General features: G+C 50.2%; 4 protein-coding genes across 8 annotated transcripts; 1 reads left to right on the top strand and 3 right to left on the bottom strand.

The window, feature by feature from the left end:
* Positions 1–11659: 11659 nt before the first annotated feature.
* On the bottom strand, positions 11660–17367 carry LYPD3 (LY6/PLAUR domain containing 3). Its single transcript, XM_004767709.3, has 5 exons — positions 16150–17367; positions 15448–15579; positions 14276–14446; positions 13795–13956; positions 11660–12694 (listed from the first exon to the last, which is right to left on the bottom strand). Exons 1-5 carry the CDS (start codon positions 16232–16234, stop codon positions 12210–12212), a joined length of 1035 nt encoding a protein of 344 aa, XP_004767766.1. The 5' UTR covers positions 16235–17367; the 3' UTR covers positions 11660–12209.
* Positions 17368–21166: 3799 nt separating this feature from the next.
* PHLDB3 (pleckstrin homology like domain family B member 3) lies at positions 21167–41388 on the bottom strand. 2 transcript variants are annotated; one of them, XM_013064113.1, is made up of 17 exons: positions 41207–41388; positions 40884–40951; positions 40008–40385; positions 39223–39405; positions 38856–38993; positions 36791–36919; positions 36422–36583; positions 35506–35616; positions 35257–35340; positions 34764–34874; positions 27861–27960; positions 27621–27711; positions 27447–27534; positions 27211–27267; positions 23269–23488; positions 22607–22692; positions 21167–21602 (listed from the first exon to the last, which is right to left on the bottom strand). In XM_013064113.1, exons 3-17 carry the CDS (start codon positions 40257–40259, stop codon positions 21468–21470), a joined length of 1947 nt encoding a protein of 648 aa, XP_012919567.1. In that variant the 5' UTR covers positions 40260–40385; positions 40884–40951; positions 41207–41388; the 3' UTR covers positions 21167–21467. The 2 variants fall into 2 exon arrangements, with proteins under 2 accessions (XP_012919567.1, XP_012919566.1); XM_013064112.1 differs by lacking the exon at positions 41207–41388 and having other exon boundaries at positions 40884–41099.
* A 745-nt stretch (positions 41389–42133) lies between these two features.
* ETHE1 (ETHE1 persulfide dioxygenase) lies at positions 42134–59008 on the bottom strand. Of its 3 annotated transcripts, XM_004767707.3 has the most exons (7): positions 58848–59008; positions 58138–58282; positions 57881–58029; positions 44946–45075; positions 43016–43105; positions 42499–42615; positions 42134–42333 (listed from the first exon to the last, which is right to left on the bottom strand). In XM_004767707.3, exons 1-7 carry the CDS (start codon positions 58926–58928, stop codon positions 42281–42283), a joined length of 765 nt encoding a protein of 254 aa, XP_004767764.1. In that variant the 5' UTR covers positions 58929–59008; the 3' UTR covers positions 42134–42280. The 3 variants fall into 3 exon arrangements, with proteins under 3 accessions (XP_004767764.1, XP_012919573.1, XP_044933153.1); XM_013064119.2 differs by lacking the exon at positions 42499–42615; XM_045077218.1 differs by lacking the exon at positions 57881–58029 and having other exon boundaries at positions 58848–59002.
* Positions 59009–62563: 3555 nt separating this feature from the next.
* Positions 62564–67365, top strand: ZNF575 (zinc finger protein 575). Of its 2 annotated transcripts, XR_200593.3 has the most exons (5): positions 62564–63104; positions 63363–63458; positions 63958–64048; positions 64509–66082; positions 67142–67365. XR_200593.3 is itself a non-coding variant. In XM_004767706.3 (4 exons), exons 3-4 carry the CDS (start codon positions 63967–63969, stop codon positions 65165–65167), a joined length of 741 nt encoding a protein of 246 aa, XP_004767763.1. In that variant the 5' UTR covers positions 62564–63104; positions 63363–63458; positions 63958–63966; the 3' UTR covers positions 65168–67365. The 2 variants fall into 2 exon arrangements, 1 of the variants encoding a protein (XP_004767763.1); XM_004767706.3 differs by having other exon boundaries at positions 64509–67365.
* The last annotated feature ends 1194 nt before the right edge of the window (positions 67366–68559 follow it).

Below are 68559 nucleotides of genomic sequence, written 5' to 3'. Positions count from 1 at the left end.
TTCCCTGCATGTATATATTTTAACACAGAAATGGAACACTGTTCTGAATCTTACTTTTATTTTTCCCTTAACGATATTATCTTCGTGATCTCTCCAGATTAACACATATGGATGTGCCTCGTTTTTGTTTTTGTTTTAAATGCCCAGAGACATTAAACTATCTGAATGTAGCATAATGAGCTTAACCAGGCTCCTCTTCGGAACGTCTGGGTTATTCCTCGTTTTCTGCCATTACAAACATGCCTGGAATTAGTATCGCGTGGGCAGACCTCCTGCCAACCACAGGAGGCCAGGCCTGTAGGGTAAGTTCCCTGGAGGAAAACAGCGGAGTCAAAGTGATGTGCGTTTGTCGCTCTGAAAAACATTTCCACGCTGTGCTCCAGGCTCCCACCTCCGCTCCCCGTTGACCGCCCATCCCTCCAAAGGGTTCCTGGCTCTCTCCGTGTTGTTTAAAGGTTTTGCAGGGAGACGGTCTTCACGTAGTACTTATGTAATTACAATTAAATAAGGCCTTCGTTAAAAACACAAACCTGGGGAGGAGAGAAACCAGCAGGGCCAGTTTAGGCCCTGCCGGATGGTGTCCCCTGTCACACCTGCCAGGTCCCCAGCGAGACCTGTCTGATGCTGAAATCCATCTCTCAAGCATAAACATGGGCCTCAAAGGCCTTGGGGAAAAAGGCAGGGATGAGCTGAGGTCATTTTGCCTCTGTTGCTTTTCACCAGAACTAGACTCTCCTGCTCTCCGCTTTCCCTCCCTTTTCCTCCCTCTTCTCTCTCAGACTTCTGTCTCCCGGAGCACCGGTGCTCAACCCGTCCTAACTAACGCCCAGTTCAGTGAAGGAAGGCTGTAGTTATGCAGAATCTGGCATTTTTCTTTTCTTTTTTAAAAAAGTTTTTATTTATTTAATTTTGTGAGAGAGTGAGAGAGAGAGAGGAGGGGAAGGGGCGGAGGCAGAAGCAGGCTCCCCACTGAACAGGGGACCCCACATAGGGCTCGATCCCAGGACCCTGGGATCATGACCGGAGCTGAAGGCAAATGCTTAACTGACTGAGCCTCCCAGGTACCCCAAATCTGGCATTTTTCACAAGAAAAGAGGAAAGGAAGAGCAGAGCTTTGAGCTTAGAACTGGAAACTGGAAAAGCAAAACAATATTCTATTTTAAATACATTAATCTGGGGCACCTGGGTGGACAGAAGAAGACCCACGTTACCTCCATGACGCTCCTGCCAAAGACGCTTGGTCAGACGTGGATTCTAAGAAGATACTGGACAAGTGCATGTTTACGGACATCCACCCCCAAACCAGCCTGTCATTTCTGCAAGAGTCATGAAGTTCAAGGAAAGAATGAAGAATGTTTCCAGACTAAAGGAGGACACAGAGACATGCAAGGTCACGCAGTGCAAGAATCCAGACTGGAACCTTTACTGGGACAAGACAGAAGCCATAGTTGGGACAGCCGGCGACAACTGGATGGAGTGTAGGGACTGGGGGGCAGTAACTGATCGATGCTAATACTACTCATCTGGGAGGCTCTACAGGAAGAGGGCCTTGTTCATGGAAAAACACATGGAATATCCACAGGTGACGAGCATGCTACTGGCAACTCACTCTCGGACCGTTTCAGAAAAAGAATTTCTTTGTACCATACTCACAACTTCTCTGTAATCTTGAGATCCCGCCAGTTAAAAAAATATTCAGGCAGTGTTTTTAAAAACTTGTTTGAGCACATGGCAGGTGGGGGGCAGTGAGAAACACATCTGACACCAAGACCAGCGTGAAACCCATTTGCAAAACAGAAATGAAAATGTCACCGAACGAAACCTAACATTGCTTCAAAAGGGAAGAGCAAATATGGGTTTATAAATTGTTACTGTAACACAGGAAAATAAATTCCAAGAGCAGCAGTAAAGACCCAAGCCCAAGAAACACTGCAGGAGACTCCGTGGACTCTGTGACCTACAATTTTTGTCCAGTCCTTTGGCAAGGACGTTATAATAAGGACAAAACGTGCTGTGATTGTAGCACGCCCTGAGTGCCACAGATACCGCTTAATCCTTGCAATCATCTTATGAGGAAGGTCATCTTAACTCCCAACTTAAAGTTGATGCATCTGAGGCTGGAGAAAGGTGACATAACCTGCCCAAGGCCAGCCGGCTAGGAATGGGCGGAGGTGGCATGGAGTCTTAGCCTGATTGTCACGACACCTTGCGGAAGGGACATCATTATCCCCCACTTGACAGATTGGGTAACGAGTTTCAGAGAAACTAAAGGGCCAGCCCAGAGCCATGCTGATTTTGGAAAACCCCAGACGGGTTCCCAAGAACAGTCCAGCACCGTCGGGGAGACTTCCTGTCAATGCTGAATCCTGAATTAGGAGCCTTGGGCTGTCCATGGAGAGCTTTGCTATCCAATGTGGTAGCCACTAGCCATATACGGCTGTTTAATTAAAATTCATTAAAATTACAACTCTGCGATGTCTCATGCTTATTTTTTTTTTTTTTTTACGATTTTTTTAAAGTAAACTCTACACCAAACGTGTGGTTCGAACCCACAACCCTGAGATCAAGAGTCACATGCTCTCCTAGACTGAGCCAGCTGGGCACCCCTCACCATTTTTCAGCATGTGCTCATGGCTACCACACTGGCCAGCACAGACTACAGGACATCTCCATCATCATCACCAGAAGTTCTATTAGGGTGGAAACTAGAGATTGCTTTGCAAGGGCTCAACAATCAATCAATCAACCGACCAAACTTCCTTCCTTCCTTCCAAGGACTCAATGATCAACCAACCTACCTTCTTTCCTTCCTTCCTTCCCTTCCTTCCCTTCCTCCATCTCTTCTTTTTTTAAATTTATTTGAGAGAGAGAGAGCACAAGCAGGGGGAGCAGCAGAGGGAGATGGAGAGGGAAAGCAGACTCCCCGCTGAGCAGGGACCCTGATGCAGGACTTGATACCAGGACCATGGGATCATACGTGAGCCAAAGGCAGACACCCGAACAACTGAACCACACAGGTGTCCCGATTCTCTTTCTAAAGGGGGAACTGGAATATTCCAGATAGTCTTTAATTAAATAACAAATGCATGAACCTCCTATCAGACTGTTGGTTAACAAGCACATTTTACTGTGTTTTTCACTGAAGTGGTACAGCCCAATTTTTCACATAAACCAGTAAGTCAGGAAAAATAGCCCATTGGCCCCAAACCCCAAGTGGGTTTCAATCCATGGTCATGACACCTAATGGTGCCTGGACACTTCACCATGTGGATTTCTAATCCACTGGGTCGAAGCCCCAGACCGTGCTTTGGTATCTGGCATTCTCAAAGAAAGACACGTTGGAGAAAACAGGAAGCAAACAAAACGTCTACCAATAATAGCAGCTACGGAGAAGTAAACACTCTTCCCGGCGAGGGTGGTCAGGTGGTTGGCGGACCTCATCTTCATCATTCTCATGCTCTTCTGGGGAAGCACTCATGATTTCACCCATTTCTACAAATAAGCCACAGCGGCTCACAGAAGCCAAGTCCTGGCCCGGATCCACACAGGCCAGAAACACGGGACTATGAATGTGGATCTCGAGCTGTACTGGCAGCTTCTTCCAGGAATGGATTTACCGTGTGTAAAGCCAGCCCAGCAGGGACACCGACTCCAGCCTCCCAGCAGTCCTGACTCGGCCCCACTGCAAAGCTCGTCCAGACAACCGTCAGAGCAAACAGGGTCACAGGACACAAAGTACTGGATCCCGGCTAAGGACAGACAGGTCAGAGGCAGGGTGGAGATGAGGACGGAGGACAAGCTTGAAGAGGAGGAAATGAAGAGAGGTTTAAAAAGATTACAGAGTGAGGGGTAATTCTCCAGGGGGCTGAACTTTTCCCCGTCTGCGGCTGTATTCTCCAACCGGGATCCAGGGCTCGCTGCCATCACTGCCACCATGGGAACTGAAATCAGAGGTCTTTTCTAGCACCCCCATGTAGCCACCTACATCTGAGCGCTTGAAAGGCAACTGGGGAACAGAATTTTAAATTTTAATTCATTTTAATGAACTCAGACAGAAATGTGTATGCGACCCACGGTTAGCGGCTACCATACTGAACACCACCATACTACACGGTGAGCTACAGGTGAGGGCAGGGCCTCCCCAGCTGTGTCCCCCAATTTCCAATAGGAGAACTAGCTGTTCTGGGGCACCCTCTGGGGTCAAGCTCCCTGGGTTGAAATCCTCGCTCTGGGAGACCTTGAGGAAGTGACGGAAGCTTGTTTGTACCTCAGTGTTTGCCTCTGTAAAATGGAACATCAGGAAGTGGGCCTGGAAAAGTGTTGGAAGTCATCGAATCTACGTGCAGAGCAAATGAACCTGCATTGCCGTGATCTTTCCAACTTGTCTGCTTGAGATTTTTTAAATAATAAATGTTGGAGGGGCACCTGGGTGGCTCAGTGGGTTAAGCCTCTGCCTTCAGCTCGGGTCATTATCTCAGGGGCCTGGGATCAAGCCCCGCTTCAGGCTCTCTGCTCAGCGGGGAGCCTGCTTCCTCCTCTCTCTCTGTCTGCCTCTCGGCCTACTTGTGATCTCTCTGTCAAATAAATAAATAAAATATTTTTAAAAATAAAAATAAAATAATAATAATAATAATAAACGTTGGAAAAGCAAATGCTTATCCTACTCCATAAGACGGCCCTGAGCATTCCGTGGGGCCCATAAAGAACTGATCTCAGGGCCCGGCACCTAGAAACAATGGAGGCCGTAAGACATAAGCAAGCATTTATCTGGCAAACATCTCCTCTTTGTCACATGCCAAAGACATAAAGACAGAAGAAACAGTAACACAGAGTGAGCACCTTCTACTGCCCTAACCATTTACATGTATTAACTCATTTTAATCCTCACAACCCTCTGAGGCAGGCACGCTACTATTATATACTTTAGAACAGTATTCTTGTTGTTGCTTCTTGTTCTTTTTTTAAAAATATTTGACATTTCTTTGTTTGCCACTGACTTTCTCTTCTATGACCAGAGTATATTTGTCTAAATTGGGCAATTAACACTGGACATAAATTATCGAATTTGTGAGCTTTCTTGAAATTGTTTTTTCCAGTTGCTTAAATCATGTCTCTTGTAGCAAAAGAAAATTCTGGCTCCTGCGTGCATTCTGTGGCCAGACCTCCTCATTCCCCTTTCAGGTGGAACAAGGTCTCTGTCGTCCTTTGTCCCCTAACACGGGTGTTTCTGAGGAACAGAGGTCAGCTGCTTTGTGGATGGTGCCTCAGTTTGGGCGTGTCTGATGGGCCCACATGGTTAGATTCAGAACAGTGTGCCCAGTACCACGGAAGCGACACTGTGTCTTTCTCGGACATCGTGTCAGCAGGCCCATGATGTATGTCTGTCCCATTACTTGTGATGTTAACTAACTCTGATCACTCAGTTAGCCGCTGCTTCCAGGTTGTCTGTCTGTCCATCCTTTCTTCCTTCCTCTCTCTTTCTTTTCTTTTTTTCCTTCCTTTCCTTCCTTCCTTTTAAAGGACTTTATTTTTAAGTAATCTCTATGCCCCACATGGGGCTTGAACTCAGTATCTTGAGATCAAGAGTCATGTGCTGCTTGGACTGAGCTAGTCAAGCACAGGGGTAGGGGAAGTGGGGGGTCTCTTTATGTTAATATTATAATAATATTAAAATATTTAATATAAATATTAATCATATGAAATAATAATGTTATGTTAATATTCCTTCCTATGAAATGAAGTAGCTGATGGAGAGATCATTTTTGACCACGTAAATATCTTACTCCTTAAACTTAACCCCACTAGTTTCAGCATCTATCAAGTTTTTTCCAACACCACCAAGCAATTTCTCATTTCTGACACCTTTACCTGGACAGTGGCAGTCCCCACAGGTGAAGGGCTCAGTGCCACAACCCCCCCCCCCTCAATGCAATGTCCCTGATTCAGGTGCTTCCTACCAAGTGTGGAGGTTCCCACAACCCCCTCCTTGCTGGAGCGGCTCACAGGACTCAGTAACATTTTACTTACTACATCACCAGTTTATTATAAAAAGATATAACTCAGAACAGCCAGATGGAAGAGATGCATGGGGTGAGGTACGGGGGAGCCTCCATGCTCTCCAAGTGTAACTAGGCCCCAACTAGAGCCCGGAGATCACCGACTCAGAAGGTCTTCAAATATCCCATCCTTTCAGGTTTTTACGGAGGATCTCTCTGCATAGGTAAGACTGATTACATCACTGGCTACCAGGGACTGATTGGATCCCCTGCCCCTCTCCCTTCCCAGGTGGCTCAGACCTCTCAGACCAGGTGGGAATGAAAGTTCCAACCCTCTAGTCACCTGACCGGTTCCCCAGGCAACCAGCCCCCACCCATCGGCCCCCCTCATTACCATAATATCAGGTGTGATGGAAAGGGGTTTGTTATGAATATGAAGACACTTTGATTGCTCTTATCATTCAGGAAATTTCACAGGTTTTAGGAGCTCTGTGCCAGAAACCCAGCCAACGACCACATATATATTTCTTATCATAAATCAAACTATCACAGCATCTATTATTGGCTCTTGCCTGAGTCAGTTATTCTCATGAAGGTTCCCAAATGGTGAGTTCTGATTCTGCCACACCCTCCACGGTCACGAGTTGACCTGTGACTGCAAGAAAGAGCTTTCACTTATTTACTTATTTATTGATTTACACCCTTTTTAAAAACAGATTTTATTTATTTATTTTGAGAGAGGGGGAGTAGGGTGGGAAAGCAGAGGGAGAGGGAGAAGCAGACTCTGCGCTGAGCATGGATCCGGACACAGGGCTTGATCTCACCACCCTGAGATCATGACTTGAGCTGAAATCAAGAGTCTGACGCGTAACCAACTGAGCCACCCAGGTGTCCCAATTAATTCACACCCTTAATATCACTATGTAGTCACAGATTCCTGCTTATTTAATGGTTTATAATCCTTCACTATCATTTAGCTTGGTGCTCAACTTGCCCTAGATTCAGTCATAGAGAGCCCCTTTCAGATGTGTCCTTTTGACACAGCCCCACCATTTCTGGACTATTTTCTTACTTTGCAGGTCACGTCTGTTTTAAAGATAAAGAAACTGAGGCACAGAGGACTTGAATAACTTGCCACCTCAGACTGAGGGACCAAGATTTGAAGGCCAGCGCTGTGGTTCTAGAAACTAAGCTCTTACCAGCTCAACCACAGCACGTCTTCACCGGGGCCCGAACCACTATTTCTTGTTCGCAGCTGGATCCCCACCACTCAGTGCGATGCTTGACCCATGGAACATGTTAAATAAAAATTATGAAGGGGTGAGTCTGCTTGTCTCCCTCGCCCTCTGCCCCTCCCCCACCCACATGCACTCACTCTCTCTCTCTCTCTCTCAAATAAATAACTTTTTTTTAAAAATGTATGAAATGAGGGCGCCTGGGTGGCTCAGTGGGTTAAAGCCTCTGCTTTTGGTTCAGGTCATGATCCCAGGGAACTGGGATTGAGCCCCGCATCGGGCTCTCTCCTTTGCAGGGAGCCTTGTCTCCCCCTCTCTCTCTGCCTGCCTTTCTGCCTACTTGTGATCTCTGTCAAATAAATAAATAAAATCTTTTTTTTTAAATGTATGAAATGAATAACTGAATGAATGAATGACCCATCTGTCATATCCCCTAGGTCCTAATTTCCCTCCTTTCCAACGCTAAATCCATTCTGAATGGACATTCTCTCTTGCATGCATGCTGGAGCCCCCAGCCTTGTCCTACTGACAAGGCGATCTGGCAATATTCCCCCTTGCCACCTGCTCACTGCCTAAACCCGTGCAAGTAACCAAAGCTGGAGAAAAATCACACAACCCTGCTGGAAAGTCTTACTTTAAATTCATGACTCATAACCTCCAGTGGGCCCTTGATTCTGCCTAGAAGTCAGCCTATACAGTCAAGTCCGTTCCTTTGCCCGTGCTCTGATTTCACACCTTCTCAGCTCCCCACAAAGCAGTTCCTGTTACCCCCTAACATCAAACAAGTGGGGAACAACTCAACATGACTAGTCTTCAGAGATGCACCCCAAAAGCACCACGAGATACTACAACCCATCTACAAATGGGATAACTTTTAGACCTCTGGATGACAGCACAGGCGGATGAGAATGTGGAATGACAGGAATTCTTATTCATTAGCAGGACTGCGACACAGTGCCACCAGTTTTGAAGAGGGTCTGGTAGTTCTTTCCGAAGCTGACCACATACCCATCCTCTGACACAGCAGTTCTGCTGAGAGTTGGCACACGAGCCATGAAAGCTTACATCCATAAAAGCAAGTGGACAAGAATATTCATAGCGGGCTTTATCTATAATAGCCCCAAGCTGGAAACAGCACAGGTGTCCGTCAGTAAAAGAATAAACAAACAACCATGATATTCCACATTCTGTGGAGTGAAAGAAGACTTACACAAATGAGGAAATGCTGTGTAGTTCTGCTTATGCAAATTTTTTTAAAAATTTTTATTTATTTATTAATTTATTTGACAGGCAGAGAGAGAGGAGGAAGCAGGCTCCCCACTGAGCAGAGAGCCCGATGTGGGGCTCAATCCCAGGACCCTGGGATCATGACCTGAGCCGAAGGCAGAGGCTTTAACCCACTGAGCAACCCAGGCGCCCCATCTGCTTATGCCAATTTCTAAAGATTCAGATGCTGCATACTTGAAATGTAGCTAGTGTGCACTGAAATGTGATATAAGCATAAAATACACAAGGGATTCCAGAGACTGAGTACAAAACCCTCATAAAATAGCTCATTAATAATGGTTTTACATAGATTACTTTTTATAAATGATAATGTTTGTATATATGAGGTTAAAATACGTTATTAAAATTAACCACAGCCATGGGACGCCTGGCTGGCATGCAACTTTTTTTTTTTCTCCTGAAGATTTAATTTATTTGAGAGAGAAAGCATGCACAAGAGAGCACAAGCAGGGAGAGAGGCAGAGGGAGAAGTAGAAACAGGCTCCTGACTGAGCAGGGAGCCCAATGCGGGGCTCGATCCCAGGACCCCAGGGCCCCCCTGAGCTGAAGGCAGATGCTTAACTGACTGAGGCACCAGGCACCCCAGAGCATGGTAAATCTTGATCTGGGATTCAGGCCCAGATCAAGATATTGGATGTGGAACCTACTTCATTTAAAAAAAAAAAAAAAAATGGTGGGGGGGCACCTGGGTGGGTCGGTGGGTTAAAGCCTCTGCTTTCAGCTCGGGTCATGATCTCGGGGTCCTGGGATCAAGCCCTGCATCAGGCTCTCTGCTGGGCGGGGAGCTTGCTTCCTCCTCTCTCTCTGCCTGCCTTTCTGCCTACTTGTGATCTCTGTCTGTCAAATAAATAAAGTCTTTAAAAATTTTTTTAAAACTTTATAAATAAGATTAAAGCAAAAACTGATTACATTTCTAACATCTTACTGGAGCACTGTCTAACTTCTAGAACCAATGAAGGTTTATCTTGATAATATGATAATATTATTCCCCGGGGCAAATGTAGCTTTGTATATCCTGCTATTTATTACTGATTGGGGGCTCAATTCTATAAGGTTTAGATTTAACTTTGCAAATGATAAGAAGATTGATAAACTGCAATAGATTCTTCTCTGGGAAGATGCAAATGATTTCAGATGTGCATGGTTTCTTTCCAGTAGACAACAGAACCCCAACAACACTGGACTTGACAACATCAGGGGTGCTGGAGGGGTTCTGGAGAGGCCAGTACTCCTGCTGACCTCAACTCAGCCGAAACGAAGAGCAGTGGTTTTAAAAAGGTGGGGTGAGGCGAAGATCTTAGGGTATCTGTGTTTACTAATTGGCTCTCTCCCAAAGGAAAAGAAAACTTGCTTGCATCTCCGTGATAGGAGGCCATTTAACAACCTGGATGAAGGCGCCGGCACCGGCAGCCGTTGAGGCTGACATCTTGCTGGGGAAACTGGGAGACAGGGGTGCGAGGTCCTTTGATATGTACATTTCAAAGAGCTGGCTCCCAGGTCCTAGAGAAAGGCATTTTCTGGGCTCTAAAACTAGCTGAGGCTTTTAAGGATAGTTATATACATCTCAAAGGACCAGAGAAAGAAGTTATAATGACAAGTTTTCCAAAGTGAATGCTCTAAGAAAAGCGAGGTTGGGGCTTCTGTGGTTAGGCCATCTGGATTCTGGAAGGGCCCAGGGTAAGAGGGAGGTCAGGGGTTCAAAAACAGAGAGAAGTCTATCTCAAGTTTAGTCAAGCTGAGGGAAAAGTTATGGCCATCTTGGTCACCCTCTGTAAAGGCAGTCTGCTGGGGTCCAAATCTGGGTTCCTGTGCTTATTAGCTGGGTGACCTGCGGCAAGTTTCTCAACCTCTCTGGGTCTGGTTTCTTCATCTTATAAAATGCAGATAATTAATACTTACCTCATAGGATGGTTGTATAAATTAAGTACATTAATCCAGGTACAGTACACAAAACAGAATCCAATACACAGATTACTTGCCGTGGGTAAACTACTTTACCATTCTGAGCCTCAGTTTCCCCAATCATCCCATCTGAGAATGTATATGGAAAATTAAATGTGACTCCGGCTGCAAACACCCTCAGTACAGGCCTGGTATGTGGTTAAGACTTTTAAAAGTGACTAACACAAGGTGCCTGGGTGGCTCAGTCGGTTGAGTGTCTGTCTGCCTTTGGCTCAGGTCAGATCCCAGGGTCGTGGGATTGAGCCCCGCATCGGGCTCCCAGCTCTGTGGGGAGCCTGCTTCTCCCTCTTGTGTTCTCCCTGCTTATACACACACACTCTCTCTGCCAAATAAATAAATAAAACCTTTGAAAATAATAACTAGCTTTCACAGATTAACCTAGGCCTGTAATGGTAATCAGACCATTAAAAAAAAAAAAAGAAGGGGCGCCTGGGTGGCTCAGTGGGTTAAGCCGCTGCCTTCGGCTCAGGTCATGATCTCAGAGTCCTGGGATCGAGTCCCGCATCGGGCTCTCTGCTCAGCAGAGAGCCTGCTTCCCTCTCTCTCTCTGCCTGCCTCTCCATCTACTTGTGATTTCTCTCTGTCAAATAAATAAATAAAATCTTTAAAAAAAAAAAAAAAAAAAAGAAGAAGCAGGACGCCTGGGTGGCCGGCAGATTAAGCCTCTGCCTTTGGCTCAGGTCATCATCTCGGAGTCCTGGGATCAAGCCCCGCATCAGGCTCTCTGCTCAGCAGGGAGCTTGCTTCCTCCTCTCTCTCTCTCTCTCTCTCTTCCTCTCTCTCTGCCTACTTGTGATCTCTCTCTCTGTCAAATAAATAAATAAAATCTTAAAAAAAAAAAAAAAAAGGCAGCAGCCGCCAAACAGATGACAAGGTGGGTGGGAGCTGGGGATGGCGTCCAAGCCATGAAACAAAGCCCCCTTCTGCTCCCAAATGTTGCTAAGAGCCCCATTCACCCTCGTCACCACTTAGTGGTCTCACAGGGCAGCCCCCTCACCAGTGGGATCGCCACAAGCTGGCTAAACCCCAGGAGATGAAAGCAGTTCAAACCTCAACTTCCCCCAGGGCTGTGGTTCTAGATCTCAGCTTCTCTGTTAAAGGTCTTGGCATTCCTGCCTTAGCTCAGCTATGAGGTTACACTGAGAGGTTAGCATAAGAAATGAGTCCTTCAAAACACTATACAAAGGAACCAAACTTTTATTGAGACCTTTCTGTGCCAGAGGCTGATCACACAGGGGCATAAGGCACGGTCCCTGCCCTTGAGGAGCTCACAGTCTAGTAAGGAAGTCAGACGCCCAAACGATTGCCACAGAGATGGGGGGAAGGGGCAGCAGCCAAGCAGAGGAAGGCATGAGTACCCCGCTCTACCCCCCATATTCCAGGTTGGCTGTAAGAAGGCAAAGAGGAAGCTTATCATTGTTTCTCCCATTTTCCCTATGACAGCCCTGACTTTTCTCGGTCCTAGGCACCATGAGGACAGGAAAGAGAGACAGAGATGAGGGAGACGCATTTGCTGCCTTCAAAAAGCTGCAACACCCTGGCAGGATATAGACAACGGTAACTTTATTTCCCAAAGCCGCAAACCAGTGCAGCAGAAGCTGGGGAGAGTAGGGAAGATTGGAAGAACGGGGGCTGGGCCAGCCCAGTCCAGTCCGGGAAAGGGAAGTAGTGTGAAGAGAGGGCGCCCAGGGCCAGGGAATAGGGCAAGATGGTTTCTAGATGGAAAAACTCAGAGTAAGTTGCCAGCAGCCACAGCCAACAGAGGGGCCACCAGCCCAATGAAGGGAGTCACAGAGCCTTTACTATAGGCCACACCTTTTGTAGGGTGATGCCCCATATTACTTCGGTCCTGGTGGCCAGGGGCGCCTTCAGCCACGCTAGATTCCCCTTTCTGGGAGGTCTCTGGATGTACTCCCTGTGGAGAAGTCTGGCTGGCTGGGGCTGAGGTGGGTTTGCTGGTAGAGACGAGTGTGGTTGGGGCTGGGGTAGTAGTGACGGAGGTGGTTGTGGCCAGAGTGGTGGGCTTAGGAGCGGGCAGCAGAACAAGGGGTGGGATTCGAGGAGAGAAAAAGGTCTTGTTGTGGAGATCCGAGTTACAGCGGGACCCCTGGCAGCAGGAGCCACTGAGTGTGAACCCTGGGCCTGTCACCACATCCCGGGTGCAGAACTCGTCCTGGACACAGCCCCGAACAGGCAAGGACACAGTCACATTTGCTGCAGGAGGGAGACACAGGTGGGTCAGTGGTGGGAGGGTTGCAGAGCCAGAAGGAAATTTCGGGGCAAGACAAAGGGCAAGAACTCCTAATACGGGGGACAGAAGGGCTCTGCATCCATTAATCCAAAGTCTTATTTCAAGCCCCACTTCCAGAAACTCTGTCCCACTGTCTCTGGCACATGGTGAACCCGGATTCCCACTTTTGAGAAGAAAAGTGAGTAGGATGAACTACAAGTACCACAATACCTTAGGAGAAAAGCTGGGAAAGTATGGACCCGGATACACCTCTCATAAGACCCAAGAGCCCAACAAACTTTCCCCACATCCCTCTCTTCAATTTTCCCCGACTCTCTCCCTTCCACCCCCACCCCTGCCAAAATCAGTCTTAAGAGTTCAGAACAGGGGCGCCTGGGTGGCTCAGTGGGTTAAGCCGCTGCCTTCGGCTCAGGTCATGATCCCAGGGTCCTGGGATGGAGTCCCGCATCGGGCTCTCTGCTCAGCAGGGAGCCTGCTTCCCTCCCTCTCTCTCTCTCTCTGCCTGCCTCTCCATCTACTTGTGATTTCTCTCTGTCAAATAAATAAATAAATAAAAATCTTAAAAAAAAAAAAAAAAGTTCAGAACAACATCTCCCATAATGCACCTGGCAGAAGAGGCATTTGAAGTACACCCCTCAGGGTTCCCTGGGGCAGAGGCCAGGAGGATGAACTACCTCTCTCCTAAGTGGTTAGGTGGGCGGCCCTAACATAAACCCTAACCTAAACCCAGCCCTTTTAAGGAGCCAGAGCTCGAGTCCCTGCAATCGAGAAGCTTGGAGGCTTACATTTCCCACAGCGCATCGTCCCATTGTGCACCTGGCAGGCCTCTACGGAGATGTATGTCCAAAAAAGACTCTAGGACAAAAGCACCCGTACCCCCACACCACGTCCGGGGTAGAGCTGTGTTTCTCCTGCCGCTCTAGGCGAAGGCGGGAACTTAGGCCTACCGTTTCCAGAACGTGCTGGAGGTGGGGGAACTCTGGGGAAAGGGCTACCCACCGCCAGTGAGGCCTCCGAGAGGCTACCACAACTCCCGCTGACCCCATGCCCCCCACTCGCTCACCTGCCGTCAGGGTGACGTTACCGTCGAAGCAGCCCTTGTAGACGCGGTCGCTGGCGTTGTAGCAGCTGACGACGGGCGGCGCCGTACCCTGGCACGCCTCGCGGCTCAGTCCCACGCAGCTGTAGCACTCGGCACCGTTGGGCTGGTACGCGCTCTCATTGCCTGCGAGGGGAGCGCGTTGGAGGGAAGGGGTCCAGAAAGCTCCGCAAGCCCAGCTCAGCCCGAGGGTCCCTGCAGCCTAGGTCTCCGCCCCTAGCCCCGCCCAGAGCGTGGCCCGCCCCCGCCTGTCGCCCCTCTCCTCCCGCATAGCCCCACCCCTAGCGTCCCTCCCCACGCGGCCTCTGGCGACGAAGCCCCGCCTGCCGCCGCGTGACCCCGCCCCCAGCACGTGCCGAGTTCTCCCGCCTCCAGGTTGGGATCATCCTAGTGGCTCAGCGGTGGTGTGGCTCCGCCTCCGAGCCTAGGGCCCCGCCCCACCGACCTGCGGGGTTCAGAGCTCGGGACGTGAGGTTGAGTTTGGTGTTGCAGCGGTCCTGGGAGCACTGCTGCAGCTGGATGAAGGCCAGTAGCCCGTGAAGGTCCAGGCCGCGGTCATTCTTGCCCGGGAGTCCCGAACCGCAGCCCCGCACTGCCACCGAGAACTGCCCGTGGACTGCGGAGAGGGGAGGGGGCGGAGTCAGGGGCGGGGCTCGGGGCGGGGCCTCGAGTGGACCCCACCACCACCAGCAGAAGAGAGCCGAGCCAGGGTCGAAGGGCCGGGGCCTCAGAAAGCCGATCGCAGGGGAAGAACGACAGACGGAGGGGCAGATCCTCAAAGAGCTGAGTCGGAGGGAACAGACAGGCGGATGGACAAAACCGAGAGGGGAGGCCCAAGAGTGCAGTAGGACGGGGCCGGGCGATAGAGGGATGGAACCGCACAAAGAATCTTAAGAAGGAACTGGGAGGGCGCCTGGGTGGCTCAGTGGGTTAAGCCGCTGCCTTCGGCTCAGGTCATGATCTCAGGGTCCTGGGATCGAGTCCCGCATCGGGCTCTCTGCTCAGCAGGGAGCCTGCTTCCCTCTCTCTCTCTCTGCCTGCCTCTCTGCCTACTTGTGATCTCTGTCTGTCAAATAAATAAATAAAATCTTTAAAAAAAAAAAATAAATAAATAAAAAAGAAGGAACTGGGAGACTGACAGAAAGGGCACAGGAGCAGAGACAGGTGGGACCTCCCAGGAGCTGTAGCCTCAGATGGGGGCCGGATTCCCCTCGGGGGTGGGTTAGTGGGAGGCAGCCTCAGTCTAGGGAACCTAGGAGGAGACCTGCGGAGGGGTCTGCATCGTCACGGGATAGAGGGTTCTGGCAGGGACAGGGTGAGTAGGGAAATCTGGTGGGGGGGGTCGGGGGGGGGGGACAAGGCGGAAATGGAGAGGGTGTGCCCTCGAAGGGGACTGGGTCCCAAATCCGGGCTCTCCCAGCTCACCCCACTCAGGCAGCACCTGTCAGCCCCGCGCCCTAACGGCGTGATTGTGTTGAAGGGCTCCAACCTGGCTGAAAGGGATGCATGGAGGGCGTTGAATGGATGTGGACAAATTCAGAAGGGCGGGATAAAAGGAGGCGGGGCCTGGCTTGGGGAGCTTGAACGGGTACGAATGGACCAGAGGGCCCCACTCACTGGTCTCCACCGCCCCCACGGCCTCTGTGCAGACTTTCACGCCCGGCGCGCACTTCACCGTCTTGGTCTTCTGCGGAGAGCATCCGTCATCTGCTTTCTGCACACAGCTGTAGCACTCCAGGGCCTGCGCTCCTGGGGATGCGGGGCCGAGCAGAACTAAGGGATCCCTACCGAAGCCTTCTCCCAGAAAGCAGAAATAGTCCTTCCCATGCCCTCTGTCCCCGGGACGGGACAATGCTGTTGCCCACCGTTTTCCAGGACAGGAGTAAGGAAAACCTCCCCACCAATCTGGTGCCCCTCTCCTTTAAAGCACCCTATGCCTGCAGTGGGAACATCCTTCCCACAGCCCCTTATGCTCCAGATGGGGGATCCCTGCTATGGATGAGAGGGACACCTTCCCACAGTTCTCCGTTCATGGTGGCAGAACTCTTCCCACAGTCCAGGCGGCTCAGCGAGGGATCACTTCCCACTGCCCCTTCTGCCCAGGGCAGAGGGTCCTTCCCACAGCTCACATCTGCTCAGGATGGAAGAACCTCCCCCCAGGGAGGAATCCTCCCCATAGTCCCTCTGCCCAAAGTAGGGGATCTCTCCTACAGCCCCTTCTGCTCAGGATGGAAGATTGTCCCCACAGCTCTCCTTGTAGGAGACAGCTCCTTCCTAGGGCCCCTACTGTACCCCATCCATCCCCTCCAGCAGACCCACCTCCTCCAAGAAGGAGCATCAACAGAACCAGCCAGCCCGTAGTCCGAATCACTGCCTGGGCGCCTGCTTTCCTGGCAGGGTCCATGGCTCCGTCCTGCTCCCTCAGCGTTCCCCCTGGGTGTGCCGCCTCCCAACCTGGGCCCTCTTACCTGAGCCCAGGATGAGTAACCTCCCCCCAGGCAACCCTGGCCTTGCCCAACCAGGCCAAATCAGCGTCCGCAGTGGGGCGGGGTGCCCGCCCCTGGGTGCGTCACCCACAGCTGCTGAAGAGGGAAAGAGGGGGAGTCAAGGTTCCCTGACTGTTCCCAGGAGAAAGTCTGTGTTTGGGGGGGTGACGGGAGAGGGGAAAGCACTGAGGCTCAGAATGGGAAAAGGGTCTACTCGACATGCAGCACTCCAGAAATATGTAATGAGTACTTAACCGTGGGCAAGCTTTGGTTTGGGCGACTGTTGGAGGTTAAGACGAAACCGGTGCCTGTCCTCATGGAGCTCAGTCTGATGACAGATATTAAGTAATCACACAAACTGTTATACACAACTGGAAGGATGAAGGGAGAAGTGTAGGGAGCTCCGAGGAGGTATGGAGTCTAGGGGTGGAGGCTGGCTGGTCCGTGAAGCTTGCCGGAAAGTGTCCTTTAAGCTGTGGTTCAAAGGCGGGGGCTGGGGGGATACAGAGCCCCCTTACAAAGCAGGGGGAACTCAGAGGACAAAGAAGAGGAAGGCAGACACTGAGGCCGAAAAGCCAGGCAGGGGCTAGAACGGCCACATCATTACAGGCCCTGTGAAGAGATTTCAGTGAATTCTGAGAAGAGCGGATAAACGTTAAGAGGGTCTCAATCTCCCGGGACAGGGAGATGTTACAATCAGACTTACTTTTTAATATGATCAAAACCTGGAAATGAATGCAAAGATCCATCAAGAAGGGAACGGAAAAAGAATGAGTGGGTCACTCAGCCCGTGGGATATCACTCAGCAGTGAGAAAACAAGCCAACCACTGGTGTCTGCAGCCCCATGGTTGAATCCCGAAAACTTTATGTAGAGCTCAAGAAGCCTTACACAAATAAAACATACTGTGTAACTCCACTGACATGAGGTTCTAGAACAGAATAGGGATTCCATTGTCCCAAAGGAGCAATGGTGATGAGGCCCACTCTCTTCCTCCAGGCAGTAGTAACACGTGTGTGCAAATCTGTAAAGAATTACCCAGCTGGGGACACCTGGGCCTGGGAGGCTCAGTCGGTTAAGTAGCTGCCTTCGGCTCAGGTCAAGATCCCACGGTCCTGGGATCAAGTCCCATATCTGACTCCTTGCTCAGCAGGAAGCCTGCTTCTCCCCCCTGCTTGTGCTCATGCACGCTCACACACTCTCTCTCTCTGATAAATAAATAAATAAAATCTTAAAAAAAAATTACCCAGCTGTATACTTATATACTAAATATACATTATACTTAAAAAAAAAGAAAAAAGGAAAGAGGGAGAGAGAGTAAAAAAAGGATGTCACTGTGTCCTCTGTGGAAGGAGCGAGAAAGCCAGGAGAACAGTGAGGGAGCTGGGCAGTCTTCCAGGTAAAGAAGAAAAGCAGCCCCTGACATCAGAGAGTTGGTGAGGCACCCACACTGAGGCCATGGGGTTCTGTTACACACCAACACCAACACAGAACACCCAACCCAGACAGAGCCACACCGAGATGTGCTGGAGGGGGACACGCCGAGGACCACAGCAGGACCACAACTGAATTCAGAAGCAAGAACATCATGCAAACCGCAAAATGACTAAGCATCCCCATATTCAAGCTCATATAAGTGACTGCCTATGTTACGTTATACTACGTTAAATAATAGCATTTATATAGATTATGTTTATTATATAATAACATTTATATTATTATACTATATTATATCATTATATAAGTTACATCTCTAACGTTTCTTTGTTTCTCCTGGCTCATAGATAAGGTTTATCTATGCCGGCGGAAAAAGAGCGGCTGTGTTCATAAAGATATTATCTATTTCCCAGACCCCGTTGGGCACCCCGATTCCCAATAATGAGTAGCACCTCAGTCATATAGGTGACGTCACTTGGCATCATGCTGAGACTCTCAGAGAGAAAGTGAATGACTACTTGTGAAGTCATCCGGCACTGGCCCCTGCCTTCCAGCCTTGAAATCCCAGCCCCACTTGGGGTTTTCTGTGTGACCCCGAGGAAGTGTCTTCACCTCTCTGAGCCTCTGAGAGATCTGTTTTATAATAAAGGAAGGAATGGCAAAGCATCAACTCTGAAATCGGACAGACTGAAATTTTAATCCTGCCTTTGCCCTCCTCTTGCTGTGTGACCTCAAGCAAGTGGGACTCCCTCTCTGAACTTTAGCTGCCTCCTTTGCCACAAGGACCCAGAAACCCCTACCTACTGAAGGATGGAGGGAGGCATGGTAATAATACTGTAACTATTGTGTGTTGACAAGCAGAGGCCCTGCAGGCCCCAGCTGCGTGGGAGAGTTTCAGGGAGGAACCCCAACTAGCAAGACCAGAAGAACTAGGATCTTGGGAGGGAGTGGTACCCAGGGTGGGGAGTCTCCTCTTGCTCAGGCCTGCCTGGATCCTGGGTGCTGACCCCCACCTGGCCCAGGCCCAGAGAGCAGAGGGAGGGTTGAATGTGGGGCCTCTCCTTACACTTGCTCTGGGATTCTTCCCTGCTCCTATTCCCAGAGGTCATGGCAAAGTGGTTTAGAACCTGGCTCCCCAGATAGGTGAACAGAGAGGTCAGTGTGGAGGCAGTCCCTGGCTCTGGAGGTCACGTCAGGGCCTCAGACAACCTTGGGGGCATATCCAGTATGGTTTCCTGTCCTCTGGGCCAAGGGAGGCCCTGAGCCCAGTGACATTCCCGGTCTATCTTTAGACCCACTCCTTCTGGGGACATACAATCTGGGATGTGTCAGGGAAGGGGTGGGGTTAGGGGCAGGGCTGGCTACATAATTTGTGGGCCTCAGTGAAAAGTATAAATATGGGGACCAGGTTCAAAAGGCAGGAAAGAGTGCCATTAGAGGTATTAATTTCGAAATGCATTTTTCTTTCTTCTGCCATCTTTCTCCACCCCTCCTGGTGTTCAAGGTCATATTCCCAAAGGCAAACCCCTTGGACACTTGAGAGCACAGACCTTCACAGGTATCTGCAGACCTTGTCCCACAGCCAGAGCAACTGCGTTGCTGCGCACCCCTTCTCGGGGACAGCTGTCCACTGTCATGCACCACCTGAGATGCCATGAGGCTCGAATGTATGCCCTGCTCTTCCCAGCTGCCCCCAGGCCTGCTGAAGTTGGAAGTGACAATGGTCATGGGGCAGGAGCAGGGAGGGAAAGGCAGACAGAGCCTGTCCTGGGGATGTGGGAGATGGCGGGTTGTGGAGCCATGTGTGAGCCAAGGCTCTGATCCCCTTCAGCACGGGCTTGCCAGCCCTTCAGACTGCACTTACGAAACCCAAATTCCAAAAGAAAATTAAGAATTTCCAGATAGCAACCACAGAGCATCACACCTGACGGCTCTTGGCACAGGGACCTGTCACCTATGCTGATCACATGTCTGAGAGGCTGGCCCCCAAAAGCACCCCATTCTCAGAGGGGTCTGGGGCATGATTTGATCCAAGAATCCAGATGTCTGGCACCTGGAGGCAGAGGCCAAGGGACACAGGGGTCCTCCCCAGGGCCCGGGGATTGAAGTGTTTGTATGCCCAGGACTCAGGAGACCACCACATTTGGATCCATAAGAAATCCTGCAATGGGATACCCATGCCCTAAGCAAACAGGAACCAGAGGGACTGAGTGCCTAGTTCCAGAGAGGTCTTTCCAGTGGCTGAAGACCTGTCTCTACACAGTGAGGGCCTAGGGTGGTCAGGGCTGTCTTGAGCAATCTCAAGGGATGGTGGAAGCCCAGACTAGGCACCTGATCCAGCCTAGGGATCAAGGAGAGCTTCCCGAAGGAGGGGACACCTTGAGTAAGATGGAAAGAATGAAGAGACTTTTGTCTGCTTTGTTTTCCGCTGTCCTCGATCCTTGGAAGCTCTTTCTCATCAGTTTTTTCAGCCAGCAGAAGTTCCTTCAACATCTAATTTGCACTTTGGCCCTTTGCTGTGTGCCAAGGACTCAACAGTGACTTGAACAGTCCGAATCCCTGCCTCCTGGGGCTCCCATCCAGCACAGGAGACACACTCATCAACAGTGATGACCCAGAGCTGTCAAGGCTGTGATAGGGGAAGGCACAGGCTAGATCATGGAGGATCAGGGGAAGTACCTGACTCAGCCAGGAAAATCAGGGAGGGCTTCCTGGAGAAGGAAACATCTGAATCATGACCTAAATGATGAGTAGTGGTGTGGAGTGAGGAAAAGTGCCCAAACAAGGGGAAGAATATATACAAAGACCAAGAGGTGAAAGGAAAGCATTTTTTTCCACTTTCATAGACTGAAATGTGCCCTATGGTGCTGAGGACATGGTAGTAACCAGGACACCACTGGCTATGACCTTATGGGACTCCCAGTCCATATGGGACCCAGATCCACTACCAGTGATCACCTAGGGTGTTTAGGGATGGAACAGGGGAGCTCAAAATGGGGTGCCTGACCCAGTTGTGAGGGGCAGGAAGGGCTTCCTCAAGGAGAGATATCTCAAGTCTGAGAAACCAGGAGCTAACCACTTAAGGACAAGGCAGAGAATAATTATATGCCAAGGCCCAGAGGACAGGAGCCTAGAAGTTCTTAGAAACTACCAATAGCCCTGTCAAGTCAAAAAGGGTGGAAGCAGGGGGGGCCACAAACTAAAATAACAAAATTGCCAAAGATTAAAGACACGTGCTTCTCCTCATGCCCCAGCTCCCTAGGCTTGACCTTAATGTTGAAGGCCTCCATTCCTAAAGAGAGGAGAACGGGCTGTGAGACGTTTGTCTCTTAGAGATACCTAGAACTAGGATGTCCTGCCTAGGTCAGGGCGAAGGGGCCCAGGACACCTGTTCTAGAAATACACTGCATCAACGACGGTCTTTCTCCGTGTTTAATTCGGGATCACAGGAGCACCAATAAATAGTTCCTTCCCACCCCTGCAATCTTCCTCCTGCCCAGGGCAGGTCCCAAGGGCTGGCTTCCCATCGCAGGAAGGCACCTGCAGCCCAAAACACCACGACTCAGGCCTGCTGAGCCGCGGCACCTGCAGGATTCCCGAAGTTCCAAAGGGGCGGGCCCAGGCCTTCCGCAGCGGGCGGGTGGGCGGGTGGGGCCTAGGGCGGGGCAGCAGAGGCGGAGCCTCACCGGTACTTCCCCCAAGAGGGCGGGGCCCCTCAAAGGGCGTGATTCTCATCTGCAGCCGTCACAATGACGTCCATCCAAATGCGCATGGCCTCCGGGCTGGGCGCCACCATGTAGAATAGACGTTCGTAGGTTTTCACGCAGAACGTCAGGCGAGGGTTGGGGCTCTGGGTTAAGCAGCGGAATAAAGATGGTTAAGAGAACAAATGGGTTCGAATCCAGCTTTGCTACTGACGCGCTGTGCAGCATTGGACACGTTACTTAGACTCTGAATCAATTTCCCTGTCTTCTTAAATAATGCTACCTACCTCATTGGGTTATAAAGCTGCAATGAATTAACATTTGAGGGCTTAGGATTCGGGGAGCAGGAGGAATTCAGAAGGAAGCCTTGTGTCCCCTTTCTAGCTTACCTCCTTTATTAGAAATATAAGCACTCACCACCCCCCCAAACTAGGTCCCCCTGGTTTGTACCTGGAGAATGCTAATGTCTACACTCCATTTATTAAGTAGCTATTTGCCAACCCTGCATTGAGTAAACCCCTTACACCCATTCATTACCTTCTGTTAACCTTCTGAGGAAATGGGTTACACTATGCCCATTTTGCAGGTGAGAAAATGAAGGCTGGCTAAGGGAAGTTATTTTCCCATTGTCCCACAGCTGGGATTCCAGCCTAAACTCTAAAAGGCCACACACAGTTGGTTGCTCCCCAGAGCTTTCTAAATACCATACCAGTTGCCAACACTTAAATTTCCTGGCACCACAATTGTACAAACTTCAAATTTCTGAGTTCCCTAGGGCAAAAAAATATGAAGTGACACTGTGCGGCCCATTCCCATTTGGCAAATACAGGCAGGGGCTGAGAAACAATCGCCTCTTCGGGATGCTCCCAGGCTGCCTCTGTCCTCACCCTGACGTCTCCATCCATTTATTCCCAGCCTGGCATCAGAGCTTGCCAAATTTTTGCTCTCGATGTTCTGCTCTGAGAAAAGCAGCAGAGGCTGAGAGCCAGAGACTGAGCTCTGAATTTGTGGTTGCTGCAGTGAAATGAGCTGATGGGCTCCTCCTGGGCTGGATAGAGGATACTGAAGTGCATGTACCCAGGGGCAAGCTAAGGTCTGACTGCAGGAGCTCTAATCGGGAAGGCAGGGGGGGCACCAAGCGGGACTTCACCTTGAAGGCACAGCGTAAGTGGTCATAATAGACTTCCTCGATGGCCTGGAAGTAGATGACGCCTTTGAGTTTGGTCTCTTCCTTGTCTGATGGAGGGAGGTGAGGGGGAGACAACCAGTGAGAGGTGTGCATCTGTGCATTGAGGCACAGGTTGCTAGACCCAAGTCCAGAGACTGGTGTTGGGGCGAGGGAACGGTGGCAGAGTCTGGAGGCCCCTAAGCTCCCTGGTTGGGAGCTGAATGAATGCTGAGGTTGGAAGGGAAACCGGACAAGCCTGGGGAGTTGGAATCCTAGGTCCCTGAGTGCCTTGGTCCTGGAGAAGAAAAGAGACTCAGAAGCGGTTCAGAATTACTGACTCCCTCAGAGAGGAAGGGTGAGGGGCCTGGACTCCTGCAGGTTGAGGGTGGGGGGAGGGCAAGGGCGATGCTGGTCCAGATTCCCAGTAGCTCAGGAAAAACGGGGTTTGGGGAGCAGTAGTAGCCAGAACTGTACAAAAGTGTTGGATTCTGTGTTGCTAACAGGGCTGGGGATCCAGACTCGTGGGCCTAAGTGAGAAGGGAACAGGGACCGGGTGTCTCAGGTGTCTTGTGGGGAAGGCCTCTGGAGTGGCCACTTTCAGGGTCCTAGGGTCCCAAGGTCCCAGGTGGCCAGGCTCAGCTTACCAGCGTAGTAGGCCAGACGGCGGGCCTGGCGGTCGAAACAGAACCACCGCTTCTTCCAGGTCTTTATGCGGCCGCCCATCTTCACCAGGGATCCGCGGCAGCAGCCTCCCGACACCCTTAGGTGTGGGCAGCTTTCAGGATTGTGGCCCCAGCGTTCCAGGTGCTGCCGAAGATCCAAGACTCGAGGGCCCGGGGGGTGGGGTGGAGGCATGGGCGGGGCCTGGGGAGGGAAGAGAAGGGGGCAGCTGACATCAAAGGGTCAGGAAGGGGGTGGTCCACCAGCCAGTCTTGGCTCCCTCTCCCCTGCTCCCCTGTAAGGCTGGCCACAGCTTTAACCAGCTGTATCAACAATGCCCATCATGAGAATGAGTCTGGAGCTAGAGCCAGTGACTAGGACACCCTGCCATGGGCTTACTAGCAGCAACAACTTGACTCCCCATGATTGTCCCTGGGACCAGGCTACTGGGAGCCCATTTACAGATAAGCAAACTGATGTACAAGAAGATAAAATGATCCACTGGAAGTCACCCAGAGCTTCTAGAAGGTAGAGATGAAACAGAAGCCCAGGTCCACCTGCCCCCTGAGCTCACCCCAAAACACAGAAGGCGTGGCAGAGAAGTGAGGGAACCCAGGGGAACCCTCATAAGCTGCGAAACAGGGACCAAGTAAGTGATCCATACATGTGAGCAGTCCTGTTGTTGTTCTGGTTGTGATGAAATCAGTGGTTACTTCTTGGGCAGGGCACTTTATAGGTATAATCCCTCTGCTCTCTCAAACCCCTCAAACAACAACAACAACAAAACGGAGCAGGGAGGTAAGTACATCATTACCCCCATTTTACAGATGTCAAAACCAAGACTCCGACAGGTTAGGTCACTAGGCCCAAGTCACACAGCTAGAGCTGATGGTGCCAGGACTCGCCAGGCAGAGTGGTCATCTCAGGGGCCAGAAAGGGAAGAACCAAGGCAATGACAGTGTCTGGTGTGTACAAGGCCCAGCCTGATGGCACCTGTTCTTCCTAAAGGATCCCTGCAAAGAACAGTAATGACCCCCACGGTCGCATGGAGGCTCAGAGCAGTGTGCCTCAGACTTGAGCCGGCAGGCAGACCCCCCAAGGATTTTGTAAAAAATGCAGCCTCTGGTTCAGTCAGGGGTGTGGGTGAGGTTCTGCGGGTCCAACAAGCTCCTGGGCCGCCAATGCTGCTGGTCCACGGACCTCACCTCGGATATCAAGGGCTGAGGAGATGAACTGAGGAAACAGAGGCGAGGCCAGAGCAAGGAGGGATAAAAAACAGAGATGAGACTCAGTGGATGGAGATGGAGATGGGCAGAGCCATGCAGGGGGGAGATGCATAGGAGGGAAGGAGCAGTTAGCAGTTAAAAGGGTACCTACTGGGGCCCAGAATCTTCTATGGGTCCTGTGGCCAAATCCAGACAGCTACACTAATGATCAGCAGTGTGTATGAAAGTTCCCACTCCTTGTTGGGCACTGTGTGTGCCAAGTGACCACAGTGATCACCTCGTCTTCTCTCCAAAAAACAAAAAACAGCTGTCTGTCCCATTTGCCAGATGATACAACTGGGGTTTCTAGGGAGGAAGTGACTCACCAAGGTCACCCAGGTAGGATGTGGGCAGAAAGTGGGCCCCCATCCAGAAGAGCTGATGGGCTTCTGACTCTCGATGCCACTGATGCCCACTGTGTCACCCCCGTGGAACCCCTTCCCCTCTTGGAGCCTCAGTTTCCCAGTGCTGAAATTCGGGGGCTATCACAGTATTCACCTCACAGGACTGTTTCAAGGTCAGGCTCTCCAGTCACGGGACCGTGCCTCTAGGAGGGAATCCCAGAGAACAAGAAGGCAGCTTAGAGTGAAGGGGGGAGGGGTAGAGGGACACGATAATGCACAGAGCGGGGAGCTGTTTAATAAATGATGATGCTTCATTTTTAATGAGGTAGAGTTTATGCCTGGCAGCCCGGAAGGCTCCACTGCCGTGCCTGCTTTATTTTACTCCCCACCTCTTATCAGCACCTGACAGGCTACTTAAAATTTCACATACTGAAGCTGCTTTTTCTGCCCATCTGCCTCTAAATGCCAGCTTCCCCCAGGGCAGCGATTGGATTTGGGTCACTGCTGTGACCCCGGGGCTTCCACCAGCAGGCACTCAATAAATATAAAGGAAATATTAAAAATAATAATAACAAGGAAAGGACAGATGGTTGAGAAAACAAAAAGCAGACTGGGAACAATGTGCTGGCTTAGGGGAAAAATAAATTCACAAAATAAAAATAAATTCACAAAATAGGTGGTCAGTGTATGTGGAAAAGTGTTAAAAAAGACTGGAAGGGGGCACCTGAGTGGCTCAGTCGGTTAAGTAACTGCCTTCCGCTTGGGTCATGATCTCAGGGTCCCCAGGATGGAGCTCAGTGTTGGGCTCCAGCTTCCCCACCCCCATTGGGCTCCCTGCTCAGCACGGATCCTGCTTCTCCCTTTCCCTCTGCAACCCCCGGCCCCGCTTCATGCTCCTTCTTTCACATGCTCTCTGTGTGTCTCAAATAAATAGATAAAATCTTAAAAGGAAAAAAAAAAAAAAAAGGGGATTCAAAGGCTTCTCTCAACAAGAGGAAACACTTGTGACTCCTGAGGTATAATGGGGAGACCTTCACTTCCCCAAATTCAATAACATTTGTTGTAACAAAAATGTATTCATGCTATTACCGTGGGTAAAAATAAAATTTGAATAAGGAGCAGTCAGCTAAATCCAGAATGTGCAAAACACTGCAGGATAAATGACTCAATTTTTTTCCCACAAATAAATGGCAAATGTTTAAAAAGTAGGGAGGGAGGACTCTTCATGTCAGAGATGTGGGAGACATTTTAAATGCACTGTGTTTACTTTCTTTGGATCCAGATTCAAATAAACAGCCATAAAAGGACGTTTCAGAGACAACTAGGGAGACGTGAATGTGGGTCACATCTTAGGATGGTACAGAATTATTAATTATCTCCTACAGTATGGCAATGGCATTTTTGTTAAACTAAAAAGAAAACTTGCCTATTTGAGATACACAGTGAGGTATGGAGGAAATGATACAATATCTGAAATTTGCTTTAAAATATTTAAAATGCAGGGTGGGAAGTAAGTGAGCGATCAGTAAAACAAAGTTGGCAAATAAGAAAAGATTTAAGACTGATAATCACTGGGGAGCCCGGCTGACCCAGCTGGTAAAGTGTGTGACTCTGTGACTCTTGATCTTGGGGTCATGAGTTTGAGCCCTGTGATGGGGATAGAGAATATAAAAAGTAAATCAAAATCTTGGGGCACCTGGGTGGCTCAGTGGGTTAAAGCCTCTGTCTTTGGCTCAGGTCATGATCCCAGGGTCCTGGGATCAAGCCCCGCATTGGACTCTCTGCTCAACAAGGAGCCTGCTTCCTCCCACTCTGCCTACTTGAGATCTCTGTCTGTCAAATAAATAAATAAAATATTTTTAAAAAATAAATTTAAAAAACATCTTAAAAAAAAAGTCGTAATCGTCGAAGCTGCATGGTGGGTACATGGGGGCTTCCCGATCTACTCTACCTCTACAAATGCTTGAATATTTGTGTAATAAAGGTTTTTAAAAGAATCAAACGAATTTTTAAACGTTTTAAGGGATTTTGAAAACCCCAGCATATCGCTGCCCTCGTTCTACAGTAACTGCTGATGCTGTCACCCATTTATAGAAGAGGAAACTGAGGCACAGAGAAGTACAGCATGTTACCCGAGGGCATGCCATGGATACAGATAACAATAATGGGAACAGAAACCAGGCCTTCTCAGTTCCCCTCCTGTTGCCAGTCCCCAGATACTTTTCCTTTGGAGGAGAGGAGAGGCTGAGAGAAGAAAGAGCAGGGGCTGGGGCAGAAACACAGCACGGAGATGGGGCTGAGGGCAGGGCGGACTGACCATGATGGCAGGTACATCCGGGCCTGAGGAGACTTCCTTGTTTCTTCTCATCCCTTCCTGTGGATTGAGGACGGAGGAGTCACTAAGGATGCTGACCAACAAGAAGTACGGGGGGTACTCACTGGGTTCCTGGTTCTGAGGGAGGAGGGGGCTGGGGGCCTGGACTCTTGGGTCTGAAGGAAGAGAGGACAGGAGTAGGATCTCCTGACCCTAAGGAGGAGGACCTGGGGTCTCACCCTGGCCTTGAGCAGTCGCTCCCTCTCTGCCACAGCCTGCTGCAGAAGCCGCTCCATGCGGGCGATGTCTGGGTGGAGGGCCCCACAGCTGGCAGGAGGGAACAGAGACCGGGGCAAGTTACAGTGGCCCAGCCTCATCCCGCCTCCCCACCTTCTCCCTCCCTGACGTCTCACCTGTTCCCAGGGCCACAGTTCAGCAGCTGATAGAGCGGGTGTCTTCCAGAGTTTCCTGACGCTGCTGGGAGGGCCGAGGCCTCCAGGGGTCCTGGGAAAGAAGGACTGGGGCTAGGGGGCCAGGATTCTCCCTTGTCCAAGCCCCCCACCTCCACCCACAGGCGTCTGCATTCCTCCAGCCTTCCTGCAGGAAAGGCGGTGACAGGGGAGGAGGTCCGTGGGATTGGGAGGGACTCTCACCTGTATAATGAAGGGACATGGGTCGGGGGGATCCCCTCTGGCTCACTCGCTCTCCCCTCTTCCGGGGCAGGCTTCCAGTCCTCTGGAGGCCTATGGAGCCCTGAAAACACACAAGGCCCATGCATTTATGAGAAGGGGCTCAATCTCGACCAGCAGTCGGAGGGCTGCCAAGGGTAACCAGCAGCTCCCCGGCTCAGGTCAGAAAGCTACTGCAAACGTGATGCTGGGGGAAAGCAGCTAGTCACAGAGGACCACACAGAGCAACGTGCAGAGCGGCCGAGTGGTTGCCGGGGTGTGGGGGGAGGAGAGGGATTGAGTAGGGCACAGCTGGATGATGCAGGGTGTCTTCTGGGTGTGATGAAATGCTCTGAATGTACAAAAACCCACTGAACCGTACACTTCAAATGGGTAAACTGTAGTGCAGGTGAATTACATCTCGATAAAACTGTAAAAACAATTTTAAAAGCCTATCACGTTGGCATGGCTGTGGGAAACCCACATGCTCTTCCACGGTGCTGGGTTGGGGGGGCGGTTCCTACGGGAATAACATTTCTAGAGGCCACTTCAGCTCTTTTTATTTTTAAAATGGCAAATGCCTGGGATGCTGGGTGGCTCAGTCGGTTAAGCCGCAGCCTTTGGCTCAGGTCATGACCCCAGCGCCTGGAATCGAGCCCCGCTTTGGGCTCTCTGCTCAGCGGAGAGCCTGCTTCCCCCACTCTGTCTGCCTGTCTCTCTGCCTACTTGTGCACTCTCTCTCTCTCTCTCTCTGACAAATAAATAAATAAAATCTTTTAAAATAAAATAAAATGGCAAATGCCTAAATGTTTGAGTCCCAACTCCACTTCTAGGACAATATCCTACAGACAACACTTGTCCATGGGAGTGGAGTTGGACTTGAGTTGGAGATGATTCCCTGCCAGGCTGGGGAACGACCCACGTGGCCATCAGAAGGAGGCGAAGCGTATAAACCAGTTGTCATCCACGCCCCAGGAAAGTCTGTGGCATGTGAAAGGAGGAAAATGCTCTTTCTAGCCAGACAGGGAACATTCTCCAAGACACAAGCAAGTGCAAAGCAGCCTAAAGGTTACCCTAGCTCTGCATAAAAAGATGACCAATAGGGGCGCCTGGGTGGCTCAGTCATTAGGCGTCTGCCTTCAGCTCAGGGCATGGTCCCGGGGTCCTAGGATCAAGTCCTGCATTGGGCTCTCTGCTCAGTGGGAGCCTGCTTCTCCCTCTCCCACTCCCCCAGCTTGTGTTCCGTCTCTTGGTGTCTCTGTCAAATAAATAAATCTTTTTTTAAAAAATGACCAAAGTATATTCACGACAGACTATATAAATACTGAGTAGTTCCGGGAAGACTCGAGACACTGGTAATCCGGGGCTGCCCACACGACGTGAACGTAATGGATGGAGATGATGAGGGAAGAGCCATCTCTCCAAATAACTTGCCATGCCCTCCTCCAACTTTGAACTATGGGAATGTTGGCTTTTAAATAAGTAAATAAATAAACATGACAACCAAATGTAGCCTGTGCTCCCAGGGCCCCAAAAATGGAGACTTTGTTTTTGTTTTTGCTAGAAAAAACAATAGGGGGACAGCTGACAAAATATGAGTAAGATCTGGTTATCTCAATAATATTATCTCAATGTTAGTTTCCTGAATTTGATCGCTGCAGTGTGGTTATGTAAGAGAGTGGCCTTGACCTTGGGTAATAAATGTAGAAGTATTTAGGGGTAAGGGGAAATCACGCTTTGAGAAGAACAATAAAAAAATGTGTGTGTGTGTGTGTGTGTTTACAGAGAGAGAATAATAAAGCAAATGTCCAGTGTGATAAAATGTTAATTACAGAATCTGAAAGCCAAGTATACAGGCATTCTTTCTACTGTTTCTGCAATTTTTCTGTAAGTCTTATATTATTTTAAAGTAAAAAGTTACCAAAAGATGAAAATTTGAAAGTAATTTGTAATTTATAATAATACTCTCTTATTTGAGGGTAATAAAGAAATAAAACTGAATTTAAAAAAAAAAAAACACCGGGCGCCGGGGTGGCTCAATGGGTTAAAGCCTCTGCCTTCGGGTCAGGTATTGGTCCCGGGGTCCTGGGATCGAGCCCCGCATCCGGCTCTCTGCTCAGCGGGGACCCTGCTTCCTCCTCTCTCTCTCTCTCTCTCTCTGCCTGCCTGTGTGCCAACTTGTGATCTGTCTGTCAAATAGATAAAATCTTTAAAAAAAAAACAAAAAAACACAACTCTGCATGGGTAAACAAAGAATAGAAATGGGGTGTCTGGCCGACTCAGTGGGAAGAGCACACAGCTCTTGATCTTGGGGTTGTGAGTTCGAGTCCCACGCTGGGTGTGAAGATTACTTAAAAAATACAAAAAGAAGAAGAAAAATTAAAAAAGGAATAATAAAAATAAAAATAACACCTTGCATAATGTGAGCACCATAAGGATACTCACTGCTATAGATCACAACTCAAATATATTTAATCTGTGAGCTAATGACAGAAAAGGAAAAAATCGAAATGGTTACCTTGGGAAGAGTGCAACCCAAGCAACTGTTTATTTTGAGGACAGGTGAACAAAGTGAAACCAGCAAGCATGTGTCCTGCGTTTTCCTGGGTAACCAAATAGCAAAGGAAGGCAAGTCTTTCTCTACCGAAGTATTTCAATGAATAGATGAGGAAGAATAAGGGAATTTTATTTATTTATTTGAGAGAGAGCACATGCGTGCAAGCAGGATCGAGGGCAGAGGGAGGAGATTCCCCGCTGAGCAGGACGCCAGACGTGTAGCTCGATCCCAGGACCTCCCGGGATCATGACCTGAGCCAAAGGCAGATGCTTAACTGACTGAGCCACCCAGGTGCCCCAAGGAGGAATAACAGACTGGAATTTTCCCACTCAAGACCACACCAACAGATAAAGGCACCCACTCCAGAGAAACAGAAACAGAGAAAGAGGCGCATGGCCCCCAGCAAGACTTGCAAAACGCTGACCCTGCCTCTGCTCGGGCCCCACAGCCAACTTCCTGGGAAATGAAAGAGGTATGACCATGACCATGAGGTGACCATGACCCCCACGACGGTGTCAGCAAACCCTGCCTGGGAAACTCTACAGGATGGCCATCTGGTTTCTTCACCAAATAAATTGCAAGGGGGACAAAAAAAGGAAACAGAGGGGAAGTCTATAGAGACTTAAGATATGCAGACACAAAAAAATAAAAAACAAAGGTAAGAGTAAACTATGGTGTTTAGGGACAGATACTGAATTGACTGAACTTTAAAGAGTGAGGAGGAGATGCTAGAATGTCAGGCCAGTGGTCCTCCTCCAGGAGGCGGGTGAGGTTATCATTCAGGGCCTGTGGAGTGTTTCCGGAGTAGCTGCCAGTGTTGCCTCCTGACACAGCTGGCAGCTCCAGAATGTTCCCATGTAATAATTAAGCTGGGCGTATGTTCCACGTGATTTTCTGCACCCGTGTTATCTTTTAAAAAAAAAAAAGTTGGACAAAATACTAACAGCCAGGATTTGTCAAGTGATCGTGCCGTGCCTCACAGCGTACCTGGCATCCTGCAGAGCCATGGAAGCTTCTAGAAGCCTGGGGAGTCGGGAAAGTTTCACTCCCCTCTACAAGGAGGACTCCAAGTCCTGAGCCCCTGGGTCCCTTCGGGCTTCCCTAGCTTCAACTCTATCCCCAGCACTTCCTAGCTGAGACCTGAGATGCCTGGTAGAGGAAACGGGTGGAGGGTGGGGGGCAGGGGGACCCAAGCCCTGTCTGTACAGCGCTTATGTTGTAGGAACTGTGTAAACCATCATACAAATAACTATCATCAGAAACAGCTGTGAGCAAAGAGAATAAGGTGTCGTAAGAGAGGATGGGCTTCCGACTGAAAAACCGGGGACAGCCTTCTGGACACTGACCCCCAAGGCCCAAAGAATAAGAATGGGCCAGGGAAGACTGAGGGGAAAAGTGTCCCAGGTAGAAGGATCAGCAAATGCAAAGGGCCTGAGGCAGGAGCCAACAGAAAGTTGGCAGGTCAGGGCTCCTGCAGCTAAAGCAGAGAGTATGTGGGGGACAGTGGTGAGAGGTGAGCAAGGGCAGATCATGCAGGGACCCGCTCGCTGAGGTGAGGAGGCTCAGGGGTCCACTGACAGCATTAGGTGGGGGAGGACTGAAGCAGGAGGGGTAGAGATCACTTGGCTGTTGTGCAGGGAAGAGACTGCTGGGAGACAAAGAATAAGGTGGAGACACTCAGTGAAAAAGCTGATCTAGTGTCACAGAACCAGAGATGGGAGGGGCAGTGGGTAGCAGAAGGGAGCTAGTAATTATAATAATACCAGTTACTATAAAGATAATCAGAGCAAGAGCAGCACATTCTCTAAACTCCTCCCATGTGCCGCGCACAGTGCTAAGCTCTGTAGCCATCAACCAGTGCCTGCAGTTACTTCGCCCATTTGGCAGCTAAGTACACTGAGGCACAGAGACGCGACCCCCTTGTCTCCTGCAAGGCACCAGTCATGGAAAACAGGCAGACTTGGCTCAGATCTAGTTCTGCCACTTCCTGGGGCTGTGACTTTGACAATTCCTGTCTTCTCGGCTTAAGATCCGCCCCCCCCCCAACCCGTAGAGTGGGTAACTAGTCCTGCCACCCTGCGTGGCTGACCCAAGATTATGAGTGACCTGGTGCAAAGCACGGAGGAGTGTCCGGAACAGGCCCCAGGTGGCACCCAGGTGCCAGGTGGGTACGGGATCCCTGGCCTCGGACACGGGATCCCCGGCCGCGGGCACAGGGTCCGCGTGAGCCAAGAACTCCAGTAACAACTCCATAGGAATGAACGTGGCTTCCTCCCCTTCCTATGGGGAGGCCATTTACTTCTAAGGGTCGTATTTACCATAAGTTGTGCTGCCTGGCAACAGGGCTGACCCTTCACCTTTTTCTGGCTGCCAGAGCAACCAGCTGGAAAGTGAATTTCCCAGACAGGAAGTCTGCAAACCCTTTACCCACATCATAACGGGACCTACTTTGGGGGGTTCTTCCGAGCAAAGAATGAAATATTTTCGTTGTATGGACAGATTTCATGATACAGATCTGAAGTTGAACACATCACACTGCCAACATATAGGGCTGCTTCTCATGCCAAATAATAGCAACTCCATGCTTCAGAGTGATAAAATGGGGGGGGGGCACCTGGGGGGGGCTCAGGCAGTGAAGCGGCTGCCTTCCACTCAGGTCGTGATCCTGGGGTCCTGGGATCGAGTCCCCTTCAGGCTCCCTGGCCTGCTTCTCCCACTGCCTGCTGCTTCCTGGGCTTGTGATCTCTCCCTCTCCCTCACAAATAAATAAATAAAATCTGAAAAAAAAAAAAAAAAAAAGAGGGGCACCTGGGTGGTTCAGTCTGTTGAGCGTCTGCCTTCATCGGGGGTCACAATCTCAGGGTCTTTGGATGGAGCCTCATATCTGGCTCCCCGCTCAGCGGGAAGCCTGCTTCTTCCTCTCATCCCCACTCATAGTCTGTCTCGCAATCTATGCCTCTCTCTCAAATAAATAAATAAAATCTTAAAAAAAAAGAAGACAAAATGACTTAAAATGGTCTACCTTAAGCTCTCAAAAATCATGATCATTATTAATATTGCCTAACATTAATTAATAAACAAGAAATAATAAATAGTATGTATTACAGTAATGTTATACATAGTATATAATGGCATCAGACAATAGAATAATGTTAGTAATAATTCACATTCACTGATATTATTATTGGGTATATGAGAAAGGACACAGGCACATGCGGGGGTTCATAACAGTGATGCTTAGACTACAAAAGCCTTGAATCCCCACTGTGAGAAGGAGGGTTGGGTCAGCGCCCTTGTGTAGACTTCTGTGCCTCCCTGCTGCCGCCCCCCAGCCCCAGGGGAGCCTGGAAAGGTCTGAGTACTGACACCAGTGCCTGGGTTCCAATCCCAGCCCCGCTGAATTCCAGCTACTTAAATACCTTCACCTCTCCGCCTCTGTTTCCTTACCTATGAAAAGGACACAAGGACCCAGCCAGCAGTATGGGTGCAAAGACCAAATGAACGAAGCTGAGTGAGGCACTTGAAACAGTGCCCTGCAGGCTCTAAGGACTCACCAACTGACAGCTGTCACTTCTCTTCCTGTTTACAGCCTTATCATGAGAGCCATTAAACATGACGAGGCAGCTCTAAATGGATCAATAGAAAACCATCTCCGCGATAGAGCGTTAATTGGGAAATCAAAGCCAATGAAGAGCTTGTATACGCATTTTTGAAAAAAAGTTTGCATCACAGCTACCAATTTCGGGGCACCTGGTTGGCTCAGTGGGTTAAGCATTTGCCTTTGGCTCAGGTCATGATCCCAGGGTCCCGGGATGAAGCCCCACGTTGCAGGTGGGGTGGGGCAGTGATGGGTTGGGGGGACCCTGCTGAGCAGGGAGCCTGTTTCTCCCTCCCACTCCTCCCCACTCCTGTTCTCTCTCCATCTCTCGCTCTCTCTTTCCAAAAAATAAATAAGATCTTAAAAAAAAAAAAAAAAACACAAAAAAAAAAACAGTAGAAAAGAAAAAGAAACAAGCAGCCATGCTGGGGATGGGGGCTGTGGGCCAGCAGAGTGCACAGAGAGGGCCTTCTTATGAACAGGCCCTGCATGGCTGCTTTTACAAGTTACTGCTGGGTGCACCCGGTCCCATTCTGCCAGGGGAGCGGTGGGGTGTTAGGCAGGAGAGAGAAAATCAGTAAGTAAAGCTTCAGCGTAATAAAAATCAAAATACCCCCCATTCATCCTTCCCTCTGCCCCAGGTCCCCACGCGGAGAAAGCCACAGGGAAAGTTCCGGACTCAAGAGTGACAGTGAGACAGTGGCATAGGGAGCCAAGGCAGCCGGGGCAGTACCTGCAGGGAGCTGCGAACGGAGAAGAGGCAAGAGGAAGTGGCGGAGGCTGTGTGGGCGGTGGGGTCCTGCAGCACCAGCAGCTGGCGGTCTGTCTTCTGGGTGAACAGGAGCTTTAGGAGAGGGGTTGAAGGTTATCGGGAGCTGGAAGGATCACAGAGGGCCAACCAGCTCCCAGAAGCTCTGGCCCTGGTCTCCAGTGTCAGCCCATTTCTCAGATGGAAAAACAAAGGCTTCAGGTCACAAGAGGGCTGGACCGTGGTCTTAGCGGAGCGAGGACTGTGGGCCAGACCACAGGTTCCTAAAAGAGGAGGGGCTGGAGGCCTGAACTCTTGGGTCCCAAAGGTGAAAGGGTTTAGGGCCTGAGAATTGTGGAGAAGGGAGAAAGGGTCTGTGGGCCTGGACTCCTGAGGGAGGAGGGAGGAGGAAGAGGTTGGGGGATGGACTTCTGGGTCTGAGGGCAGAGGGGCTGACGGGTGCTTGAAATCCCCATACCTTAGTGAGGGCCTGGTTGGACTCAGCAAAGTCCCCACCCGGAGTTCCCTGGAGGCAGTTAAGCTGGAGCAGTCGGCCCCGTTCCTGAGGGAGAGCAAGTTATAACCGGCTAGCACACCGCAGAGTCTGAATGCACTGGCCGGCAGCCTTCCCCGGAGGAGCCAGAGCCGGGAGACAGGGTGCAGGGTGCCAATGGGATGCCCCAGAGGGACGTGAGGACAGTCGGACGGGTCTCCCAGGAGAACTCACCTGAGTCAGGGCCTGAAGGGCCTCCTCCTTCTTCCGGCTCAGCCCCCGGCTCTCAGCTGCCATCTGCTCCCCCAGCGATTTGAGCTGCTCCTCTAAGACCTGGATCCGGCGCTGCAGGGCACAGCCCAGGGCCCTGGTCACTCAGCCACCCCGGGGTTCCCAACTGGCTCCCACAGAGCCTGGGGTCTGCTGCACCCCGGAACAGGGACCCCGGGACCTGGGTGGCCAGAAAGTGATGGGGAGTTAAGTTCTCTCATGCCCTCTTCCCTTTTGGAAGTCCAGAAGGGACATGGGGTGGTTTGTTGCAGGGTAGGGGCTGGGGGGAATGGAGGATCTGATGCATAGACAGACGGGGAGAGACAGAAACCCAGAGAGACCTGTGGAGAACAGATGGAAAAAGGGACAGAGAGACCAACCAGAATAGTTACAAAAAAGAAAAACCAAGACAGTACCTCCAAGAGGAAGATACGAGAAAGGAGACAAGGCACAGACAGAAGGGAAAAGAGAGAGTGACAGGGAGAAATCAGAAACGGAGGTGGGGGAAGGAGCCCACACCGGAACCGGGCAGGTTTGGATCCCGGCTCCACCCTCTATGAACTGAGTCACGCTGGAAAAGGTTACTTGAGCACCTTGACCTTCAGTTTCTTCATTTATAAACCGGGGGGGAAAAAAGTCAGAATGGCCTCCCCAGGTTCTTGTAAAGATTTGATGAGTAAGGACTCATGAAGCATTTAGGACCATGACTGGCCCATAGTAATTGCTCAATAAACATCAATCATTGTTGTCACTCTTGTGAAGACAGTGAGGCAGGTAGGGAAGGATGACAGAGGAAGGGCCAGACGTGGCATGGAGGAGTCAGAGGGCAGCAGGGAGGGACGGAAGGCAAGAGAGGGAGGGCAAGCCCTGTCCGACTCACTCTGTGCTGCGCCACACTGGCCTGGAGTTCCTGGACCTTGGGGTCCAGTGCCCGGGCCCCAGTGCTGTCCCGGTCCTCCTCCTCCCTCCGGCTCTCCTGCTCCAGCTGCTGGAACTCTAGGTCCTCGTAGGCACGCTGGGCCACATCCAGCTGTTCCCTCATCTGCAGGTGGGAAGGCAAAAACTGGAGGCCTGCACCCCTGGGGCCCATGGAGGGAAGAGCGCTGGGGCAAGGAGGGAAGAGGAGCCTGAGGACTTAGACTCCCAAGTCCTGGCGGTTATAAGGCCTGAACGCCAGGTGAGGGAACAGGGTCCTGAGGAAAGAGCGGCCTGGATGCCAGGTCCCTAAGGGAACCTAGAGGAGCCTCACCTCCTGTACTCCTTGCAGGAGCCACTCGCGCTGCTCCTCTGGCTGGGAGTCCAGCTGTCCCTGGGCCTCCTGGAGTCTCTGGCGAAGACCCTCCACTCGATCCCGCTCCTGGCTCAGCTGCCTCTGCTCCTGAAACAGCACCCAGGCTCTCAGCCTTCTCAGTCCAGCCCAGTCCGGACACAGGAAGAGAAACAGAGGCCCGCACGGGCCAGGCTAGCTGGATCTCAGAACCCACCTGGCTCCTGGCCCCAGGAATGCAGGGACCCTGTCTGTCGAGCTCACTCTGTTTTGTTTTTTTGTTTTGCTTTGTTTTTTGTTTTTTTTATATATTTTTAAAAGATTTTTATTTATTTATTTGACACAGAGAGATCACAAGCAGGCAGAGAGGCAGGCAGAGAGAGAGAGAAGGAAGCAGGCTCCCTGCTAAGCAGAGAGCCCGATGCGGGGCTCGATCCCAGGCCCCTGCGATCATGACCTGAGCCGAAGGCAGCAGCTTAACCCACTGAGCCACCCAGGCGCCCCTCTGTTTTGTTTTTTTAAAGATTTTATTTATTTATTATATATAGAGAGAGAGCGTGTGAACATGTGTGACCATGAGCAGGGGGAGTGGCAGAGGGAGTGGGAGAAGCAGGCTCCCCGCTGAGCACAGAGCCCAATGCGGGGCTCCATCCCAGGACCCCAGGATCATCACCTGAGCTGAAGGCAGATGCTCAACCGCCTGAGCCTCCCAGGTGCCCCTGCCAAGTTCACTCTTGTCTCAGTGGGGACAATCAGGGCAGTGAAACATAGAAACTACTGGAATCAAGAGTGGAGAGCACCTTCCTGGATGTGAGGGTTTTAAAATCAGCCTCAAAAATCAGGAACTTTTAGACCTGGGGAGACAGAGGGAGCTGGAAGGACATTTTGGACTGTGGGAACAGGGCAGCACAAATGCACAGTACTTGAAAAGCACGGGAAGTTTTGGGGGTAAATTCTGGTCAGAGGATAGAGGTGAGGAGCACAGAGGGGGGTGACAGTGGAAAGGCAGGCATGGTGCAGCTTGCCTGGCTTGGCCAACCAAGCTAAGGAGCCCTTATTCTGGGGCAATGGAAGGATGAGAGAGGGGGGAGAGAGAGAGAGAGAGAGAGATTGAGGGAGCAGAAAGACTGACTGCAGGCTTGGGGGTGAGAGGGAGGGAGCTGTGCAGAGCAAGGCGCCTGTTTTTAAAAACACCAACCCTATATCATTATCACACCTTAAGAATAAACAGGTTCTTGGGACGCCTGGGTGGCTCAGTTGGTTAAGCAGCTGCCTTCGGCTCAGGTCATGATCCCAGCGTCCTGGGATCGAGTCCCACATCGGGCTCCTTGCTCGGCGGGGAGCCTGCTTCTCCCTCTGCCTCTGCCTGCCATTCTGTCTGCCTGTGCTTGCTCTTTCCCCTCTCTCTCTGATAAATAAATAAAATCTTTAAAAAAAAAAAAAAAGAATAAACAGGTTCTTAAAGAATTTACACACAACATGTCTGGGAGTGGCTTTTAAAACAGGGTTAGGGGGCACCTGGGTGGCTCAGTGGGTTGAGCCTCTGCTCAGGTCATGATCTCAGGGTCCTGGGGTCGAGTCCCGCATCGGGCTCTCTGCTCGGCGGGAAGCCTGCTTCCTCCTCTCTCTCTCTCTCTGCCTACTTGTGATCTCTCTCTGTGTCAAATAAATAAAAAAAATTAAAAAAATATTAAACAGGGTTAGGGAAGCAAACTGGGGGATATGAAGTAAGAACGGAAGATTAATTTCAGCGGAAGCCGGTGAGCACACCGCAGGGCCACCAGTCTGACTATTCTTTTTCTCGGTTTTACATTTTTCACGAGATGACATTTAAAGAGCAAAAAGGGAGGGTCAAAGGAAGAGGCCCCAGAATCATGGTCTGGGAGGGAGGAGGAAAACGAGAAGCATATGCCCACCTCCCACTCCCCCAGCCGAAGGATCCCCATTTGGGGAATGAGGATGACCCTCAGGTCCCAGGAGCACCACCAGGGGTATCGGTCCCAAGACGAAGGAAACTGATGGTGAAGATCCCGCAGGAGAAACTGACCTGTTCCCGCTGCTCCCGGCTACCCTGCTCCGTGTCCCCCTGCTGTCCAAGCAGCTCTCGGAGCTGCTCCTCCTCGCGCCGGGCAGCCACCCGCTCCCCAGCCAGCTCGCCCCGCAGAAGGGCTACTTCCACCTCCATCTGTGGGGAGAATGTACGGACTGGGGCCTAGAGGTCTGGGTCCGAGAAAGGAGGGCGCTGGGGACTCAGACACCTGGGTCCAAGTGGGGTGCCTGGGAGTATGGGCTCTTGGATTCCCCAGGAGAGGGCTAGAGGCCTAAGAGTGGGATCCCGCCGGAAGGCCCCGGAGCCCGACCTGGAGGGCTCCCCTTGAGAGGGGCCAGACTGCCCACGAGGTCCGCAGCCTCACCTCGATCCTCAGCTCCTTCCTCTGGCGCTGTAGCTCCTTCACGCGCTGCTCCATCAGGGCCACGCGGGTCAGTGCCTCCAGCTGCTGCTCTCGAAGCCTCCGTGCAGCCCCTCGCACTCTCTCCCCAGGCTGGGGAGATGCGGGGGGCGTGACTGGGGTCGGTGCCGGGGGCGGAGCCTCCCCCTGAGGTTGGAGGGGGCGTGGTCAAGAGGAGAGGCCCCGCCCCTGCAATCACCAGGCATTCCCACCGCATTCCCGGGTCTGGGGGTCTGATTTGCTCCAATCAGTCGCCACCCCTGTTGACTGAAGTGGTTGCAGGTGTGGGAGCCCCCCGGCCCGAGAGGTGGCCCAGGGTCTCGCAGTCGGGGAAGTGGGGTACGCGGCCGACTCAAGGAAGGTCCCTTTTTCGCTACCCAGGTCCCATTCTCTTGGCATCGCGTCCTGGTAAACCTGGATCTCTCTCCCTCTCTCCCCGGGTCGCTCTGAGTCTTTCCCCGTTTCTCTGAGTTTTGTCTCTCCGACTCAGTGCCTGTCTCTATCTCTGAATCGCTGGGTGTCTCTTCCTTAAAGAGTATTTCCTTTCTGAGCATCTCTGTCCTTTGTTTCTGGGTTTCTGTTTGTCTCTACCCCATCTCTCTGAGTCTCTGTCTCTTTGGGGTCCTTGTCTCTTGGTCTCCCTGTGTCCAGATCTCTACCTATCCCTCTGTGTCTCTGTCACCCGCTAGCGCCCGTCCGCCTCTCTGGGCCGCCCCGCGACCCCCTCCTTCGCCCTCCAGGTCCCTCACCGCGTCGCGGCTGCTCTCCGTGCTGCTGCCTTCTTCCACTTCTTCCTCTTCCTCAGCCTGCTGCTCAGCTCCTCGGCCGCTCGGAAGCTCCTTCACTCCCTGGGGCTCCTCCGGGGCCTCAGGCGCCTCCGGCTCCTGTGGGTCCTCGGGGTGCATCTGGGACTGCGCAGCCCCTTGGGGCGAGACCTCCGCGTCGCCCTCTGGGGCCGGAGGCGGCCAGCACCCCCTGTCCCGGCCGCTCGGCGTCCCCATGACCGCCCGGCGCTCCAGCGGAGTGGGCGGGCCCGAGTTCCGGGGGCGTGGCCTGACAGCGCGGGGCTGCGTCCCAGGAGGCTCCCGAGCTCTCCGGTGCTTCGAAAGAGCTCCAGGAGGCGGGGCCTGAGAGATCAAAGACTGCAACTGAGCGCTCCGGGGGCGTGGCCTGGAGTTTCCAGGGGCGGGGTTCGATGGCTCTCGGGGAGTCACAACCCCGAGGGCCGGACCCGAATTTGAGTTGGGGTCTTAGCACGCCCTCTACTGGCCTCTCCCTCCTACTCAGGTGTCGAGCCTTGTACCCTCCCTGCAACTCCCCACGATCCCTTGGAGCACCCTGGAGCAACCCCATCTCCTTCTCCCTCGGCGTCCGGGATCCCGCACCCTTCTTTCCCGAGCCTGGAAGACTTGGCTCCGACACCACTGTAGGGGTAGCAGCGTCCATGCCCTCTCACTCAGATCCAGGAGTCGAGGCTCCTAACTCTCCCTCCCTGAACAAACCAAGAGTGGGCGTCCTTTGCTCCTCCCAGGGGCTAGATTCCAAGACTCCAGCCTCCCTCCACCCCCGGGAACCCAGAAGGCGGCCTCCAGCTCCCTCCTCCCCCGCAGCCCCGGCCTCCTCACCGGCTCAGGCTTCCGTGCGCTTCCCTCTGCGCTCTGGGCGCTGACTTTTCTGTCTGCCGGACAGGTGGCTGGGGAAGAGGGAGGAGAGAAAAGCTGCTCTGTCCCCCTCCCCAGCAGCCCGGAAGTGGAGCGGGGGACAACAGGTCCAACAGCTCCCGAGGGAGGAGGGAGACCAGTTTGCCCCGCCCGCGGCCGCGGCATCCGGCCATCCCGGCCCCACCCTCGGAAAAGCCAGCATCGCGACCCCCTACTCTGCCTCTAGCAGCACCCCCCCCCCCGCCCTGTTCCTGCCCCCTGGAGGGCTAGGCGTTTTCGTCACCTACGTATGAGTGCCTCCCTAATGCCCAGACCCCGGGAATCCTGAAAGGAAGCGGGTAATGGAGATAGGGGCCTCTCCCCTCTAATAAGCCCTTCAGAAGGGCTCCGACCGGTTTGGGGAGCTGGGCAAGGGGAGGGGGTGCCCTGAGCTGAGTCAGAGACCCGCCCACAGAAAGGGGAAGTGTGATCCCCCCCACTCCACTCTGCTATGGGGTGGAGGGCAGAGGTTAAAGGTCTCAGCCAGACCCTTTCCTCTCCGGGCAAAAACAGGAAAATAACTGAGAAAGGCACGTGAGAAAGGATTATTGGATGTCGGGAGCTGTGCTAAACACTTGAAACTCGTTCCTTTCATCCTTACAGTAGCCTGATGAGAAAGGGATTACCATCTCCATTTTATAGTTGGGGAAACTGAGGCCAAGAGGGATAAATGTGCCCAGAAGTCTAGACATGCTGTTAATCCCAAGGCTGGATTTGTTCTCTGGAAAGTCCACGTTCTTAACCATGGGCCACATTGTCACTCTGATGCTGCAGGGAAGTGCCTGGAAGATCATTCCAAATGATAGTGACAATAATAGTCACCACTGATAGGGCTCCTGCCACGGAGGCAGTGTGCCAAGCACCTCATACAGGCAGACTCACTGGATCATCACAACACCCTGTTATTAGCATTATTTCCATTGTACAGATGAGGAAATTGAGGCGTGGAGAAGTGAAGTACCTTATCCTGGGTCTTATGGGTGCGAGTGGCTCCAACTAATATGGGCGAGAAGCCCTGCCCGGGATAGGTTTGTTTCTGATCTTGTGAGTTAGGAAAAAATCTTCTCCTTCCCAGCAGCCTGCTTCACTCCCACTCTCCCCTCCCTGCTCTTCAGCCCAGACACCTCAGACCAGAAAACCAACGGCACCCTCCCCCCAAATAGACAGAAATACGATTCAGAGCAAAAAAATAATTTTTATTTATTTATTTGAGAAGCTCAGGGGCTGGTGAGGGATAGAAGGAGAGAGGCCTGGCGATGACACCTCTCTCTGTACCCCGCCTAGTGCATTCTTAACCGAAATGAGCACCTGACAAAACCAGGTCAGGAAGGGGGGGTCTGGATCCCACAGCGCATGTTAGCTGGAACAGCAAAGTCTGAAAGGAAAAAGACAGAGTTGAAACTAAGGGACCCCAGCAGACCCCCTCTTGCCCTACTGGGGACCCAGAAATCCAAGGAGCCCTTCTTCTTTGGAATATTATAATTCTGGCCCTAAGCCCCCTTCTCCCTCAGACCCAGGAGTCTGGCCCCCAACTGCTCACCTATCTGCTGAGGCTTGGGCAAGTTCAGGTTGTCCATGACCTTGACAAACTCCTCACAGCTGAGGGTGAGCCGCGGGTTCAAAGTCCGCTCCTCCTCCACGGTGGACACTGTGAGCCCTAGTGGCCAAGGGAGGCGAGGAACGTCAACCCGGCAAGTGCCTGGGGCCTCCTTTGACTACATTTCCCAGGAGGCTTAGGGTGCATCTGGGGCCTGGGACTCCCAGGCTCTTCCCAGACTGTCACAGAGACCAAGCTCTTCTCGATTAGCACTATGGGAAATGTAGTTTCCCACATTCCCCAAGCTCTACAAGGAAGTCCCAGGAAAATGCACGCCCTTTGGAATTCTAGGACTCTTGTTTCTACATGAACACTCAGCACACCTAAACACTTGTTCTTTTTGGCCAGAGAAATTTCTGGGAATTGTAGTCTCCATGCCCCACAAGGACTACAGCAGTTTGGTACTCCCTCTCAAATGAACAGTTATGTAAGTCCCACACCTCCTCCAGGAAGCCCTCACCACGGTAATCATGAGCAGGGTAGATCAGACAGTCTCCAGGAAGCGTGAAGATCTTTTCGTGTACTGAGTGGTACAAGGTCTTAGCACAGCCTGGGGAGGGAAGACTCAGAGGTGAGTAAGTCAATAGCAGAGAAGGTTTCTAGCCCCTTCCCTCAAGAAAGGGTGGGAGGATAAAATCACAGTAGCTAAACCTTCCTCATTTTCTGCTGGTACTGCTTTGTCTAGGCACAGAAAGAGAGGGAAGGGCATTCTAGACAGAAGGAACAGCATATGTGAAGAATTGAGGACTACTGGTGAGAAATTCACCATGGTGGTAAGTAATGTTGGGATGAGATCCAGAAGCACCAAGGAGTTGTGCCCTCAGCCAGGGGATGCCAAGAAAGGGTTCTGGGCAGGGAGGCTAGACTAGAAGGTAAGAAACTGAAGACATGAGCCCAAGGAGGAAAACAGTACCATGATTCCAACAACAAAGCTCTGAGTCCTAAATTGGGTTAGGGGCAAATCTTTTTGGACCCTCCTTCCACCTTTCATTTCAAATACTTCAATTGCATAACTGTTGGGGGTAGATAAATGGAGGACTAGAAGCCTCGCAGAGAAAAAGACAGAGACCAAGATGGAGAGATAAGGCCAGAGGAAGAGGAAGCAAGAGGCAGCCTGGGGATCTGGTCACACACTGCCAGCTCAGGGCTATTCTGTCTTTCCTCTGATCCTGCCTTGCCCTCTGCCCTCAAAGCAGCAAAATCCTCCCAATCTAGTGTCAACCCCACATTCACCCACATGCACACAGGACAGCTAAACCCTGAGATTTAAAACTGAGCTCCTGGGACACCTGGGTGGCTCAGTTGTTAAGCAGCTGCCTTTGGCTCAGGTCACGATCTCAGGGTCCTGGGATCGAGCCCCATATCAGGCTCCTTGCTCAGCGGGGAGCCTGCTTCTCACTCTCCTACTCCCCCAGCTTGAATCTCCTCTCTTGCTGTGTCTCTCTCTGTCAAATCAACAAAAATAAAATCTTTAAAACTGAGCTCCCTTCCCACAGTGAAATTCCTGAATCTAACTGCCCCCTCGCAGCCAAACCCCTGAATCAAATTCCACACCCTCCCCTGCTGCAATTCCAGCACCTAAACTCCTTATGGGGTTTAAAAATATGGCCACAGTGGGGGATGCCTGGGGGCTCAGTTGGCTAAGCATCTGCCTTCGGCTCGGGTCATGATCCCAGGGTCCTGGGATTGAGTCCCACGTCAGGCTCCCTGCTCAGTGCGGAGTCTGCTTCTCTCTCTCTCTCTCCCTCTCATGTCCCCCACCCCCACTCATTCTCTCTCTCTCAAATAAATACAAATCTTTAATTAAAAAAAATTAGTGCTTCTGTCTGCTTCTCTGATCATTCCCTTTGGGAGAACCCAGCTGCCATGTCATGAAGACAAATTACCCCCATGGGGAGGTCTCTGTGGTGAGGAACTGAGGCCTCTGGCCAACAGACAGAGCCAGCTTGCCAGCCATGTGAGTGAGGTACCTTGGCAGCAGGCCCCCCCACCCCAGTCAAGCCCTTGAATGATTACAGCCCAGACACTGAGCCAGGACCACCCAGCGAAGCTGCTCCCAGAGTCTCAACTCTCAGAAACTACGTGAGATAACATCAATCAATGTCAATCACTGCTTAATTCATTAAGGTCTGGGGTCACTGGTTTCACAGCGACAGATAATGATACACCCTTGCATCTAACTGTCCCCCAACAAGCAAACTGCTGAATCTCCCTCCCATTTGCAAATCCAGGAATCTAATTTTCCCTCACTGTAGCAGCTAAACTTCTTTAATCTAATCCTGACCCCTAAAAGTCTAACATTCATTCATTCATTCTTGCAACAGGTACTTCAAACTCTGGCACACAGAGAACCATACTAAGATCTCAGGCTAGGAAAAGGGGCCTGTGACCTTGCTGGAAATCCGTCCGTCCACACCCTCGGATGAGCAGGGCATCTCCAGTGAAGGCCATGCTGTGGTCATTCAGAACAAAGGTGACACAGCCTGGGGTGTGGCCAGGGCTTGCTCGGGTCTCCAAGGCCTGGTGGGGAAGGAAAATACAGTTACCAATAAGCCAAGAGCTCTGGCCTCATGATGAAACTGGCCCCAGAAGCCCCCATCCCACCCCAGGATCACATCTAGCTAGCATTGGCGGGGGTTGTTAAAGAATTAAGTTTGGGGCAACTGGGTGGCTCAGTTGGTTAGGCATCTGCCTTTGGCTCAGGTTGTGATGCCTTTGGCTCAGGTTGTGATTCTGGGGTCCTGGAATTGAGTCCTGTCTTGGGCTCCCTGCTCGGGGCGGGGGGTGGGGATGCATCTGCTTCTCCCTCTGCCCTCTCCCCCTGCTTGTGCTCACTCACTCTCTCTCTGTCAAATAAATAAATATAATTTAAATTAAAAAGAAAACAAATTAAGTTAGATTCCCAGACTTAAACCTCATACCAGGGTAAACTCCCAGTGAATTAAACACTTAAAGCAAGAAAACCGGGGGCGCCTGGGTGGCCCAGTTGGTTAAGCCTCTGCCTTCAGCTCAGGTCATGATCTCGGGGCCCTGGGATCAAGCCCCACGTCAGGCTCTCTACTCAGCCCGCTTGCCTCTCTGCCTACTTGTGATCTCTGTCTGTCAAATAAATAAATAAAATATTTTTTAAAAAGCAAGAAAACCATAAAACTGTGACAACAACAAAAATACAAACAAATATATATGATCTCTGGTTAGGGAAGAAGATTCAAATGTGATCCCAAGGTCATAAATCATTACAAAAAAAGATTGATGGTTTGACTTTATATAAACCTGAAGTTTCTGAGTGGCAACCACACCATAAACAAAAGTGAAACAGAACCAACAAGCTGACAAAATATATTTACAACATATATGCACCACACAGTAGTTAGTATACTTCATATACAAATACGATCTTCAAATCAATAAGAAAGAGATAAGCACACTAATATAAATAGGGAATACCAAACACTCATTTAAAATTATGTTACTGAAATGAAATTTAATGATATACACAAATATTTAATAACATGAAAAGACATTTAATATCTGGTAAGGGCTAAAAGCAGACTACAAAGTAACTTGTATAGTGTCGATTTTTTTTTTAAGATTTTATTTATTTATTTGACAGAGATCACAAGTAGGCAGAGAGGCAGGCAGAGTGAGAGGGAAGCAGACTCCCTGCTGAGCAGAGAGCCTGATGCGGGACTCGATCCCAGGACCCTGAGATCATGACCTGAGCCGAAGGCAGTGGCTTCACCCACTGAGCCACCCAGGCACCCTGTAGTGTCGATTTTTTTAAAAAGGTTCCTTGTTCACTCAAAACATACTTTTTTCTTTAGGCTTTTCCTACATTACCCCCAGCTTTTTTTAAACAGAAAGCATGTCATTTTATAATTGAAAATAAAACACAAGATTCAGGATAAACTAAAGATCTAAAATTTTAAAAACAAAAGATTTCTAAAAGGAAATATATAAGGGTATATGTAATCTTATATAAGGAGATGTGTGTGTGTGTGTATATATATATATATATATATATATATATATATATATATATATAAAATCTTGAGATAGGAAAGGTTTTTGTAAGCATATTAAATTCAGAGGACATAGGGAAAAACAGTGACAAGAATGACCACATAGTTTAATTTCATTATAGAAAAGAACAAGAGTTAAGAGACAAAAAAAACTCAGGGACGACAGTATTAGCAACATGTATAAGAAAGTATTATAAAGTATGAATACCCATCATATATAAAGAGTCCTAAGCATCAACAAGAACTTCCAAAAGAAAAATGTGCAAAAAGAAAAAAAAAAATGGGCAATTCATGGAAGAGGAAATAAATAATAAAAAAAAATCTAAAACAATGTTTGATCTCCCTTTTAGGGAGAAAGGGAGAGAGATTTAAATTTAAAAACCCTTATTTTTCACCTACCAGATTGACAACTGTCAGAGTTGCTCAGCCCTTATGTTTCCTGGGATGTGGGTATGACTCAGTGTAGCTGATTTAGAGGGCAAGTTTGCAATGTCTACAACACCTCAAATGTGGACTCTGACCCCGCAAAGTTTCTGCTAAGACTCTACTGTTAAGAACTTCAAACACAGGGGCACCTGGGTGGCTCAGTTGTTAGACGTCTGCCTTCCGCTCGGGTCATGATCCAGGGGTCCTGGGATCAAGCCCCGCATCAGGTCATCAGGTTCTCTGCTAGGCGGGAAGACTGCTTCTCCCTCTCCCACTCTCCCTGCTTGTGTTCCCTCTCTTGCTGTGTCTCTCTCTGTCAAATAAATAAATAAATAAATCTCTTTAAAAAAAAAAAAAAAAGAACTTCGGACACATGGGCAAAAATGCCCACCCAAGAAATCCTCATTATGTAAATCCCCACACTCAGTTCAGGGAAGCAATTGTCAGAAGAAAAAAAAAAAAATGTTACCTTCATGATCTAAAAACCGCTTATAAGATTAGTTCCCACTCACACAGCATTCCCCCCACCAGTTAGCATCCTGATCTAGGATGGACACCAGGTACAGATCCTGTGTCCACACCTGGTATCCGTCCCACCCTTCCCCACTGATGGGTCTCTGGTTTGGTACAGGGCATCAGTGTGCTGAGCCAACCACTTCCTTTCCCTCTGTGGTAGCCTGGGTGGCTTTGGACATGGTTCTCAGACCGAGATCTCAGTAGGTCTCCTGAAAATGTCTGGGAAAACTTTTCCCTTCCTGATAAAAAATGTTTGGCACCTCCCCTTCCCACTTTATCTGGTTCTAGACAAAAGTGTGATGGCCGCAGCTGCAGCAACCACCTTGCAACCATGAAAAAGAATCCCCCAAATGGGGCTCCTGGGTGGCTCAGTCAGTGAATCATCTGACTGTCTTCTTCCAGACCCCCTGTTATAGGAGAAAACTGAACTGCCAAATATTTAAGCCACCGTATGAGGTTTTTTTTTTTTTTAAGATTTTTATTTATTTATTTGACAGAGATCACAAGCAGGCAGAGAGGCAGGCAGAGAGAGAGAGGGGGAAACAGGCTCCCTGCTGAGCAGAGAGCCCGATGTGGGGCTTGATTCCAGGACCCTGAGATCATGACCTGAGCCGAAGGCAGAGGCTTAAGCCACTGAGCCACTTCGGCACCCCACCGTATGAGGTTTTGATTACTTTCAGCCAAACACTTTCCTGACTCCTATATCCGAGGATATATGTCCAATGCAAAACAAATGCAAAGAAAATGATCTTGCAAAATGTTGTGGGAAAAATCATGACCCTCCTGCCTAAAATTAACATAACCTTTTGGTGGTCGAGAAATGATCTCTCACTCCATACTCTCTGATTTTATTTTAATTTTATTTATTTATTTGACAGATTACAAGTAGGCAGAGAGGCGGGGGGGGGGGAGCAGGCTCCCCGCTGAGCAGAGAGCCCAATGTGGGGGTGGGGAGCGTTGATCCCAGGACTCTGGGATCATGACCTGAGCCTAAGGCAGAGGCTTTAACCCACTAAGCCACCCAGGCACCCTGATTTTTTTTTTTTTTTTAAACAAAAAGCATGGGTGTCCTTTGAACCAAATATTGTGGATGGATATTCAGGAGTAATGTTGAAAACATTAATCACCAAAAACAAAAACAAAAAAGAACAAACAACCAGCTGATCACAGGTGTAGCAATGGGTACTGATTAATCAGGACATCGGCTATAAACAACCAACAGTTAGACAGTATACATGGAATATATGGCACAATTAAAGCCTATATTTGGTGTATGTAATTGTCTCTGTGTATAAATTGGACATAATTTTAATATCAATTGAACAAGAACCCGCTTGCCACATGGACTGAAACTCCTGAGGCCCTGAGTCTGTGTAGCAAGTGGCTTTGCCGATGATCAGCATCCCTGTTTATCTGACCTTTCCTTTCTCTGGAATATCTAGCATCTATCCCCCTGCTCCATACCTCCCACAGTCCTGCCCATCTTGGCCTCATCCTCTCCTGCTTGGACCAACCACCTGCCTCCATCTTGGCCTACCAGCCTCCAGCCATCCCCCATATGACCCTGAGGAGGGTTTCTACTGCCCGGATTCAGACCTGCTCCTCTCTGGTCATGACCCTTCCTTGGCTCCCACTGTCCCCCAGACAGAGTTCTGGCTTCTTAGCCTGACTTCTGAAACACCCCTGTTCCACTGCCTGCCCACCTGTCCAGCCCAATGTCCAATAACACACCCAGCTACTCTGAAATCCAGGGGTGCTTCCAGAAAGCACCAGGTTTCTCCACACCTCTATGCCCACACAATTCTCTCTGCTAGGTACACCCTTCCCTCTCCCATCGGTCAGGTCTGCTCATTCCCCAGAGCCCTGATACTGACTGACCCCTTCTCCTGTGCCAGGCTCTCTCCTAAGTGCTCAACATGACTGAACTCATCCAGTCCACACACATCCTTATGAGGCAGGTACCATTCCTGTTCCCATTCTACAGATGAGGAAACCAAGGCACAGAATAAAAATGAGCAAACCATAACTAAATGTGGAAATACGAATGGATGTCACAGATAAGACCAAAAAAAAAAAAAAGGATGCTGGACACAGAAGAGCAGAGAGGTTGTGGCATGGAACAGAATGGAGTGGTGTGGGATGGGGTGTGGCAGGAAGTGGGAAATCAAAGCGTGCCTGGTACACAGTACAGGGAAGTGGTGTTTCATGTGGAGGTTTCAGTCATCAATCCAGATGTAAAACAGCTATGTTTTAGAGAGGGCACATGGACTAGGAGTTACGAACAGCATCTGGCGCCAGGTGACATGGGTTCTAAATTTGGCTCTGCTATTTATTACTAGCTGTGTGGCCTTGGACAAGTCACTTCACCTCTCTGTTTCTGAGCTTCTCTGCTCATTTGTAAAATGGGTATAATAATTGTCCCTAATTCAAAGGGTTATTATAAATATTAAGTTCCTGGGGCATATGGGTGATTGGGTTGGTTAAGCATCTGCCTTGGGCTCAGGTCATGATCCCAGAGTCCCGGGATCGAGCCCTTCATGAGGCTGCCTGCTCAGCAGGGAGCCTGCTTCTACCTCTTCCTCTGCCCCTCCCCTCTGCTTGCTCTCTCTCTCATAAATAAAAGCTTTAACAAAAAAATATTGTTATTTTGAGTGTGTTAAGCACTTAGAAAAATGTCCAGGACACAATAATCATGATATAATCAAAGTAACATAATAATAATGTTAAAAAAAAACTTTTTAAAAGATTTTATTTATTTATTTGACAGAGAGAGAGAGAGAGCACGAGCAGGGGGAGCGGTAGAGGGAGAAGTAGGCTCCCCGCAGTGTAGGGAACTTGATGCAGGGCTCACTCCCAGGACCCTGGGATCATGATCTGACCCAAAGGCAGATGCTTAACGGACCGAGTCACCCAGATGACCCATTAAGGTTCTAAATTTTGTAAAACCACTGATATAGTGGAACCACAAGGCCTCCTGGGTTCAAATCCTGACCTGGCAGGGCATCTGGGTGGCTCAGTCAGTTAAGTGCCCGACTCTTGGTGTCAGCTCAGGTCATGATGTCATGAGAACCACGGGATTGAGCCCTGTGTTGGACTCCATGTGGAGTTTGCTTGGGACTTTCTCTCCCTCTCCCTCTGCCTTCCCCCACCCCCAGTCTGTCTCTCACTCTCAAATAAATAAATAAATCTTTTGAAAAAAAAAATCCCAACTTCGCCACTTTCTCTGTAATTTGTGGGCAAGTCACTTTTCTTCTCTGTACATCCTTCTTTGTAAAATGAGAAAAATATTTCTCATCTATGTGGTTATGAAGGTTTAATGCGATCTGTTTGTCAGAGAAGATGCAATGGAGGCCCAAGGGCAAGACTCAGCCAGAGAAATGTTTTGTTTGGCCCACTCAGAAGTTATGAGAAGTCTGAATTTGTAGTCTACCCTTAAAAAGTGGAAGATTTCTCAAAAATGTACATTTGAAGCTTCTATTTTAAAAAAGGGAGCTTGGCAGTCAACAGACTACACTCTTCTTTTTTTTTTTTTTTTTATAAAGCTTATTTATTTAAGTAATCTCTACACCCAACTTGGGCCTCAAACCACGACCCCAAGATCAAGAGTCCCACGCTCTTCCAACTGAGCCAGCCAGGCTTCCCAACAGACTACATTCCTGAACATGAATAATCAACTTGAATTGTGCAGTGGGTGTCCTCTATGAATGGAACATGCATCCTAAGGTTTGCTACAGGCCCCACCACTCCCTGCTGCCTACAGTGGTATTTGATTATGAAAATCCTTCTAGACAAACACTGATAAAGAACACTTACAGAGCTCAGCACAATGCCTGGCAAGAAGCAAACCCTCAAAGCTTGTCAACTATTGTTAAATTATCATCATTACTATTGTTAGCCAATTCAAAATACATACAATCTACTTTGGTTGACGGCAAAGAAAAGAGGAGGTTGAATGACACCATGAAGAAACAACCAGACACAAACCAGAAGTGGGACATTCTCCAAGACAATAGACTAGAAACTTCGAAAGTCAATGACATGGTGCAGAAAGGGGCTGTTCTAGATTTAGAGACTCAACAGACCCTATAGCCGAGTGGCATGCATGAAGCTTGACTGGGTCCTGGTTCCTAAAAACTGCCATAAAAACGATTCCCGGGCACCTGGGGCAATTCGAACTTAAGCTGTATTTAAGAATTATTTCAGAATTAACATAGACTTGCTGTGATGAAGACTTTGTAAAAGAACTGTTCTCTCCAAGTGCAGATGAGGGAACTCTGAGGGTCTGCGAGGTGAAAACTATTTTCATGATAGTAGGAGGAGCTCTTCTGCCCTTCTTACTCTCATTCCCCAGTTCAGTGAGATTTTCCAGAAGCTCCATGACTGGTGATGATGTCATTGTTCTGCCAGCAGATGGAGTGCTTGGATATTCTTGTGTTTTCAAAACAGAGTCTCGGTTTTAATTTCTAATGCAGTAAAATTTTTCCGCATCTCTGAATAGATAGGTCTTACTTACTTACTTTTATTGACCTATAACAGACATACAACTAATAAGTAAATACTGATAGCTAGAACCCACATAAATAAAAGCTTTGAGGGCCATCCTGTAACTTTTAAGAAGGCCAGGAGCTCTGATACTACAAGGTTTGAGTTTGAGAACCTCTGATACAGGAGAACATCTTTACTCTCCGGATAAGTCGTTAGGGTTGACATTTCTGAATGCAAGTTTCTGAATGGTAAGAGAAGAAAACGGTATAAACACACAGAGAGAAATAAGGCAAAGGTAGCAAAAATGTCAGCAACTGGGGCGCCTGGGTGGCTCAGTTAGTTAAGTGTCTGCCTTTGGCTCAGGTCATGATCTCAGGGTCCTGGGGTTGAGCGGATCGTGTTCTCTGCTCAGCGGGGAGCTTACTTCCCCCTCTCCCTCAGACCCTGCTCATGCTCTCTCTCTCTCTCTCAAATAAATAAAATATTTTAAAAAAATCAGCAACTGGTGAACTTTAAGTGAAGGGTATGAGAGTGTTCACAGTACTATTGTTTCAATTTGCTATAGTTATTAGAATATTAATAAAAGGGTGTGGGGGGAGCACCTTCTATCTGGACCTCCCAGACCTCCACCGGTCCCTGAACTGGTTGAATCATCTTTTCAGCCACAGAATAGTTTTTAGGGATTCTGTGGAGCCTAACCTTACATTCTTCCAACAAAATTCTTCCTCCCTTCCTCCTTCCACGGCTTCAAATACGTGCACCAACTCAGCAGCTGTCCATTCACCCGTTTGGAGGGTGGGGTCAGCACCTTCTCTAACTACTTCACATCAGCTCTGGGCAACTCCAAAGGGATCGGCGCAGCTGGTCCCACGGCCCACACTGCCCCCTGGTGGCAAGCAGAGTCTGGACATCTATTCCAGTTGGTCCCAAGTTCATTGCTTTGCTCCATCTAATCTTGGTATAACCGGCCACTATATCTATGCACTTCTAAATTCAGAGTGTCTTTTTCCATTGCGGCTAAATAGTCTGAACCTCTATTAGTTAAAGCTTCCTTTCTTTCGTGAAAGAAATGACATTAGTTGTTCTAACGTTTAAGGGACAGTGCACTGATGTCTCTAACTTGAAGATGCATCCAAAAATAAGACAGGTGAGGGCACCTGGGTGGCTCAGTGGGTTAAGCCACTGCCTTCGGCTTAGGTCATGATCTCAGGGTCCTGGGATCGAGTCCCGCATCGGGCTCTCTGCTCAGCAGGGAGCCTGCTTCCTCCTCTCTCTCTGCCTTCCTCTCTGCCTACTTGTGATCTCTCTCTGTCGAATAAATAAATAAAATCTTTAATAAAAAAAAATCTCACTACTTTTATTTACTTTCTAACTGAGAGATTTCAGTGCCACCTGGGTGGCTCAGCCGGTTACGCATCTGCCTTCAGCTCAGGTCATGGTCCCAGGATCGAGCCCTGCATCTGGCTCCTTGTTCAGCAGGGAGCCTACTTCTCCCTCTCTCTCTGCACGCCCTGCTTATGCTCTCTCTCTCTAACAAATTAATTAATTAAAAAATAATAATTAGTTCCAAATGGAAGGAAGTAGTGAAATTCTCACCCAGACCACATGAGAATCACCTATAAGCTTTTATTTTACTTTATTTTATTTTATTTAAGATTTTATTTATTTTTAAGTCATCTTTACACCCAAGGTGGGGCTCAAACTTACAACCTCAAGTTCAAGAGTCTTGTGCTCCATTGACTGAGCTCGTCAGGCACCGACCTGAGAGCTTTTAAAAGAAACTCATCCCCTGTGTCTGCCCCAAACAATGAAATCAGAATCCCTAAAGTGGGATCTGGGGGCTCCGTATCTGGCAGCGCTCTTCAGAAAACTTTCTTTCTTTCAGAAAACTTTCTTTCTTTCAGAAAACTTCAGAAAGTTTTCTGAATCTGCCACCCCTCAAATGTTCAAATCTTATTGCTCAGTAAAACAGGAAATTCATTGTACAATGAAATCACCCAAATCTGGCCCACTGTGAGTATAAAATATAACCAGCTCAAAAAGTGGCAAGTTTGGGGTGCTTAGGTGGTTCAGTCATTGAGCATCTATCTGCCTTCTGCTCAGGTCAGGATCCCAGGGACCTGGGTTGGAGTCCTGCATTGGGCTCCCTGCTCTGCAGGAAGTCTGCTTCTCCCTCTCCCACTCCCCCTGCTTGTGTTCCTTCTCTCACTGTGTCTCTCTCTGTCAAATAAATAAATAAAATCTTGAAGAAAAAAAAAAGGTGGCAAGTTCTACTAAAGTTAATCATAGGTCAGTCCTCTGACCCAGGAAGTCCGTTCCTTGGAATTGAGAGCAATGTCCACCAAAAGAGTTGCATAACAGCCGTCACAGCAGCCTTGTTCTTAATAGCCCCAAATCTGAATCAGCCATCAAAGGGAAAATGGGTAAATTATCATAAATTCACACAATTAAAATGCTCTACATTTTGGGAAACCATGGCTGGTACATGAAATTTGGCCTGTCGTATGCTTTTGTATGGTCCGAGGGCCACGAGTGGTTTTTTATGCTTTTTCAAGGTTGAAAAAAAAATCAAAATGAGAATTGTATTTTAAAACACATGAGAATTCTTGAAATTAACATTGCAGAGGCCAGAAATCGAGTTCTGCTAGAGCACAGCCATGCTTATTCCCTTGTGCATCGTCTCTGACTGCTTTCACGCCAACAGGGACCATATACGGCCTGCAAAAGCGAAAGTATTTACTGTCTGGTCCTTTACAGAAGGGGTTAGCTAATCCCTGGGACAGAGCAACAAAAGGAAAGACTGCAACCATACACAACGTGAGGAGTGAAAGAAGCCAAAACACCAAAGAGCCCACATAGTACGAGTCCTGTTTCTGAGGTCCAGAACACATGGAATTAATCTAAGATTAAATAAACTGGAAGATGGGTCCCTGGCTGGCTCAGTCAGTAGAGCATGTGACTCTTGATCTCAGGGTCTTGGGTTCAAGCCACAGGTTGGGGACTGGGGATGGGACCTACTTTAAAAAAAAAAAAAAAAAAAGTAAGAAAGAAAGTTGCTAAGATTGCAAATCTTCAAAGTCCTTATCATAAGAAAAAAGAAAAATTTTTAAATGAATAAATAAGTCGGCAGCTGGGGTGATGGGGGTGTTGTTGTCAATGGCCAGGAAGAGGAACAAGGAGGCCTTCTGGAGTGATGAGTTCGCTCTGTATCTGGATCTTGGCTGTGGACATGCAAGTGGAAACATGTAAAAATTTAACAAGCTGGCACACTTTCTACTGTATGGCATGCATGTTACAAGTCAATTTTTTTAAAGTAGAGGGAAGAAAATGAGGGAGAAGTGTGACCATCTCTAAAGGTTTATAAAGAACTCAGATGAAAACCACACCAAACACCAAATAATCATAAAGACAGATGCTAACAAGTGTTGGCAAGGATGTGGAGAAACTGGGACTTTCATTTTTTTTTCTTTCTTTAAAGATTTTATTTATTTACTTGACAGAGATCACAAGCAGGCAGAGAGAGAGGAGGAAGCAGGCTCCCCGCTGAGCAGAGAGCCCGATGTGGGGCTCGATCCCAGGACCCCGCGACCATGACCTGAACCGAAGGCAGAGGCTTTAACCCAAAGTCACCCAGGTGCCCCTCTTTTTTTTTTTTTTTTTAAGATTTATTTATTTATTTGAGAGAGAGGAGTGGGGAGGGGCAGAGGGACAGAGAATGCTGAAGCATACTCCCCATGGAGCCCGATGGGGAGCCTAAATCAAGAGTCCACTGCTTAACTGACTGAGCCACTCAGGTGCCTGGAAACTAGGCCTTTCATATGCTGCCTGTGGGAATATAAAATGGTGCAACCACTTTGGACATTAGTCGGTCAGTTCCTTCAACTATTTTTTTTTTAAGATTTTATTTATTTATTTGAGAGAGAGAAAGACAGAGGTGAGCAGGAGGATGCAGACTCCACGCTGAGCAGGGAGCCCCATGTGGGGCTTGATCTCTCAGCCAAAGGCAGACACTTAACTGACTGAGCCACCCAGGGATGCCCACCACCCGTTTTTTTAGGTAGGCTCCACACCCACCATGAGCTTCAACTCACGACCCTGCAATCAAGACCAGAGCTGAAATCAAGAGTTGGACGCTGAACCAAATGAGCCACCCAGGCTCCCAAGGTCCTCAAACTATTACACGTAGAGTTATTATTTTGATCCAGCAATTCCATCCTATAGATACATCCAAGAGAAATAAAAACAGCCACACAAAAACTTGTGCATGAATAGTTATAGCAGCATTATACATAATGGTAAAAAAAATGGAAGCAGCAGAAATGTCTATCAGCTGGTGGATGAATGAATGAACAAACGAGGCGAATTCACACAGTGGAGAGTTACTCAGCCATAGGAAGGCGTGAAACACTGACACCCGTTACAAGGATGACCCTTGAACACTTATGACAGAAGCCAGTCACAGAAGACGACACAATATATGATTCCGTTTCTATGAAACACCCAGAATTGGTGTTTCCTTGAGAGATAGAAAGTGGATTTGTGGTTGTCAGGCGAGAAGGGAGGGGGCTGGGGTGACAGCTAAGGAGCGTGGGGTTTCTTTCAGAAATGACAAAGCTATTCTACAGTTAACTGTGGCGATGGGTGGACTCAGCTCTGAATACACTAAGTTGCTGAATTGTACACTTCAAATGGATGAACTGGATGGTTTGTGACTATCAATTAAGTCATTTGAAAAAAACCAGACACGGAAGCTAAATCTGCCACAGCTAAACCCTTCGACATTCATTCAAAACATTGCTTGTCCAGTCTCACAAAGGGCTCACGTCGATATGAAACCCCAACCACTGTTCACTCTTCTAAGCCTGCTCAGCTCAAGGAATGCTTGCTAGCCCCTGACACTCACGGACAGTGTACATTAAGTTACAAGGCACTTTTTCACCTGCTTCCAGAAATAAAGAGGCTGCCCCCACGGGAGCTCCACCCTCTGACACCCCCCCCACCCCCGCCACACACACAGAGCTCTCATCTCTAAATGCTCAAACTCAGATAAACTGTCCCCATTTAGCAAAATCCTTTAACCTGGAGGTCAAGTCCCCCCACTGTCACTTGCCCATTCTGTCCCCAAAGTCAGCCCAACTCACTCTGTAGCTTTAGCAAGTCTGATTGGAGAAAAGCCTGGTCAGCCTCTGAGGGCAACTCCCCTCAGCGCCCTCTCCCCAAACTATTGCTCTGGGTTGAAATCCTGGCTGGAAACCTGCTGACCTTGGCTAGTGACAAAGATGGAAGAGGAGGTAGGAAACTTCAGACCCTTCCTCGTGAGGCAAGAGCTCCACCAAGGGTGAGGCAAGCAGGCACAGAAGGGTGAACATTTAAGGAGGCGCTAGCTGAAAGGTGCCTACCCTGCCCTTGCGGGACTGTGACTGTGAGAATAAGGGCCTCCTTAAATGTTGCGCCCTAGGTGCCTTGCTCGCCTCACCCTAGTCCTGGCCCTGGGCAACAGGATGCTCCTTCCTCTAATAGTGACTCTAGAAGCCTGAGCTGGAATCTCTCTCTCAGCCCCAGCTCAGAATTCTAGCCCTCAATCAACTTTTATAGAGATGCCAAGCCAAAGGTGCTGCCCCAAGGCTGTAGGAAACTCCACAAATGCTGTTGACTTAAGGGGCTTGGCCAGAGACACACCTGCCCAGAGCCTCTTGCCCCAGTGCCCCACCTGGGTTTATGGCACCCTCCTCCCACAGACAAACTCAGGGATCAGGAGCCCCCGATCAGAGTTCCCTCCTACCCAGGGGCTCAGGAGCCCAAGCCCTCAGCCCGCTCTTCCCTTGAGGCCAAGAAGTCCAGGCCACCACCCTCTCCGGACCCAGCATCCAACTCACGAAGCGCCCGAAGTGGATGGAGTCTCCATCCTCAATGTGCAAGTCAGCCTGGGCCCCACTAAGGCGGGAGATGACAGACTGGCAGCCGGGGAGTAGGGACCGGAGCAGCCCTGAGCCCGTAATGTGGTCCGCGTGGCAGTGGGTATTCACTGGGAGAGAGAGGAGGGCCTGGTCCAGGAGGGCTCAGAGAGGACGCAAGACTCCCAGCCCCCAGCCCCCTCCTCCCTCAGACCCAGGGGTTCCGCCTCCAGACTGACCAGCATACAGCAGCCGCAGCCCCAGTTCCTTGACCAGCTGGGCATCCCGAGGCGCCGTCTCCAGAACCGGGTCGATCAGAACGGCCTCGTGGGACTCTCTGTCACCCAGCAGGTACGTGTAGGTGCAGCTCTTAGGCTCAAACATCTGGGAAGGGGGAGTGAGACAGGTGAGAGCGAAGAACGAGACTCCCACACACGGGGGACCCAAGAGTCTGAGCCTCGACCCGATTCTTTTCCTAAGATCCAGGAACACAAAACCCAGCTCCTCCTTTCCCCTCGGTGTCCGGAGTCTGTTCCGTCTGAAACAATGAGGCCCAACTTCCAAATACCCCCCAAATCAGGCTCCCCATTAACCTCTCACGTAAAGGACTCGGGAGTCCTGCCCGATGCCCACGGGATCCCCCAACTCTCGGCTCTATTTTTTTTTCTTTTTTCTTTTTTTAATTTTATTTATTTATTTGACAGAGATCACAAGTAGGCAGAGAAGCAGGCAGAGAGAGAGAGGAGGAAGCAGGTTCCCTTGGCAAGCAGAGAGCCCAATGTGGGGCTTGATCCCAGGACTCTGGGATCATGACCTGAGCGGAAGGCAGAGGCTTTAACCCACTGAGCCACCCAGGCGCCCCCAACTCTCGGCTTTAAAGGACGCTGGAGTCCCGCCCTGCCACCGTCCAGCGCCCCGTGGTCCCGCTGCGGGCCCAGACTCCTCGCACCTGCCGTAGGAGGATGGGGACTCCAGAGCCGCTGCGCTGGCTAAGCCGCCGCCCGGCGACCCTCAGTGTGGCCCCCGCCATCGCGCCCGCGGCCCGGTGGGGACTGAGTGGACGCCAGGCGCTGGCGGAAGCCGGGTGCCCCCTATCTGACCTGGGAGGGGAGGAGAGGGGCGGGGCGGGGCGGGGGCGGGAAGAGGGCGGGGCCCGCCTTAAAGGGGCCACGAGCTCTGGGGCTCAGGGCTGTCTGGGGGAGAGAATACAGAGACCGCGTAGACAGCGAAACCGGGAGACACTCAAACGGCTCAAAAGGCGAGGGAGAGACGCTGGGAGCATCACAGACAGGGAGAGAAATAAAATCCCAACAAGAAGCCCCAATACACTTGATAGCGGAACTCCTAATGTATTCTTAGTGGTTTTTAACAGGAGAGAGACCCAGAGAGCCCCTCAGAGATAAAGGAGATGCTGAGAGACTTGAGAGAGACTTGGACTCCGAGATACCAAGAAGAGAGACCTGGAAAGACTTTCAGAGATTCATGGAGAGATACAGAGTTGGAATGAGTTGTCCATCAAAGAAGTATGGTCAGAAAGATACACTTGGAAATTCTAGACGATTATGAAAGATAGGAAGAGATGTTGGGACATTAGAGCAAGGAGAAATGAGCAGAAAGAGGGAGAGAATCTCTCAGAAAGTAGAGAAACAGGCAGAAGGAAAGTTCCAAGTCAAGGAGAGAATATTGCTCATTGATTTCTCACTTGAGGGCTCCCATGTGCCTGGCTCAAGCTGGGCAAATCTGGAGACCCAGAGGTGAGTTCTGTCCAGTTTGGTGGGGGAGAATGGCACAGACACTGGGGCTGAAATAAAGGAAGGTTCAGGGATTGCCAGGAGCTTAGGAGAAGAAGGAAACAGGAAAACAAGGTTCCTCAGACACTCTTTGCTGTGAGAGTCCTCTAAATAAAACCTCCTCACTCCTGGGGCCCATTCCTATTGTTTTGGCAGGACTGCTAGACCCTTGAAGGCATGCACACCTTTTCTATCTTGTGTTTAAAGATAGAAAGTCCTTATTTTTTTAGAGACACACACTGAAGTGTTTCTGGATGAAATGTGTGGAATTTGATTCAAGGACCTTAAAGGGTAAGGAGACGATGAAATAAGATTTGCTGTGAGTATCACCCTTCCCAGCTCTGTGACCTTCGGCTCAACACTTACCTCTTCTGGGCTTCAGTTTCCTCCTCTGCAAGATGAGGTTGACAATAGCTCCTCCCTCATTGGGAAGATCTAGTAAGTTCAGACATGTAAAGAGTCTGGGAGAACACGCAGCACAGAACAAGCTCTCGATAGGAGCCCACTAGCATGCTCTCCTCACCCTCCTTGACTCCTTCCTCTCTGCCACCTCCTCCCCCTTCATCACTAGGCCCTGTTACATTAACCTCTCCAGTCAGGCCACTTCGCCATCATTCCCACAGCCCCAGTCAAGAAGCAGCAAAAAATACATGGAAATTGCATGGATTCCAGGACCTGGCTGTGAGAGTTCAAATTCCGAACCTGCTTCCTCCAGGCTGTGTGACTCCCGCCTTGTGCCTCATTTTCCCCTCTTGTGTGTGTGTGGGGGGGGGGGGGAGCACCTCCTCTTAAAAAGCCACTGCCAGGATGAAATGAAAGAATGTATACAAAGTGCCCAGGACAGTTTCAGGAATATAAAAAGTGCCAAATAAATAGTGTAATTAATATATAACAGCCACCTCACTGGGCTTGTGGCTTCTGCTCTGCCTCCCTACAATCTATTTTATGCAGCAACCAGAGCAAACCTTTTAAAATGTCAATGACAAAGAGACTGAAGAATCATAGAAAACACACACAGCGTGTGGATTTTGTTTAGATCCCAATGCAGACACACCTAGTGTAATAAAAAGATACTTATGGGATATGATGTCACATATAGCTTCACAATCATCTGGGAGGAGTGGGTGGGAGAAGTGAAACAACATGGGCCATCAGTAGAAAATTGTTGATGCTGGCGCCAATGGTATTATTAACGCAGAGAACAATTCTGTTTTCTCACACTTTCTGCATGTTTGAAAGAGAACATTGTTCTGGAAAGGAAAAAAAAAAAAAAGCACGCACGCGCACGCGCACACACACACACACACACACACACACAAGATATACAGGGGGCCAGGGGAGAAATTCGATAATGTAAGAAATGACTCTAAAGTTTGAAAGTTTGGTAATGATACTTTGGGTTGTGTTTAAAGATAGAAAGTCCTTATTTTTTTAGAGACACACACTGAAGTGTTTCTGGATGAAATGTGTGGAATTTGATTCAAGGACCTTAAGTGGTAAAGGGACGATGAAATAAGATTTGTCGTGATGAACCTGGGTGATGGGCTGGTGATGGGCTGATTATACTCTTCCTCTTCCTTTTGGTTATGTTTGAAATTTTCCATAACCTAATAAAAAGTTTTTACAAAAGAGTATATGAAAAGTTAAACTCATTCATGTCACTTTCCATATTTAAAACCCTTGGTTTCCCATTCAGCTAGGCCTCTTTCTAACTCCTTGACCTCAAGTTCTCCATTGTCCCCATCATTCTATCTCCCCATCACAGAGAGTTTATGGCTGTTAATGCTTTCCAGCATTTCTTTGATACAGAGTTATTGGACACCTCCTATGTGCTAAGCTCTGTTCTGGACAGAGTGATAAACAAGATAGGTTGTTCATCTTAACAGAGCATACAGTATAGAGGACAGGTATGCTGTGTTATGTAGGGAGAGAGATGTGACAACAGAGTAGTGGAGGGAAGGGGGCTCCATGAGCTAGGGTGGACAGGCCTTCTACAGGCCTTCTACAGTGCCAAATATTTGAAACAAGATCAGGCAGGGGGGGTCAGACAACCAATGTGATGGAGAAATGACCCTGGGGGGACAGAGGGAGCCACTAAGTGTAAAGGCCCTGCGGTAGAAAGGACCATGGGTATACCAGCACTGGAAGTAAGGTAAGTTTGGAACATCGAGGTAGGAAAGATCCTCCGAACACATCATGCTCTTTCCCACCTTGAGCTCTCTGCTGTTCTGGAACGACCTTGATCCCATCATGGCCTAGTTCAATGCACAATGAAAACAACAGGTAATACTGGTAACATGTACTGACCACTGTAGGCACTGTTCTAAACTTTCCATTGATTATTGAATTTCGTCCTAAGACCCCAGAAAGGTGGAGAGACTTGGCCAAGATTACACAGCTAGAAACTGGCGGAGCCAACCAGTTACTCAGGCAATCTGGCTCCAAAGCTCGAATAACCCCACCGTCTAGCTCCCACAGCTCCCAGGACTCGCCAGACCTTGTGGGTTATCAGACTGAAGATCCACCCATGCAGGGCATTTTAATGGGCACTTCACGGTCACTCCCGTGGTGGGCGGGAAAGTGCACCATCACGGCCCAGGGAAAGGTGCCAAGCGTGCCACCCTGGGCCTGGCTCCAGGAGCTCCAGTCCTCCCAAGAACTCCGGCAGTGATGCTTCAGGAACCGCCGCCCCCTTCCCCAAGCTAACACCAGAACCGCAGCATCGGGGTGGGAGGGGCTGGGATTCTTGAATCACCCAATGACGAACGATGCCGGGGCGCTATGCAAATAGCATGTTTTTCATTGGGCGTCAGCTTGCTCTAAGCCTGGCGTTCCGCCCCGCCCACTCACGAATTGGCGGGACTTCTTTGCGAACGCTTTGAGGAGTGAAACCAGCAGCTGGCTCTTCGAACTCCCTCCGGGGAGGGGACTCAAGCTGCCGACGGGATTCTCGAAAGGGAGGGTGTTAGGGAAGGACGGCGCATATGTTGGGCACTGTCTCTGATCTCTACGCTCAGTTTCTCCCAGTTAGGTCCTGCACGTGCTTGACTCCAGTCAGCCACCATAGGCCCCGCATCCCGCAGTGTACTTTCTTACGACCCTTCTACGGGTAGCTCCGTGCTTGCTCACCAACTGGCCTGCCTTGCGCACCCACCCCTCCTTCCATTTCTTCTCCCCCGCAGCAGCCTCCGCTGGCTGCGACTGCGCATGCGTACCGACGCCCCACACCGGCCCCCCGTGGGAGGAGGGGATGGAAATGAAGCTGAGCCGAGCCGCTCACGCGCGCTCCCTTTCCTCCCGTCGCTAGGCACGCGGCCGGTGCTGCAGCTTTGCCACGTCCGAGGGCAGCGCTGCAGCTGCTGCGGCCACGGCGGGAGGGGCATGGAGCCCCGCCCCCGGGGAGGGGCCTTCTGCAGGTGAGGCGGGCACCGCTCCAGGCCCGGACGCCTGGGTGTTCGGGAAGTGGACTGGGGGGATGGACGCCAGGATCTCCTTGAGAGGAATTCCGGAGGGACTGCACTGGTGCCTGAGCCTTGGTTGGGTGCATTGGTGCCCGAATGCCATGATTCCGAGGCGTGCATTGAGGCCCGGACGCTTGGAACCCCAAGGGAAAAATCCGTTAGGGTTCTCTGGATCGCCATGACACGCCACGTTCTTTCTGCATCTCCCTCTAGGTCTCCCCTCTACCCTCCCCGCTGGGGATGAAATTTAGCAACGAGAAGGAACCAGTTCACGCGGCGTCGATGGACTGAGACTAAACCGAGACTCGGGTAAAGCAACCTATTGGGAGGTGAAATCCCGCCCACTCCGCTCAGGCTCCTCCCTGGGACAGAGTTCTAAAAGACCCGTCCTCTCCGCTCGAAGGCCCCTCCCCTGGGTCTGAGTTGCTTTGGGACCTGTCTGTATAGCCTCGCCCATTCCCGGGTTCGCTTCCCCGGCTGGGAGGTTCTGGTGGGGGAGGTCCCGTACATTCTAGAGGCCTAGCCAGCTCCGCGCTCAGGGCGGCCCCCGAGTTTAAGTAGTAGAGTCCCCGCCCACTCCTCTTGAGGGCTCCAGCGCGGGGTCCAAGTCGCGAAGGGTCAGGTTTGCATAAACCCCGCCCATTGTGCTCTTAGGCTCCGCCTTCGCATAACCCCCGCCCCCGTCTCTGGATCCTAGGCTTAAAAAAACCTTGCCCCAAAACGGACTGGTGCCCGATTTTAGTTCTACAGCCCTATCCCCATCAGCCTGGTAATCACCAGCATTGCCTACCTCTCTCTGGGTTCCTAGACCAGCAAGATGCTGGAGCGAGATGCAGAGTCCGCCGCCGGGGACACCGATCCTAGTCCCACTGGCAAGGAACCGGTAACCAAAGGAGGAGGTGAGAGCGGTCCCGCCGGTGGGTAGGGGGGTATTCTACAGGAACTGGGGCTAAGAAAATCATATTTTGAGGGACTCTCTCGGTGAAAGTTTGAAGGCCTAGGGTGATGACCATTTGGGATACTCCACAAATATGTTCTGGGGAATCCTACTATTGGCTTTGGGGAACTTAAGTGATTTTGGGGCTCATAAAATTAAGCATCAGAGGGTTCGATATGCGGAATTTCAGGGTGTTCACTTGGGAATATACTAGAAACGGACACCCCAGTAGTTGCTTTGGGGTTCCAGCCAGGTAACCCTTCGGAGCTCCTTATGATGATGCATGGCAGAAGGTGGGGAATAGAGACTTGTCATTTGAGGAATCCCAGATGACATCTGAGGTTGGCTGGGGGAAGGGAAGCCTGGCCTAGATTCAGGGTGTTGGCTCATGCCTAGAGCCCACCAGCCCTCCTGTCCTGTAGCTCCCCCCCAGGGCTCAACACAGAAGCCCAGCCAGTCGGTTCCAGGGCCTGCCTCGTCAGTGGGGGTGCCTCCCCGACCCCGCCGGCGGCCCCCACCCCAGCGCCCACACCGCTGCCCCGACTGTGACAAGGCCTTCTCGTACCCGTCCAAGCTGGCCACGCACCGGCTGGCACACGGTGGCGCTCGGCCTCATCCGTGTCCCGACTGCCCCAAGGCCTTCTCCTATCCCTCCAAGCTGGCAGCCCACCGCCTCACGCACAGTGGCGCCCGCCCACACCCGTGTCCACACTGCCCCAAAGCCTTTGGCCACCGCTCCAAGCTGGCAGTCCACCTCTGGACCCATACACCCACCCGCCCCTACCCATGCCCCGACTGCCCCAAGTCCTTCTGCTACCCCTCCAAGCTTGCAGCCCACCGCCACACGCACCATGCCACCGACGCACGCCCCTATCCGTGCCCGCACTGCCCCAAGGCTTTTTCATTCCTCTCCAAACTGGCCGCCCATCGCCTCTGTCACGATTCCCCGACGGCACCGGGCAGCCAGGCCACAGCCCGGCATCGCTGCTCCAGCTGCGACCAGGCCTTTGGCCAAAGACGCCTCCTGCTCCTTCACCAGCGCAGCCACCACCAGGCTGAGAGTCAGGGGGAGCGCGAGTGAGTCCTCCCCTCAGCTCATGGGCCCCTCTGCCACCAGCTGGGGTCAGTGAAGAGGTGGCATTTTTAAGCTGGGCTGTAAGGACTTGCCTTGAGCAGACAGCTGTCAGGGAGATGGGACTCCACACTGGGTTCCAGCCCAGAGGGCTTAGGAACAATTTGCTCACCTGTTTTGGGGGAGGGGAAGGTATCATCCACAGACTTAGCGCTGGGCCCCAAACCACAGGCTTGGAGCTGTGGTTTGAAAGCAAGTCGACTCCGGTTCTTCCCTTCATTTATAAGGTGAAAGTAAGAAGTCTGCTACCATCATTGGTTGCCGAGGAATGTGGGGAAACGGGGTCTCTCCTTATTGTAAGTTAAATTGGTGCCTCCATTTTGGCCATTTGTCCATAAAAAAATTTAAAACGCTTACATGCTCGTGTCAACTATTCCACTTCTAGGAACTTACCCTATAGATAGACTCAAACACTGAAAAAGGCATAAGGATGTTGGGAAACCACCCAAGTGCCCACCAAGAGGGGACCAGCTAACGAAACACAACACAGTGTTTCGTTAGAACAGCCAGAAAACGGACTATGTTGCTATAGGAAATAAAGCTCTCTTTGTCCAGTTGGGGAACGAGTCCCTAAATATACGAAATGATAAAAGCAAGAACAAAGGGCTTACTGCCAACAGTGTAAACATTTTTTTAAAACTCAAGCTTTGGAGCCAGCCTAGACCCGCTGCTTATGAGCCAAGGGACCCTGGACAAGCTTTGTCACTTCTCTGGACTCGGATGCCTTATCTATAACATGGGAGTGCTAGGAGGCCTTTGTAAGGGCACAAGCATCATCTTTCGCAGTCACTTCCCTTCCTGGAGGCTGTTTCTCCTGCTATAAAATAGGAATGAGCGAACAATGGACTGCACTTCATTTTTCAGGTGTGTATTAAGCCCCTGTAGCATGCTGGGCCCTGCGCAGGGTGGTAGGCACGCAGCAGTGAATAAGACAGGCCTGGTCTAGCGAGGGGGAGTGGGCGCTAGTCAACTGGGGGCCAAGAAAAAAAAAAGCAAATAAGCCAACTCCATCTTGAAAAACAAAGTAGGGGAGGGAGCCTTGCTCCCCAGCCCAGGTACCAATGACTTCAGAGTCCTAGGAAAGACATCTGCGGTGTTGGCATGGGAAAAGACGAGCGGAAGAGAACTGAAGGCTCCAAAATGGCCTTGTGCACACAGGAGGTCCTGACAAGTGACTATCCCCACAAGTAGATCGAAGGTTGGCACACTTCTGGAAAGGACCCGATAGTATATATGTTTAGGTTTTGCAGGCCACAGTGCCTGCCACAACCACCCAGCTCCGCCCCTGGAGTAAAAAAAAAAAAAAAAAAAAAAGCCACACACATTATGGTACACGAATGAGTGTGGCTCTGGTCCAATGAAACTTTACCAGAATTGTAGGTGAGCTGGAAACTGCCTATGGGATGTAGTTTGCAGATCTCTGCTGTAGGTGAATGGGGCAAGGACAGATTCATCTGTGAACGAGCTAAGAGATCTGGAAGGAAAATTAAGTGGGATCCTGTAGAGGCAGAATAATGGACTCCCAAAGAGGTCCATGTCCTACTCCCCAGAACCTGAGTATGTTAGTCTACATGTGGCAGAAGGGACTTTGTAGATTCGTGATTAAGAAGGATCTTCTCTTGAGATGGGGAGATTATCCTGATTATTCCAGGGGGTCCAATGTGATCATGAGGATCCTTATATGAGAAAGAAGGAAGCAGAAGAGTCAGAGGGGATGTGCCGATGGAAGCAGACACCAGAGGGATTCAGGGCCATGATTCAAGGGACTCAGGCAGCCTCTAGAGACTGGAATAGATAAGGAAATGGATCCTCCCCAGAGGAGACACGGCCTTGCAGACACCATGATTTTAGCCCACTGGGGCAGAAGTTGGACTATTGACCTACAGAACGATCGATAAGCTAATATATTTGTTTTTGTTTAAGGGTACGAAGCTTGGGATAATTTGTTACGGCAGCAATAGGAAACGTACAGACCCCAACCTCATACTATACACAAAAATAAGTTTCTGGTGATTTAAGATCTTTAAACTTGAAAAATAAAATGGATGTAAGTAATAAAGGAGACTACATTTGTAACCTCAGAGGTACAGAAGGAATCCTTAAGACACAAGAAATGACCATCAGGGGCGCCTGGGTGGCTCAGTGGGTTAAGCCTTTGCTCTTTGGCTCAGGTCATGATCTCAGGGTCCTAGGATCGAGCCCCGCATCAGGCTCACTGCTCGGCATGGAGCCTGCTTCCCCCCTCCCTCTGCCTGCCTCTCTGCCTACTTGGGCTCTCTTTCTGTCAAAAAAAAAAAAAAAAAAGAAAGAAAGAAATGACCATCACAGAGCAAGAGAGTGGTAGATTTAACCATAAACCAAGTTATAACTATGACAACAGATACAATATTATATAGAGGGTTAGAAAAGACCTTTTGAGGAGGCTGAGTTTTAGCTGAGATCTGAGATCTGAAATGAGTGGATGGAATGAGATGGTCTGTGGAAGTATCCAGCATCAGGGGTGGCACTGAGCAGGCAAATGCAAATTAGCAGGCTGCTAGACCAGGGGCTAGCTAGACCCAGTCCACTGGGCAAGGCCTTGGGGAAAGGTCGTGCGAGGGGGAAGGTTAAGTCCCTTCACACTGGAAGTCAGTTTCTATCAACATTTACACACACAGCTGTCCTAGAAGATTTCCTCCACAACAACCACATCACCATCAATGTTTCAGGGACACAAATGCATTTTGAGAGGTGTCGATCTTGTCTAACCGCCATGATACAGATGGGGAAACGGGCCAGGAGAGATGGGTTTTGCCTGCACCCACACAGCGGGCCAGGGCTGAGCCAGGGGGGATCCTGGCTCTCCGACACCCTGACCTCCCAAACTGGCTTGTACAAGTCAAGCCAGCTCCTGCCTGGGGGCCTTTGCACCTGCTTTTTCCTCTGCTGAGAATGGTTCTGCCAGACTTTCCCTCACTTCTCCCAAGTCCCAGCACAGGGGTCGGTCCTCTGACATGCCTTCCCTGCTGACCCTCTCTGAACCACACTACCCTGTCCCGTCACTCTGTAACACTACCCTGACCTCCCAAACTGGCTTGTACAAGTCAAGCCAGCTCCTGCCTGGGGGCCTTTGCACCTGCTTTTTCCTCTGCTGAGAATGGTTCTGCCAGACTTTCCCTCACTTCTCCCAAGTCCCAGCACAGGGGTTGGTCCTCTGACATGCCTTCCCTGCTGACCCTCTCTGAACCACACTACCCTGTCCCGTCGCTCTGTAACACTACCCTGTGTTCGTGCTCAATGCTGCACAACACATTCACAGTCTCTCCCCCAGCAGAGTGTCAGCCCCCTGAAAGTGGGGCCTC

This window comes from Mustela putorius, unplaced genomic scaffold, assembly GCF_011764305.1.
Source record: "Mustela putorius furo isolate JIRA1106 unplaced genomic scaffold, ASM1176430v1.1 tig00000196_pilon_pilon_pilon, whole genome shotgun sequence".
Lineage (NCBI taxonomy): Eukaryota > Metazoa > Chordata > Mammalia > Carnivora > Mustelidae > Mustela > Mustela putorius.
This window is presented reverse-complemented; position numbering and strand designations above follow the sequence as displayed.

What these genes read in the sequence shown, in the direction of transcription:
- PHLDB3 (XM_013064112.1), bottom strand. Translation starts at nt 41,084, where the DNA reads ATGCCGCGGCCGCGGGCGGGGCAAACTGGTCTCCCTCCTCCCTCGGGA. An exon ending in GGAAGGAGCTGAGGATCGAG is followed by an intron (nt 38,994 to 39,222) that starts GTGAGGCTGCGG and finishes TTCTCCCCACAG; the next exon opens with ATGGAGGTGGAAGTAGCCCT. An exon ending in CATGTCCCTTCATTATACAG is followed by an intron (nt 27,712 to 27,860) that starts GTGAGAGTCCCT and finishes CTTCTTTCCCAG; the next exon opens with GACCCCTGGAGGCCTCGGCC.
- ZNF575 (XM_004767706.3), top strand. Translation starts at nt 63,967, where the DNA reads ATGCTGGAGCGAGATGCAGAGTCCGCCGCCGGGGACACCGATCCTAGT. An exon ending in ACCGGTAACCAAAGGAGGAG is followed by an intron (nt 64,049 to 64,508) that starts GTGAGAGCGGTC and finishes CCTGTCCTGTAG; the next exon opens with CTCCCCCCCAGGGCTCAACA.
- LYPD3 (XM_004767709.3), bottom strand. Translation starts at nt 16,234, where the DNA reads ATGGACCCTGCCAGGAAAGCAGGCGCCCAGGCAGTGATTCGGACTACG. An exon ending in CCGAGCTCTGAACCCCGCAG is followed by an intron (nt 13,957 to 14,275) that starts GTCGGTGGGGCG and finishes CTCCCCTCGCAG; the next exon opens with GCAATGAGAGCGCGTACCAG. An exon ending in TAACGTCACCCTGACGGCAG is followed by an intron (nt 12,695 to 13,794) that starts GTGAGCGAGTGG and finishes TCCCTCCTGCAG; the next exon opens with CAAATGTGACTGTGTCCTTG.
- ETHE1 (XM_004767707.3), bottom strand. Translation starts at nt 58,928, where the DNA reads ATGGCGGGGGCCACACTGAGGGTCGCCGGGCGGCGGCTTAGCCAGCGC. An exon ending in TCCCCATCCTCCTACGGCAG is followed by an intron (nt 58,283 to 58,847) that starts GTGCGAGGAGTC and finishes CCCCCTTCCCAG; the next exon opens with ATGTTTGAGCCTAAGAGCTG. An exon ending in ACGGACGGATTTCCAGCAAG is followed by an intron (nt 43,106 to 44,945) that starts GTCACAGGCCCC and finishes TTCCCTCCCCAG; the next exon opens with GCTGTGCTAAGACCTTGTAC.